Source organism: Meles meles, chromosome Y (assembly GCF_922984935.1).
Source record: "Meles meles chromosome Y, mMelMel3.1 paternal haplotype, whole genome shotgun sequence".
Classification (NCBI taxonomy): domain Eukaryota; kingdom Metazoa; phylum Chordata; class Mammalia; order Carnivora; family Mustelidae; genus Meles; species Meles meles.
Genome location: NC_060088.1, coordinates 17375881 through 17447969, shown reverse-complemented (window position 1 = coordinate 17447969; position 72089 = coordinate 17375881).

Genomic DNA, 72089 nt, shown 5'->3' with positions numbered 1-72089 from the left:
TAGATGAGTGAGTGATATTGTATGGTAGTTGTCTTTCTGTGACTGACAGATATGACACAGCCCAATGCTCTCTCCCTTTCTGCCACATGTCGCAAGGAGCAAGCATGCCCTCTTGCTTATGGCACCATAAGAGACCGCAGTGCATCTGGAAGACAGGGAGACCATATAGCTGTCTGCGAGCTCATGGTTGTCTTAGCCATCAGCACAACCAGAAGACAATCACATCTAGGTAAACATAGCATAAATGGACCTGAAGCCTAGAAATCGCAGTCCATAGTGATAGAGAGAAGAAGTCACAGAGATCATGGGAGAAGGGTGTAAACAAGGCTTAGGGGTGAATGGGATGGTTCATGCTTCAGAGGGCGGGGAGCCTTGGACAAAAGTAAAGGCCCAGGGGAGAGGAGCACCCTTAGAACCCACAATTTGAATGTTGACACATAGCGGTTGGTGGAGAAAGGGAGAGTGTCTGAATGACACAAGTTCTTGCAACTGGAGGATCTTGAGGGTCGGGGATTCCAGATGAGCATGCTATGCAGACATATACTCCAGAGAACACTGTGTATCTCCTGGAGAGTACACCATCAAGCATCCAGGTGCAGACACCCTGGAGACCATGATCAGAGACAATGCAAGAGGACACCATGGTAATATTATTATTCTTTGTGTGCATTGGTGACGGACAGTGTTGGTGGAGATGCCTCGATGGGCGCAAAAGATACTTGGGCCCACCACCGCCAGCATCAAGACTGAGAAGTGGCCACAGACTGCACGGTGAGGACATTAGATGCACAACCTGCAATCACGGATTCCCAAACCTGGAAAAGTGTTGGGACTGCCTTCTTCAGGCCACGTTGCTTATTACCAGGAGAACAGTAAATCCTGCAGGGAACTAAAATGAAGCCTGCCCACATCCTCTCACCTGGCCACAGAATTCAGCAGGCCTTAAGTTTTGTGGAGTGGGTAGAAAATCACGTTTCACAGGCACACCAGAACCATGAAGGTAACCAGGGCAAAACACCATATTTGGCCCAGACCCCAAAACTTCAGAATGGAAGGCAATGAGAGCCTCTGCAGAGGACGAGCCCACAGGAGAGTGGACAGCCACAACAGAACCCCAGAGGGCATGCCGAACACAGCCGGACTCTCTCAAGTGCCTGCCCTTTGGCACTCCATGAGCTCTTCTACCTAAAGAAATTATCTTCAGGGTGGATAACAGAAAGCGCGAGACAGAGTAGCATACAGAGAAGACAGAGACCTTTTGTAGATTCACGTTGTAATCCTATTGCCCCAAAAGCCTTTTCCGATGGCTTCCCATGGGGATTGGTTCTCTTCCAACATGCTCCGTGCATGCTCCTGTGAGCTCCACATAGATGAGTCCATCCTGAGCCTAAGCTTAGGGTGTAGGGTCTGCCTTTCATATTTGGTCAGCTGGGAAAATAGGGAGGCATGTATGGCACGATTTCTGGAGATGCAAGAAGAACTTGTGTCCTCAATGTTGAAGACTCCAGCCAGGTCTTTGGTATGGTTGCGGGTGTTAACTCTGAGCTTTCCTCGGAGGGCGGGGGGCGCTTTTCCGGGTCAGAAGCATCCTGATAGGGTGTGAGGATCATGAATATGTGTATTGCCTGGAGTTCCCCGTGTGAGGCTGCTTGTACTCCTGACTCTTTCTTGACCTTACGTGGGGAAGATGGTATTGTGGATACTTGCCCTTCACCGGAGTCCAGAGGGGTTGTGGTGACAGTCACGGACAAAGACTAGAAATTTGGCCATGGAGAATGTGACCCCAAATCGCTCCACAAACTGTCTTGGGGAAATCGCCAGGCGGCTCCAGCGGTTTGGAGTGATTCTGATACTCCTGGCTGACCCAGAACTACTCCAGCCAGGTGAAGTGATGAGGCGTAGTTTGGTGAGGAGTGGTTTCTAGGACCTCATAGATTTGTGACGTCACAGAAGCTGACTTCACTGTAGCAGCTACCCCATTATCAAGACATATGAGTCCTATGGCTTTAAGTAGAAAGACTTGGGAAGGAACAAGAGAGAGTGCTGTTAGCCTGATCATGAGCTCAGGTCGTCTTTTCTGTTTCTTTCCCTCTTCTACTTTCTATACAAAGAGAAAAGAAAATGATGTTCTGTCTACCATTCTTTAGACCAACATTCCTCCAGAGAGAGCAAGGTGTTCCTATTTCCGATGCAGTTTCTAAAGATCTCAATCAACAGCGAGGCCTCTTGGCTACCATTAGGTCTCTGGGATTTTGGATATCCTTGGGTGAGAGGGTCCATTCTTAGCTTCTGTTCTCTATGGTTTCTCGGGTGGAAGGTCTGCCTTTGGTGCTTGGTCAGCTTGGAAGTTGAGGAAAGGAAGAAGGGAAGGACAGTCACAATTCCAGGAAAATTGTCAGGGCAGGGATGCATTGTGCGGTCCATGTCCTTATCTGCTCGTGTCCTGCATCTCCAGTCCTAAGGGAAGAAGGCTCTGTCAACTTGACATTACCTTCAACTCCGTTGCAAGGGCTTCATGGAGAGTGAAATGCTGCATGATCGCTACCCCAAAAGAGTCTTGGTCAGCACTCCTTGTCATCAGTAGTTAATGCTACATGCCATAGACATGGGGAGAGCCATGTTGAGCAACTCTCTTTACTCAGATGAAAAGGAACGGTCAAACTCGATGGCCTTTCATGTCCAATCTAGCATCACTGTGGAAGGAGCAGCGATGCCCTTTTAAGGGCTCGTGAATAAAGATGATTATGAAGATGATGATAAACATGATGATTTCCAAATTAAAATGCAAGCAGACCAAGGGACATATCCTATGGGTTCACTTATATGTGGCCCATGAGGAATACCATGGACATGACTAGTAGTAAGGGAAAACGGAAGGAAAAGAAATCAGACAGGGAGACGCACCAGGAGAGACTCAGGACTTTGGGGACCAAGCTTGGTTACAGGATGATAAGACATGCTATAAAGAGGGAACTGGTTAATGGGTATGGAGGTGGTATGGCATTATTTGAGGATGAAATTGGTGGTATATGCCATTAAAGAATCAGGGAACACTATGACAAAAAACGTAGGGTGGATGAAAGCCTGGGTTGCCGAAATTAAGAAAAAATAGTGAATAGAAAGCAAAACAGGCCGATTCACATGGATATGAAGAAAGATAGAGAAGAGAAATGAATTCTAGTTTTATTATCTTACTGATTAAAATTGTATGCCATTGGTTTCCTCTAAGGTCCTTATGTGAATTGGGTCTTTGGACTTTGTAAATTCGAGTCTTCCCTCATCCTACATTTTGGGAATAGATGAGAAAAGCCGACTCTCCATTAAATATCTCGAATTGTGAACCAGGGAATTGATTTGAACCTGATTTCTGTGTGTTGGGAGATGTTTGAGGACAGCTTCAAAAGCCTCCAAAGCTGCTTCAAAAGTCAATACCTGAGACGTCAAATATGCATGAATCATGATCTTGTCATGGTAGTGCGTAGGTGTCTTGAAATTTATCCTTTTCTCTAAGGTATTGGATTTGCTGGCATACCTGTGTCGAGGGGTCTTTTAGGTAAGATTGTTTAATTAATTCATGAATTCTTGTTAGGTAATTAGTTAACTTGTAAGGAGCACACTTAGAACCCCCAATTTGAATGTTGACACATAGTGGTTGGTGGAGAAAGGGAGAGTGTCTGAATGACACAAGTTCTTGCAACTGAAGGATCTTGAGGGTCGAGGAAAATTGTCAGGGCAGGGATGCTTGTCCTTATCTGCTCGTTTCCTGAATCACCAGTCCTAAGGGATGAAGGCTCTGTCTTCCTGACATTACCTTAAACTCCGTTGAAAGGGCTTCATGGAGAGTGAAATGCTGTATGATCGCTACCCCTAAAGAAATGGCCCTGGTCAGCACTCCTTGTCATTATTAGTTAATGCTACATGCCATAATCATGGGGAGAGCTATGTTGAGTAACTCTCTTTATTAAGATGATATGAAAGGCCAACATCGTTGGCTTTCCAATGCCCACTCTAGCATCACTGTGGAAGGAGACGAGACACCTTTCTAATGTGGCCAGTGGATAAAGATGATTATGAAGATGATGATAAAGAAGATGGTTTCCAAATGAAAATGCAAGCAGACCACGGGAAATATCCTATGGCTTCACTCCTATGTGGCCCATGAGGAATACCATGGATATGAGTAGTAGTAAGAGAAAACAGAAGGAGAAGAATTCAGACAGGTAGTTGCACCAGGAGAAACTCAGGATTTGTGGGAACAGGATTAGGGTTACAGGAGGATAAGACATGCCATAAAGAGGGAACTGCTTAATGGGTATGGAGGTTGTGTGGCCTTATATGAGGATGGGCACTTGGTTTTATATGCAATTAAAGAATCAGGGAACACTATGTCAAAATCGTAGGATGGATGAAAGGCTGGCTTGCCGAATATAAGGAAAAATAGAGAATAGAAAGCAAAACAGGCTGTTTCACATTGAGATGAAGAAAGAGAAGAGAAATGAATTCAAGTTTTATTATTTTATTGATCAAAATGGTATGCAATTGGTTTTCTATAAGTTTCTTATGTGAATTGGGTCTTTGGACATGGTAAATTAGAGTCTTCCCTCTTCCTACATTTTGGGAATAGATGAGAAAAGCCTACCTTACCATTAAATGTCTCGAATTGATTTGGACCTGGCTTTCTGTGTGTTGGGAGATGTTTGAGGACTGCTTCAAAAGCCTCCAAAACTTCTTCAAAAGTCATTACTCGAGATATCAGATATGTATGACCCATGATCTTGCCATGCTAGTGTGTAAGTGTCTTGGAAATTATCCTTTTCTCTAAGGTATTGGATTTGCTGGAAGACTTGTGTGTAGGGGTCTTGTAGGTAAGGTGGTTTAATAACTTAATTAATTAATTAATTATTTCTTGATTGGTAAGTAGTTAACTTATCCAGTTTGTAGGTTTTGTTACTTTGAATCTCTAAACTTTTGTGTTTTTTATGGTATTTTCTCTGAATTTTGCTTCCATGAGTGCTATTCCTCACTTGCTCCCAAAATTCTGTGGGACTCTTTTAAGTTTGTGTGTTTGTGTCTTTTGTGTGTGTGTGTTTCACAAAATGCTAAAAATTATCTTTTAAGAGATATGAAGCTGCTCTATTCCAGATCACATTTCACCTTCAAACACAGTGGAAACTCACTTTACATCCCGTTCGGCAACATTCAATAGAAACATGGCATAAATGGACCTGAAGCCCAGAAATCACACTCCACAGTGAAAGAGAGAATAAGTCACAGAGACCATGGGAGAAGGGTGTAGACAGGGCTTATGGGAGTATTGGGCGATTGGTGCTTCAGAGGGCTGGGAGCCATGGCCAAGGACAAAGGACCAGTAGAGAGGAGCACACTTAGAACCCACAATTTGAATGTTGAACCATATATGTTGGCTGAGAAAAGGAGAGTGTCTGAATGACATGAGTTCTTACAAACCAAGGGTAAGAGGTCCGGGGATTCCAGATCAGCATGCTTGCAGACATAGACTCCAGAGAATACTCTGTATCTCCTGCAGAGGACACCAGCATGCATAGGGGTGCAGACACTGTGTATATCCTGGAGAGGACACCATCAAGCAACCAGGTGCAGACATCCTGGAAACCATGTTCAGAATCAATACCTGTTGACACCGTGGTAAGATTATTATTTCTTTGTGTGCATTTGTGATGGGCAATGTTGGTGGAGATGCCGAGATTTTCACCAAAGGTACTTGGGCTCTACGAACGCCAGCATCCAGACTGAGAAGTGGACACAGGCAGGACGGTGAGGACATTAGCTGCCCAACCTCAATCACGGATTCCCAAACCTATAACACTGTTGGCACTGCCTTTTTCAGGCCAGGTCGCTTAGTCCTAGGCAACAGAAAATCCTGCAGCGGACTAGAAAAAGCCCTGTCCACATCGTCTCACCTGGCCAGAGAATTCAGCAGGCCTTAAGTTTTGTGGAATGTGTTGAAAGTCACGTTTCACAAGCACACCGGGCCCACGATGATTAACCTCACCATAATTGGCCCAGAAACCACACATTCTGAATGGAAGGCCAGGAGAGCCTCTGCAGAGGATGAGCCCACAGGAGAGTGGACTGCCCTAGAGGGCATGTACACACACGTGAGACTCTTTCAAGTGCCAGCACTTGGGCACTCCATGAGCCCCTCTTCCTAAAGAATTTATCTTCAGGGTAGATAACAGATAGCAAGTTTCAAATTCAGAGAAGACAGAGACCATTTGTAGATTCACGTTGTATTCCAGAAACTGGCCCAAAAGCTTTTTCAGATGGCTTCACATGGGGATTTTTCTCTTCCAACATGCCCCATGCTTGCTCCTGTGAACTCCAAACAGATGAGTCTGTGCAGGGCCTAAACTTCTAGGGTGTAGGATCTGCTTTAATGTTTGGTCAGCTGAGAAAATTGGGAGGCATTTATGGCACTATTTCTGGAGATGCAAGAAGAACTCTTGTCCTCACTGTTGAAGACTCCAGACATGTCTTTGGTATGGTTGCGGGAGTTAACTCGGAGCTTTCCTCAGAGTCCGGGGGGCGCTTTTCCTGGTCAGAAGCATCCTGATAGAGTGTGAGGACCATGAACATGTGTATGGCGTGGAGTTCCCCGTTTGAGGCTGCTTGTACTCCTGACTCTTTCTTGACCTTACTTCGGTAAAATGGAATTGTGGATTCTTGCCTTCCTCAGGAGTCCAGAGGGGTGGTGGTGATAGTCATGGCCAAAGACTAAAAATTCGGCCATGGAGAAGGTGACCCCAATTCGCTTCAGAAACTGTCTTAGTGAAATACCAGCGGCTCCTGTGGTTAGGAGTGATTTTGATACTCCTGGCTGACCAAGAACTACACCAGCGAGGAGAAGTGATGAGTGCTGGTTTTGTGAGGAGTGATTGCTAGGACCTCAGAGCTTTGTGACGACACAGAAGCTGACTTCACTGAAGCAGTAATTCCATTCTCATGACATATGAGTCCTATGGCTTTAAGTAGGAAGACCTTGGAAGGAACAAGAAAGAGCCATGTTAGCCTGATCATAAACTCAGGTGGTCTTTCCTGTTTCTTTCCCACTTCCACTTTCTATAAAAAGAGAAAGGAAAATAATGTTCTGTATACCATTCTTTAGACCAACATTTCTCCGGAGAGAGCACTGCAATTTCTAGAGATCTCAAACAACTGTGAGGCCTCTTGGCTACCATGAGGTCTCTGGGAGGTTTGATATCCTTGGGTGAGAGGGTCCATTCTTAGCTTCTCTTCCCTATGTTTTCTCGGGTGTAAGGTCTGCCTTTGGCTTGGTCTGATTGGAAGGTGGGGGAAGGAAGAAAGGAAGGAAAATCACAATTCCAGGAAAATTGCCAGGGCAGGGATGCGTTGTGCTGTCCATGTCCTTATCTGCTAGTGTCCTGAAACACCAGTCCTAAGGGATGAAGCTCTATCTACCTGACATTACCTTACACACCATTGCCAAGGTTTCATGGAGAGTGAAACTCTGCATGATCGCTACCCCTAAAGAAAGAGCCCAGGGCAGCACTCCTTGTCATCATTAGTTAATGCTACATGCCATAGTCATGGGGAGAGCCATGTTGAACAACGCTCTTTATTCAGATGAAAATGAACGGCCCACATCGATGGCCTGCCATGCCCACTCTGGAATCACTGTGGAAGGAGCCAAGAAACCCTAGTATCTAGTAAGGACTAGTGGATAAAGATGATTATGAAGATGATGTTAAAGAAGATGATTTCCAGAGGAGTCAAGATGGCGGGGAAGAAGGAGGAGGGACTGTTTCAACCTGTACCCTAAAGTGAGCTGATTACCTACCAAAGAATTCTGACCACCCATGAAATCAGCCTGTGATCAGAATTATACACGTCTGGATCTCTACAGGAGCAGAAGATGCCAGTGGCAGGTAAAGCAGACTGGGAGCGTTGGACTGATTTCGGAAGATAAACTAAAGGGGGTGGGAGCCTCCAGAGGTGACTGTTTGGAAAGCAATACACCAATATGAGAGTGCCCTGCCTCTGGGGACCAGTATTAACTTGGAGTCTGGTTGAAAACACTCAAAAAACAAAGAGCAAAGAATCGCAGGGGGAAATAGTAGGAACCTGGGCGGTTAGCGTCAGGGACCTAAGTCCCTGGACCCAGGACAGCCTCTCCTGGTGCTGAGCTAGAGAGAGTGCAGCAGAGAAATCAGGTCTCCATCCCTGAGCCTCCAGTGTGCCTGAACGCCAGTGCGCCCTAGAATGAGTGGGGTCTGGCTCCCGTGATGGCTGGGAGCCTGGCCAGATGGCAATCCTGAAATGCGCACGTCCCACACCCTCCCTTGGGATAGGTGCTCATAGGCGCTAGCTTAGAGCTCTGGCATCCAGAAAAACCAGATATTCCCAGCTCGGGACAGCGGGAAAATCTCAATGTGCGATCTCTGCTCGGAACATCTCTGGTGGTCTGGAGCTGCCCAGACAGCCACCGCTGCCCTGGTTTTGGGTACAACGAGGAGCTCCTGCATCCCCAGGGACAGTGACTTAGAACCGACTCTGCCAGCTGCTCTTGCAAAACATACTGAGGCTTCTCTCTGAGAGGGAGGTCTCCTCTAAACCTCCAAAAACCATCAAAAGCTGTCAAGGTGAGAGAAAGCAGATGAAAGAACATAAAAAAAAAAACCCCAGAGAAGAAAATCCTGAAAAAAACAGTTTCCGCAGAGCCCACCCCCTTGAGGGGAGTGGGAGGACCTAACTCAGGGAACATCATCGTCTGAAAACCCACGTGGCAGGCTCCTCCCCAGAAAACCAACCAGGAAGGAAGAAAAAAAAAAAAAAAGATTACAAGAGAACAACCACCACTACTTCATAAATACAACTTTTATTTTTAACTCTTTACCAATATTCTGGTTCATTTATTTTAATACATACAGATAATTTTTTAACCTATTTACCACCACACTGAGATTTCCAGTACATCAAATTCTTTAATAACCTTCTAACCCGAACTTTTTCATACATATACCCGTGTTTTTCTTTTGCTTTTCTATTTTTTTAATTCTTTTTTAATTTTAACTTAGTTTAGTCTAGTTTATTCTTTTTAATTTTTATTTTCTACTATATGAAAAATATGAAAATTTTATTTTCTACTATTTATTTTATTTTATTTTCTACTATACATATAGAGTTAAACTTCAAGGTAATCCCCTTTACCAAATCAATGCTACCCCTATAGGCAAACCAATTTCTAATCCCCCTGTAACTTAGGAAATTTGAATCCCTTAACAAAAACATCAAGATACATTCAGGAAGAGTCAAAATATACTTCCACACCACACTGAGAATTTATAACCACTCTTCTAAATTTTCCTTCTGTCAGTGTTTCTGTGAATTTGTGTTTGTCCTGATAATATATAAATCTTATACTTGGGATTCTTTCTGATGAGGTTCTTCCCTTTTTTTGCTCATGAGCATATATATGAGCATTTTTTTCTCTTGTAATATACTTTTATCAGTCTTTTTGTTTGTCTGTTGTTTGTTTAGTTTATATATATATAAAAAGGGAATCATATATATATAATATATATATACATATAATCATATATATATCATATATATGATTCCTTTTTTTGTATATATATATATTTTTTTCTCTTGTTATATACTTTTATCAGTCTTTTGTTTGTCTGTTTTTGTTTGTATACTTCACAAATCTTACCTTGTGGCCCATCTGGGCTGAGCCTTCTCTTTTATCTTCCCTTTTTTTCCTATCTCTCTCTCTCTCTATCTATCTTTTTTTTTCCTTTTTTCTTTTCCCTTTTTTTTTTTTCTTTCTTCTTCTATATTTCTTTTTCTTTTCTCTTTTCTCTCATTTGGGTGGGGAATCCTGATTGCACAGAAGCGTTCCAGGGTGCACATTGACTGCACCACAATCGATAAGTCCAGCTGCATCTGTTCAGTCATCTCTTACCAAAATGACTAGGAGGAGGAATACCCAACAGAAGAAAAATACAGAGGATGGGCCTTCTGCAACAGAGCTAATGGCTATCCACATAGACAATATGTCATAAAAGGAATTCAGACTAACAATTATCCAGGCAATAGCTAGCTTGGAGAAAGCAATGGATGACCAAACAGAATTGATTAGGGCAGAACTGAAAGCCACCAGGGATGATGTTCACAACGTTAGGGCAGAACTGAAAGCCACTAGGGATGATGTTCAAAATGCTCTCAATGAGTTCCACTCTAATCTAAATTCTCTAAAAGCTAGGGTAACTGAGACAGAAGATAGAATTAGTGATCTGGAGGACAAACAGATAGAGAGAAAGGATCAGGAGGAAGCCTGGAACAAACAGCTCAGAAGCCACGAAAACAGAATCATGGAAATAAACAATGTCATGAAACGTTCCAACGTCAGAATTATTGGAATCCCTGAATGGGAGGAAAAAGAAAGAAGTCTAGAAAATAGAGTGGAACAAGTTGTGTATGAAAATTTTCCCAATCTCACGAATGGAAACAACGTTCATGTACTAGAGGCAGAGAGATTTCCTCCCAAGATTTTAAATTCTCGAACGTCCTCATGACACCTTATAGTTAGAAAGAGGAATTGTGTTTCAAGAGAGACCCTCTTAAAAGCAGCTAGGACAAAAAAGCTCCTTATGTACAGAGGAAAGCCCATTAGAATAACGTCAGACCTTTCCACAGAGACCTGCAACCCAGGAAGGACTGGCAAAATATATTCAGAGTACTAAATGAGAAGAACATGCAACCAAGAATATTCTATCCAGCAAGACTGACATTTAAAATGGATGGAGAGATAAAGAGTTTTCAAGAATGGCAAGGCTTAAAAGACTATGCAACCACCAAGCCAACACAGCAGGAAATATTAAGGGGGGTCCTATCAAAGAGAAAATTCTAAGAATATCATTGAACAGAAATATAGGAACAATCTACAGACAGAAAGACTTCAAAGGCAACACGATGTCAATAAAAACCTATCTCTCAAGAATCACTCTCAATGTGAATGGCCTAAATGCGACCATAAAATGACACAGGATTGCAGATTGGATAAAACGGCAGGACCCATCCATATGTTGTCTACAAGAGACCCATTTTGAACCTAAGGATACACCCAGACTGAAAGTGAAGGGATGGAGAAGCATCTTTCATGCCAATGGGCCTCAAAAGAAGGCCAGGGTAGCATTTCTCATATCAGATAAATTAGATCTTTTTTTTTTTAAAAGATTTTATTTATTTATTTGACAGAGAGAGGTCACAAGTAGGCAGAGAGGCAGGCAGAGAGAGAGGAGGAAGCAGGCTCCCTGCAGAGCAGAGAGCCCGATGTGGGGCTCGATCCCAGGCCCCTGAGATCATGACCTGAGCCGAAGGCAGCGGCTTAATCCACTGAGCCACCCAGGCGCCCCGATAAATTAGATCTTAAACTAAAGACTGTAGTCAGAGATACAGAAGGATACTACATAATTCTTTTTTTTTCTTCCCCATTTTATTGATTTTTTCAGCATAACAGTATTCATTGTTTTTGCACAACACCCAGTGCTCCATGCAAAACGTGCCCTCCCTATTACCCACCACCTGTTCCCCCAACATCCCTGACCCTTCAAAACCCTCAGGTTGTTTTTCAGAGTCCATAGTCTCTTATGCTTCGCCTCCCCTCCCCAATGTCCATATCCCCCTCCCCCTCTCCCAATCCCACTTCCCCCACGACCCCCAGTTTGTTTTGTGAGATTAAGAGTCATTTATGGTTTGTCTCCCTCCCAATCCCATCTTGTTTCATTTATTCTTCTCCTATCCTCCTAACCCCCCATGTTGCTTTTCCATGTCCTCATATCAGGGAGATCATATGATAGTTGTCTTTCTCCGATTGACTTATTTCACTAAGCATGTTACGCTCTAGTTCCATCCACGTCATCGCAAATGGCAAGATTTCATTTCTTTTGATGGCTGCATAGTATTCCATTGTGTATATATACCACTTCTTCTTTATCCATTCATCTGTTGATGGACATCTAGGTTCTTTCCATAGTTTGGCTATTGTAGACATTGCTGCTTTAAACATTCGGGTACACGTGCCCTTCGGATCACTACGTCTGTATCTTTAGGGTAAATACCAGTAGTGCAATTTCTGGGTCATAGGGTAGTTCTATTTTCAACATTTTGAGGAACCTCCATGCTGTTTTCCAGAGTGGTTGCACCAGCTTGCATTCCCACCAACAGTGGAGGAGGGTTCCCCTTTCTCCGCATCCTCGCCAGCATCTGTCATTTCCTGACTTCTTAATTTTAGCCATTCTGACGGGTGTGAGGTGATATCTCATTGTGGTTTTGATTTGTATTTCCCTGATGCCGAGTGACGTGGAGCACTTTTTCATGTGTCTGTTGGCCCTCTGGATGTCATCTTTGCAGAAATGTCTGTTCATGTCCTATGCCCATTTCTTGATTGGATTGTTTGTTCTTTGGGTGTTGAGTTTGCTAAGTTCCTTATAGATTTTGGATACTAGCCCTTTATCTGATATGTCATTTGCAAATATCTTCTCCCATTCTGTCAGTTGTCTTTTGGTTTTGTTCACTGTTTCCTTTGCTGTACAAAAGCACTTGATTTTGATGAAATCCCAATAGTTCATTTTTGCCCTTGCTTCCCGTGCCTTTGCCGTTGTTCCTAGGAAGATGTTGCTATGGCTGAGGTCGAAGAGGTTGCTGCCTGCATTCTCCTCAAGGATTTTGATGGATTCCTTTCTCACATTGAGGTCCTTCATCCATTTGGAGTCTATTTTCGTGTGTGGTGTAAGGAAGTGGTCCAATTTCATTTTTATGCATGTGGCTGTCCAATTTTTCCAGCACCATTTATTGAAGAGGCTGTCTTTTTTCCATTGGACATTCTTTCCTGCTTTGTTGAAGATTAGTTGACCATAGAGTTTAGGGTCGATTTCTGGGCTCTCTATTCTGTTCCACTGATCTATGTATCTGTTTTTGTGCCAGTACCGTGTTGTCTTGATGATGACAGCTTTGTAATAGAGCTTGACGTCCGGAATTGTGATGCCACCAACTTTGGCTTTGTTTTTCAATATTCCATTGGCTATTCGAGGTCTTTTCTGGTTCCATATAAATTTTAGGATTATTTGTTCCATTTCTTTGAAAAAAATGGATGGTATTTTGATAGGGATTGCATTCATAATATTGAGGTATGTGTCCTCTATCCCCACACTTTGAAGAGTTTTGATCAGGAAGGGATGCTATACTTTGTCAAATGCTTTTTCAGCATCTATTGAGAGTATCATATGGTTCTTGTTCTTTCTTTTATTAATGTGTTCTATCACATTGATTGATTTGCGGATGTTGAACCAACCCTGCAGCCCTGGAATAAATCCCACTTGATCGTGGTGAATAATCCTTTTAATGTACTGTTGAATCCTATTGGCTAGTATTTTGGCGAGAATTTTTGCATCTGTGTTCATCAAGGATATTGGTCTGTACTTCTCTTTTTTGGTGGAATCCTTGTCTGGTTTTGGGATCAAGGTGATGCTGTCCTCATAAAATGAGTTTGGAAGTTTTCCGTCCATTTCTATTTTTTGGAACAGTTTCAGGAGAAACTTCTTTAAATTTAAACTTCTTTAAATGTTTGGTAGAATTCCCCTGGGAAACCATCTGGCCCTGGGCTTTTGTTTGTTTGGAGATTTTTGATGACTGTTTCAATCTCCTTACTTGTTATGGGCCTGTTCAGGGTTTCTATTTCTTCCTGGTTCAGTTGTGGTAGTTTATATGTCTCTAGGAATGCATCCATTTCTTCCAGATTGTGAAATTTGTTGGCGTAGAGTTGCTCATAGTATGTTCTTATAATTGTCTGTATTTCTTTGGTGTTAGTTGTGATCTCTCCTCTTTCATTCATGATTTTATTGATTTGGGTCCTTTCTCTTTTCTTTTTGAAGAGTCTGGCCAGGGTTTTATCAATTTTATTGATTCATTCAAAGAACCAGCTCCTAGTTTCATTGATTTTTTTCTATTGTTTTTTTTGGTTTCTATTTCATTGATTTCTGCTCTGATCTTTATGATTTCTCTTCTCCTGCTGGGTTTAGGGTTTCTTTCTTGTTCTTTCTCCAGCTCCTTTACGTGTAGGGTTAGGTTGTGTCTTGAGATCTTTCTTGTTTCTTGAGAAAGGCTTGTAGCGCTATATATTTTCCTCTCAGGACTGCCTTTGCTGTGTCCCACAGATTTAGAATCATTGTGTTTTCATTATCAGTTGTTTCCGTGAATTTTTTCAATTCTTCTTTAATTTCCTGGTTAACCCATTCATTCTTTAGAAGGATGCTGTTTAGTCTCCATGTATTTGGGTTTTTTCCAGCTTTCCTCTTGTGATTGAGTTCTAGCTTCAGAGCATTGTGGTCTGAAAATATGCAGGGAATGATCCTAATCTTTTGATACCGGTTGAGACCTGATTTGTGACCCAGGATGTGATCTATTCTGGAGAAGGTTCCATGTGTACTAGAGAAGAATGTGTATTCTGTTGCTTTGGGATGAAATGTTCTGAATATATCTGTGATGTCCATCTGGTCCAGTGTGTCATTTAAGGCCTTTATTTCCTTGTTGATCTTTTGCTTGGATGATCTGTCCATTTCAATGAGGGGTGTGTTAAAGCCCCCTACTATTATTGTATTATTATTGATGTCTTTCATTGATTTTGTTATTAATTGGTTGATATAGTTGGCTGCTCCCACGTTAGGGGCATAGATATTTAAAATTGTTAGATCTTCTTGTTGGACAGACCCTTTGAGTAGGATATAGTGTCCTTCCTCATCTCTTATTATAGTCTTTGGCTTGAAATCTAATTGATCTGATATAAGGATTGCCACCCCAGCTTTCTTCTGATGCCCATTAGCATGGTAAATTGTTTTCCACCCCCTCACTTTCAATCTGGATGTGTCTTCGCGTCTAAAATGAGTTTCTTGTAAGGAACATCCTGATGGGTTTTGTTTTTTTTTTTTTAATCCATTCTAATACCCTGTGTCTTTTGATTGGGGCATTTAGCCCATTAACATTCAGGGTAACTATTGAGAGATATGAATTTAGTGCCATTATTAGCCTGTAAGGTGACTGTTACTGTATATTGTCTCTGTACCTTTCTGATCTACTACTTTTAGGCTCTTTCTTTGCTTAGAGGACCCCTTTCAATATTTCCTGTAGAGCTGGTTTGGTGTTTGCAAATTCTTTAGTTTTTGTTTGTCCTGGAAGCTTTTTATCTCTCCTTCTATTTTCAATGATAGCCTATCTGGATAGAGTATTCTTGGCTGCATGTTTTTCTCGTTTAGTACTCTGAATATATCATGCCAGCTCTTTCTGGCCTGATAGGTCTCTGTGGATAATTCTGCTGCAAATCTAATATTTTTACCATTGTATGTTACAGACTTCTTTTCCCGGGCTGCTTTCAGGATTTTCTCTTTGTCACTAAGACTTGTAAATTTTACTATTAGGTGACCGGGTGTGGACCTATTCTTGTTGACTTTGACGGGAGTTCTCTGCATCTCCTGGATTTTGATGCTTGTCCCCTTTGCCATATTAGGGGAATTCTCTCCAATGATTCTCTCCAATAGACCTTCTGTTCCCCTCTCTGTTTCTTCTTCTTCTGGAATCCCAGTTATTCTAATGTTGTTTCATCTTATGGTGTCACTTATCTTTCGAATTCTCCCTTCATGGTCCAGTAGCTGTTTGTCCCTCTTTTGCTCGGCTTCCTTATTCTCTGTCATTTGGTCTTCTATATCACTAATTCTTTCTTCTGCCTCATTTATCCTAACAGTGAGAGCCTCCATTTTTTATTTCACCTCATTAATAGCTTTTTTTATTTCAACTTGGTTAGATTTTAGTTCTTTAATTTCTCCAGAAAGGGCTTTAATATCTCCAGAGATTGTTTCTCTAATATCTTCCATGCCTTTTTCGAGCCAGCTAGAATGATCAGATTCGTCATTCTGAACTCTTGATCTGACATATTACCAATGTCTGTGTTGATTAGGTCCCTAGCCTTTGGTACTGTCTCTTGTTCTTTTGTTTGTGGTGATTTTTTTCCGCCTTGTCATTTTGTCCAGATAAGAGTATATGAAGGAGCTAATAAACTTTTAAAAGGGTGGCAAAGACCCCAGAAAAAATGCGCTGTAACCAAATCAGAAGAGACCCCAAATGTGGGGGGGAGAAAGGGGATAAAAACAGGTTCTGAAAAAAAAGAAAAAAAAAAGGAAAAAAAGAAAAAAATTTAAAAAATAAAAAAATATAAAAAGAAAGAAAAAATATATATATTTAGATGAACTAGTCAAAAAACGTTAAAAAAGAAAAGTGTAAAAGTTTTAAAAATTTAGCAGAAGAAGAAAAAAGAAAAAAGAAAAAAAATTGAAAAAAGAAATAAAAAATTGAAGTAGCTGCAAGACTAAAGAATCTTGGGGAGAAAGCCATGAGTTCCGTGCTTTGCTTTCTCCTCCTCTGGAATTGCTCTGCTGTCTTAGGAATTGAACCTGCTTTCTCCTTGATAGATGAACTTCGTCCTGGCTGGATATTTTGTTGATCTTCTGGGGGAGGGGCCTGTTGTAGTGACTCTCAAGTGTCTTTGCCCGAGGTGGGATTGCACCACCCTTACCTGCGGCCGAACTAAGTAATCGGCTCGGGTTCGCTTTTGGGAGCTTCTGTTCCCTGAACGCTTTCCGTAGAGTTCCGGAGGACGGGAATGAAAATGGCGGCCTCCCAGTCTCCGACCCAGAGGAGCCAAGAGCCCGGGGCCCCACTCCTCAGTGCGCCCCCAGAGGACAGCACCCAATCACTCCCGCATCCCCAGCCTCCAGCTGCGCTCCGAGCTCACCCAGCCCGCGACCAGTGCAAGGTAACCACGAGCTGAGAGTTCAGTCTTCGGCTCTGTCTCTGCAGCCAGCTTCCCGTTCTAATACCTGCGAACTCTCCGACACTCTGACACCCCCAATCCTTCTGTGACCCTGTGGGGCCTGGGGCCATGCTGACCCCTCGTGGGCTTCACCCTGGTTTAGCCTCTGGAGCAATGTCCCTCAGTGGAACAGACTTTTAAAAGTCCTGATTTTGTGCTCCGTTCCTCCGCCACTTGCCGGGAGCCGGCCCCTCCCCCCGCGGTCTATCTTCCCGTCATTTTAGATTCACTTCTCCGCCAGTCCTAACTTTCAGAAAGTGGTTGATTTTCTGTTTCTAGAGTTGCTGTTCTTCTTCTCTTCACTCTCCCGTTGGATTTGTAGGTGTTTGCAATGTTTAGATAAGCTATGGAGCTGATCTCTGCTACCTGATGTAGTCTCAGGCTGCTACTTCTCCGCCATCTTGACTCCTCTCTCTGACATGATTCTTTATATGGACAACCCCAAAGACTCCACCCCCAAACTACTAGAACTCATACAGCAATTCAGGAACATGGCAGGATACAAAGTCAATGTACAGAATTCCGTGGCTTTCTTAAACATTAACAATGAAAATACAGAAAGGGAAATTAGAGAATCAATTCCATTTACTATAGCACAAAGAACCATAAGATACCTATGAATAAAACTAACCAAAGACGTAAAGGACCTGTACTCGAGGAACTACAGAACACTCATGAAAGAAATTGAAGAAGACACAAAAAGATGGAAGACTGTTCCATGCTCTTGGATTGGAAGAATAAACATTTTTAAAATGTCTATACTGCCTAGAGCAATCTATACTTTTAATGCCATTCCAATCAAAATTCCACTGGTATTTTTCAAAAAGCTGGAGCAAATAATCCTAAAATTTGAATGGAATCAGAAGAGACCCCGAGTTGCTAAGGAAATGTTGAAAAACAAAAACAAAACTGGCGGCATCACGTTATCCGATTACAAGCTTTACTACAAAGCTGTGATCACCAAGACAGCGTGGTACTGGCATAAAAACAGACACATACACCAGTGGAACAGAGTGGAGAGCCCAGATATGGACCTCAACTCTATGGTGAAATAATCTTTGACAAAACAGGAAAAAATATTCAATGGAAAAAAGGCATTCTCTTCAATAAATGGTGCTGGGAAAACTGGACAGCGATATGTAGAAGAATGAAACTTGACCATTCTCTTACACCGCACACAAAGATAAACTCGAAATGGATAAAAGATGTCAACGTGAGACAGGAATCTATCAGAATCCTAGAGGAGAACATAGGCAGTAACCTCTTCGATATCAGCCACAGCAACTTCTTTCAAGATATGTCTCCAAAGGCCAAGGAAACAAAAGCAAAAATGAACTTTTGGGACTTCATCAAGATCAAAAGCTTCTGCACAGCAAAGGAAACAGTCAACAAAACAAAAAGGCAACCCACGGGATGGAAGAAGATATTTGCAAATGACAGTACAGACAAAAGATTGATATCCAGGATCTATAAAGATCTTGTCAAACTCAACACACACAAAACAGATAATCATATCGAAAAATGGGCAGAAGATATGAACAGACACTTCTCCAATGAAGACATACAAATGGCAATCAGACACATGAAAAAATGTTCATCATCACTAGCCATCAGGGAGATTCAAATTAAAACAACATTGAGATACCACGTGACACCAGTTAGAATGGCCAAAATTAGCAAGATAGGAAACAACGTGTGTTTGAGAGGATGTGGAGAAAGGGGAACCCTCTTACACTGTTGGTGGGATTGCAAGTTAGTGCAGCCACTTTGAAGAACAGTGTGGAGACTCATGAAGAAATTAAGAATAGAGCTTCCCTATGACCCTGCAATTGCACTGCTGGGTATTTACCCCAAAGATACAGATGTAGTGAAAAGAAGGGCCATTTGTACCCCAATGTTTATTGCAGCAATGGCTACGGTCGCCAAACTGTGGAAAGAACCAAGATGCCCTTCAATGGATGAATGAATAAGGAAGATGTGGTCCATATACACAATGGAGTATTATGCCTCCATCAGAAAGGATGAATACCCACCTTTTGTAGCAACATGGACGAGACTGGAAGAAATTATGCTGAGTGAAATAAGTCAAGCAGAGAGAGTCAAGTATCATATGGTCTCACTTATTTGTGGAGCATAACAAATAACATGGAGGACATGGGGAGATGGAGAGGAGAGGGAGTTGAGGGAAACTGGAAAGGGAGATGAAACAAGAGAGACTATGGACTCTGAAAAAAACCAGAGGGTTTTGAAGGGGCAGGGGGGCGTTGTGGGTGGGAGGTTGAGGAACCAGTTGGTGGGTAAGAGGGAGGGCACGTACTTCATGGAAGCACAGGGTGTGATGCCAAAACAATGAACACTGTTATGCTGTAAATAAACAAATAAACGAAAAATAAATAAGTAAATAAATAAATTAATAAATAAATAAATAAATAAATAAATGAATAGAAAGTCTTGGGAAGGAACAAGAAAGAGCCATTTTATCCTGATCATGAACTCAGGTGGTTTCCGTTTCTTTCCCACTTCCACTTTCTATACAAAGAGATAAGAAAATGATGTTCTCTATACCATTCTTTAAACCAACATTTCTCCAGAGAGAGCACGGTATTCCTATTTCCACTGCAAATTCTAGAGATCTCAATCAAAAGCGAGGCCTCTTGACTACCATTAGGTCTCTGGGATGTTGATAGCCTTGGGTGAGATCGTCCATTCTTAGCTTCTGTTCCCTATGGATTCTCAGGTTTAAGGACTTCCTTTGGTGCTTGGTCAGCTTGGAAGGTGATGGAAGGAAGATGGAAGGAAGAAGGAAGGAGAGTCACAATTCCAGGTACATTGCCAGGGCAGGGATGGATTGTGCTGTCCTTGTCCTTATCTGCTAGTGTCCTGAAACACCAGTCCTAAGGGATGAAGGCTCTGTCTACATGACATTACCTTAAACACCGTTGCAAAGGCTTCATGGAGAGTGAAACACTGCATTATCGCTAGCCCTACAGAAAGATCCCTGTTCAGCACTCCTTGTCATCTTTAGTTAATGCTACATGCCATAGTCATGGGGAGATCCATGTTGAGCAACTCTCTTTATTCAGCTGAAAATGAACGGCCACCATCGATGGCCTGCCATGTCCACTCTAGCATAACTCTGGTAGTAGCCGAGATACACTTTTAAGGGCTAGTAGATAAAGATTATTATGAAGATGATGATAAAGAAGATGATTTCCAAATGAAAATGCAAGCAGACCAAGGGAAATATCCAATGGCTTCACTCTTATGTGGCCCATGAGGAATACCGTGGACATGAGCAGTAGTAAGGGAAAACAGAAGGAGAAGAAGTTAGACAGGGAGATGCACCAGGAGACTCTCAGGACTTTTGGGACCAAGCTGAGGGATACAGGAGCTTAAGACTTGCCATAAAGAAGGAACTGCTTAATGGGTATGGAGGTGGTGTGACATTATATGAGGATGAGCACTTGGTGGTATATGCAATTAAAGAATCAGGGCACACTATGTCAAAAAACGTAGGATGGATGAAAGGCGGTCTTGCCGAATATAAGAAAAAATAATGAATAGAAAGCAAAACAGGCCATTTCACATGGGGAAGAAGAAGGAAAGCGAAGAAAAATGAATTCTAATTTTATTATCTTACTGATTAAAATTGCACGCAATTTGTTTCCTGTAAGGTCCTTATGTGAATTGGGTCTTTGGACATTGTAAATTAGAGTGTTGCCTCTTCCTACATTTTGGGAATAGATGAGAAAAGCCGACATTACCATTAAATGTCTCGAATTGTGGACCAGGGAATTGATTTGAACCTGGATTTCTGGTTGGTGGGAGATGTTTGAAGATGGCTTCAAAAGCTTTCATCATAACCTGAGACGTCAGATATATATGAATCATGAACTTATCATGGAAGTGCATATGTGTCTTGGTATTTTTTCTTTTCTCTCCGGTGTTGGATTTGATGCATGTATTTGATGTATGAAATACATTCACACCCTTATGTGTGTAAGGGTCTTTTAGTTAAGTTTTTTTAATTAATTAATTTATTATATAATTAATTCTTGATAGGTCAGGAGTTAACGTATCCAGTTTGGACGCTTTGTTACTTTGATTCTCTAAGCTTTGTTTTTTTATGGTATTTTCTCTGAATTTTGCTTCCATGAGTGCTATTCCTCACTTGCTCCTTAAATTCTGTGGGACTCTTTTAAGTGTGTGTGTATGTGTGTGTGTGTGTGTGTGTGCGTGTGTGTGTGTGTGTGTTTCACAAAACGCTAAAAATGACGTTTTAAGAGATATGAAGCTGCTCTATTCCAGATCACAATTCACCTTCAAACACATTCGTAACTCACGTTCCATCCCGTTTGGCCACATTTCCTGCATTAAATGACCCATTCAATCCAATTTTGGAAAAGCAGATTCTGACTCGCCTGCCTGGAACAAACACCGAATTTTGTGTGCCTGGTTAGAGTCTAATTGCATGTCCTTTTTTTCTTGTTTTTTTTTTTTCTTTTTTTTCACATGGTACTTTACTTCCAAGAATGAATGAAATCATATGGGAGTTGTCTTTCTGTATTGACAGATATGACACAGCCCAATGCTCTCTCCCTTTCTGCCACATATCACAAGGAGCAAGAATGCCTTCTTGCTTATGGCTCCATAGGAGTCAGCAGTACATTTGGAGGACAGGGTTATGGTAGAAGTGTCTGGGAGCTCCAGACTTGACTTCAGCTGTCAGCACAACCATTGATGACGACATCAATGGAAACATGACATAAATGGCCCGGAAGCCTAGAAATCACAATCCACAGCGAAAGAGAGAAGGGTGTAGACAGGACTTATGGGAGCATTGGATGGTTGGTGCTTTAGAAGACAGGGAGCCATGGATAAATACAAAGGCCCATTTGAGAGGAGCACCCTTAGAACCCACAGTTTGAATGTTGACACATAGCTGTTGGTGGAGAAATAGTGTCTGAATGACATGAGTTCTTGCAACCCAAGGGACTTGAGGACCGGGGATTCCAGATCAGCATGCTTTGCAGACATAGACTCCAGAGAACACTGTGCATCTCCTGGAGCGGACACCATCAAGCAACCAGGTACAGACAGCCTGGAAACCGTGATCAGAGACAATACCTGTTGACACCATGGTAAGATTATTATTTCTTTGGGTGCATTCCTGATGGGAAGTGTTGGTGGAGAAGGATCGATGGGCGCCAAAGGTACTTGGGCTCTACAATCGAAAGTATCAAGACTGAGAAGTGACCACAGACAGGACTTCTCAGGAGTGGTAGGGTGAGGGGTGGTAGTGACAGTCCCGTCCAAAGACTACAAATCCGACCAAGGAGAAGGTGACCACAAATCGCTTCAAAAACTGTCTTGGGGAAATCCCCAGGCGGTTTCAGCGGTTTGGAGTGATTTTGATACTCCTGGCTGACCCAGAACAAATCCAGCCAGGTTAAGTGATGAGTCGTACTTTGGTGAGGAGTGGTTGCTAGGGCCTCAGAGCTTTGTGACATCACAGAAGCTGACTTCACTAAAGCTTCCATCCCATTCGCAAGACATATGAGTCCTATGGCTTTAATTAGAAAGACTTGTGAAGGTACAAGAAAGAGCCCTGTTTGCCTGATCATGAGCTCAGGGGGTCCTTTCTGTTTCTTTCCCTCTTCCACTTTCTATACAAAGAGAAAAGAAAACGATGTTCTGTATACCATCCTTTAGACCAACATTTCTCCAGAGAGAGCAAGGTGTTCTATTTCCACTGCCATTTCTAGAGATCTCAATCAACAGCGATGCCCCTTGTCTCCCATTAGGTCTCTGGGAGGTTGGAAACCCTTGGGTGAGAGGGTCCATTCTTAGCTTCTGTTCCCTATGGTTTCTTGGGTGTAAGGTAGGCATTTGGTGCTTGGTCAGCTTGGAAGGTGAAGGAAGGAAGAAGGGAAGGAAAGTCACAATTCCAGGTAATTTGCCAAGGCAGGGATGTGTTGTGCTTTCCATGTCCTTATCTACTAGTGACCTGAAACACCAGTCCTAAGGAATAAAGGCTCTGGCTACCTGACATTTCCTTATAAACTTTTTCAGTGACTTCATGGAGAGTGACTATGCATGATCGCTACCCCTAAAGAAAGATCCCTGGTCAGCACTCCTTGTTATCATTACTTAAAGCTACATGCCATAGTCATGGGGAGAGTCATGTTGAGTAATGCTCTTTATTCAGATGAAAATGAACAGCCAACTTCGATAGCATGCCATGCCCACTCTAGCAGCAATGTGGAAGGAGCCAAGATACCCTTTTAAGGGCTAGTGGATAAAAATGATTATGAAGATGATGATAAAGAAGTTGATTTCCAAATGAAAATGCAAGCAGACCAATGGACATATCCGATATCTTCACTCTTATGTGTCCCATGTGTAATACCATGGACATGAGTAGTAGTAAGGGAAAAAGGAGGAGAAGAACTCAGACAGGGAGACGCACCAGGAGTGACTCAGGTCTTTGGGGACCAAGCTAAGGGTTACAGGAGCATAAGACCTGCCATAAAGAGGGAACTGGTTATTGGGTAGGGAAGTGTTGTGGCATTATATGAGGATGAGCTCTTGGTGGTATATGCAATTAAAGAATCAGGACACACTATGTCAAAAAACGTAGCATGGATGAAAGGCTGGCTTGTGGAATATAAGAAAAAATAGTGAATAGAAAGCAAAAGAGGTCATTTTACATGGAGATGAAGAAAGAAAGAGAAGAGAAATGAATTCTAGTTTTATTATTTACTGATTAAAATTGTATGCAATTGGTTTCCTATAATGTCCTTTTCTGAATTGGGTCTTTGGACATTGTAAATTAGAGTCTTCCCTCTTCCAATATTTCGGGAATAGATGACAAAATCAGACTTACAATTAAATGTCTCAAATTGTGGACCAGGGAATTAATTTGAACGTGGATCTGTGTGTGTTGGGAGATGTTTGAGAACTGCTTCAAAAGCCTCAAAAGTTGCTTCAAAACTCATTACCCGAGACGTCAGATATTTATGACTCACGATCTTGTCATGGTAGTGCTTATGTGTCTTGGAATGTATCCTTTTCTCTCCGGTATTGGATATGTTGGCATACTTTTGTGTAGGTGTCTTTTAGGTAAGGTTGTTTAATTAAGTAATTAATTCAAAAATTAATTAATTAATTCTTGATAGGTAAGGAGTTAACATTTCCAGTTTGGACGGTTTGTTACTTTGATTCTCTAAGCTTTTCTTTTTTATGGTATTTTCTCTGAATTTTTCTTTCATTAGTGCTATCCCTCACTTGCTCCCTAAGTTCTGTGGGACTCTTTAAGTGTCTGTGTGTGTGCGTGTGCGTGTGTCAGTGTGTGTGTGTGTTTCACAAAATGCAAAAAGTGAACACTTAAGAGATATGAAGCTGCTCTATTCCACATCAAAATTCATCTTCAAACACAGTGGAAACTCACTTTTCCTCCCAGAGACCTACTGGTAGCCAAGAAGCCTAGCTGTTGATTGAGATCTCTTGAAATTGCAGTGGAAATAGGAACACCTTGCTCTCTCTGGAGAAATGTTGGTCTAAAGAATGGTATACAGAACATCGTTTTCTTTTCTCTTTGTATAGAAAGCAGAAGTGGGAAAGAAACAGAAAAGAACACCTGAGTTCATGATGAGGCTAACATGGCTCTTTCCTGTTCTTTCCCAGGTCTTTCTACTTAAAGCCATAGGACTCATATGTCATGAGAATGGGATTGCTGCTTCAGTGAAGTCAGCTACCGTGACGTCACAAAGCTCTGAGGTTCTAGCAACCATCCTCAACAAAGCACGCCTCACCACTTTACCAGCTGGAGTAGTTTTGAGTCAGCCAGGAGTATGAAAATTACTCCAAACCGCTGGAGCCGTCTGGGGATTTCCCCAAGAGAGTTTGTGAAGTGATTTGGGGTCACCTTCCCCATGGCTGAATTTGAAGTCTTTGGACGTGACTGCTACCACCACCCCTCTGGACTTCAGAGAAGGGCAAGAATCTACAATTTCATCTTACCCACGTAAGGTCAAGAAAGAATCAGGATTACAAGCAGCCTCACACGGGGAACTCCTCACCATACACATATTCATTGTCCTACACCCTATCAGGATGCTTCTGACCAGGAAAAGTGCCCCCAGCCCTCTGAAGAAAGCTCAGAGTTAACACACGCAACCATATCAAAGACATGTCTGGAGTCTTCAACAGTGAGGACACGAGTTCTTCTTGCATCTTCAGAAATCGTGCCATTAATGCCTCCCATTATTCCCACCTGACCAATCATTAAAGGCAGACGCTACACCCTAGAAGCTTAGGCTCAGGAAGGACTCATCTGTTTGGAGCTCACAGGAGCAAGCACGGAGAATGTTGGAAGAGAACCAATCCCCATTTAAAGCCCTCTGAAAAGGCTTTCGGGCCAGTTTCAGGAACACAACGTGAATCTACAAAAGGTCTTTGTCTTCTCTGTATTCAAAACGCACATTCTGTTATCTTCACTGAAGATAATTTCTTTAGAAAGAAGAGCTCATGGAGCGACCAAGGGCTGGCACTTGAGAGAGTATCAGATGGATGTGACATCTTTTGGACCCATCGAGCCATCTCCACCAACACTGTCTATCATGAATGCACACAAAGAAATAATAATCTTTCCAAGGTGTCAACAGGTATTGTCTCTGATCATGGTTTCCAGGCTGTCTGCACGTGGTTGCTTGCTGGTGTCTTCTCCAGGAGATACACAGTGTTCTCTGGGTCTATGTCTGCAATGCTGATCTGTAATCCACGGGCCTCATGATCCTTGGGTTGCAAGAACTCATGTCATTCGACACTATCCTTTTCTCCGCAAACAGCTATGTGTTAAAATTCAAATTGTGTGTTCTAAGTGTGCTCCTCTCCCCTGGGCCTTTGTCTTTGGCCATGGTTCCCTGACCTCTGAAGCTGTCCAATTCTCCCATAAACCCTGTCTCCACCCTTCTCCCATTGTCTCTGAGACTTCTTCTCTCTTTCGCCATGGAGTGTGATTTCTAGGCTTCAGGTCCATTTATGCCATGTTTACATTGATGGGGTCATTGTCTGGTTGTGCTGAAGGCTGAAGACAAGCATGGAGCTCCCAGACACTTCTACCATCTTCCTGTCCTCCAAATGGAGCCATAAGCAAGAAGGCATTCTTATTTTTTTTAAGATTTTATTTATTTATTTGACAGAGAGAGAGATCACAAGTAGGCAGAGAGGCAGGCAGAGAGAGAGGAGGAAGCAGGTTCCCCGTGGAGCAGAGTGCCCGATGCGGTCTCTAACCCAGGATCCTGAGATCAACACCTGAGCTGAAGGCAGCAGCTTAATCCACTGAGCCACCCAGGTGCCCCGCAAGAAGGCATTCTTGCTCCTTTTTACATCTGGCAGAAAGGGAGAGAGCATTGTGCTGTGTCATATCTGTCAGTCACAGAAAGACAACTACCATACGATCTCACTCACTCACAGAAGTAAGGAAAATGTGAAAAATCAAGAAAAAGGACAGGCAATTAGACTGTAACCAGGCACACAAAATTTGGTGGTTGTTCCAGGCAGGCTAGTCAGAATCTGCGTTTCTAAAAGTGGATCAAATGGGACATTCAATGCAAGAAATGTGGCCGAACAGGATGGAACGTGAGTTTCCACTGTGTTTGAAGGTGAATTTTGATCTGTCATAGAGTAGATTCATATCTCTTAAAATATCGTTTTTAGAATTTTGTAAAACACACACACACACACACACACTCACACACACACACACACATACTTAAAAGATTCCCACAGGATTTAGGGAGCAAGTGAGGAATAGCTCTCATGGAAGCAAAATTCAGAGAAAATACCATAAAAAAGAAAAGCTTAGAAAATCAAAGTAAACACCATCCAAACTGGATAATTTAACTCTTACCTTAAAGAATTATTAATTAGGGGGGAGGAGTCAATATGGCGGAGAAATAGCAGGCTGAGACTACATCAGGTAGTAGGAGATCAGCTCTATAGCTTATCTAAACATTGCAAACACCTACAATGTGTAGGGAGATCGAAGAGAAGAAGAACAGCCACTCTAGAAACAAAAAATCAACCACTTTCTTAAAGGTAGGACTGGGGGAGAAGTAAATCTAAAACGACAGGAAGATAGACCATGGGGCCACGGGCCAGCTCCCAGCAAGCGGCGGAGGAATGGAGCACAAAATCAGGACTTTTAAAAGTCTGTTCCACTGAGGAACATTGCTCCAGAGGCTAAACCAGGGTGAAGCCCACGCGGGGTCAGCGTGGCCCCAGGTCCCACAGGGTCACAGAAGGATCGGGGGTGTTGGAGTTTCGCAGAGCTCGCAGGTATTAGAACCGAGAAGCCGGCTACAGAGACAGAGCCGAGGACAGAACTCTTAGCTCGGGATTACCTTGAACTGGTCGCCGGCTGGGTGAGCTTGCAGAGGGGCTAGAGGCTGGGGATACGGGAGTGATTGGGTGCTGTCCTCTGGGGGCGCACTGAGGAGTGGGGCCCCGGGCTCTCTACTCCTCCAGGCCGGAGACTAGGAGGCCGCCATTTTCATTCCCGTCCTCTGGAACTCTACAGAAAGCGTTCAGGGAACAGAAGCTCCCAAAAGCGAACCCGAGCCGATTACTTAGTCCAGCCACCAGTAAGGATGGTGCAATCCCGCCTCGGGCAAAGACACTTGAGAGTCACTACAACAGGCCCCTCCCCCAGAAGATCAACAAAATATCCAGCCAGGACGAAGTTCATTTATCAAGGAAACCAGGTTCACTTCCTAAGACAGCAGCGCAATTTCAGAGGAGGAGAAAGCTAAGCACAGAACTCATGTCTTTCTCCCCATGATTCTTTAGTCTTGCAGCTAATTCAATTTTTTTTCTTTTTTCAATTTTTTTCTTCTTCTGCTAAATTTTTAAAAACTTTTACCCTTTTCTTTTTTAATGTTTTTTGACTAGTTTATCTAAATATATATATTTTTGCAATTTTTCTTTATTTGTTTTATTTTTTAAATTTTTTTCTTTTTTTTTCTGAACCTCTTTTTATCACCTTTCTCCCCCCGACAATTTGGGGTCTCTTCTGATTTGGTTACAGCGCATTTTTCTGGGGTCTTTGCCACCCTTTTAGTATTTTATTTGATCCCTCATGTCCTCTTATCTGGACAAAATGACAAGGCAGAAAAAATCACCACAAACAAAAGAACAAGAGACAATACTGAAGGCTAGGTACCTAATCAACAAAGACATTAGTAGTATGTCAGATCAAGTTTTCAGAATGACGAATCTGAACGTTTTAGCCGGGCTCGAAAAAGGCATGGAAGATATTAGAGAAACCCTCTCTGGAGATATTAAAGCCCTTTCTGGAGAAATTAAAGAACTAAAATCTAACCAAGTAGAAATCAAAAAAGCTATTAATGAAGTGCAATAAAAAATGGAGGCTCTCACTGCTAGGATAAATGAGGCAGAAGAAAGAATTAGTGATATAGAAGACCAAATGACAGAGAATAAGGAAGCCGAGCAAAAGAGGGACAAACAGTTACTGGACCATGAGGGGAGAATGCGATAGATAAGTGACACCATAAGACGAAACAACATTAGAATACTTGGGATTCCAGAACAAGAAGAAACAGAGAGGGGAGCAGAAGGTCTATTGGAGAGAATTTCCCTAATATAGCAAAGGGAACAAGCATCAAAACCCAGGAGATGCAGAGAACTCCCCAAAATGTCAACAAGAATATGTCCACACCCCGTCACCTAATAGTAAAATTTACAAGTCTTAGTGACAAATAGAAAATCCTGAAAGCAGCCCGAGAAAAGAAGTCTGTAACATACAATGGTAAAAATATTAGATTGGCAGCAGACTTACCCACAGAGACCTGGCAGGCCAGGAAGAGATGGCATGATATATTCAGAGAGCTAAACGAGAAAAACATGCAGCCAAGAATACTCTATCCAGCTAGGCTATCATTGAAAAGAGAAGGAGAGAAAAAAGCTTCCAGGACAAACAAAAACTGAAAGAATTTGCAAACACCAAACCAGCTCTACAGGAAATATTGAAAGCGGTCCTCTAAGCAAAGAGAGAATCTAAAAGTAGTAGATCAGAAAGGTACAGAGACAATATACAGTAACAGTCACTTTACAGGCTAATAATGGCACTAAATTCATATCTCTCAATAGTTACCCTGAATGTTAATGGGCTAAATGACCCAATCAAAAGACACAGGGTATCAGAATGGATAAAAAAACAAAACCCATCAGTATGTTGCCTACAAGAAACTCATTTTAGACGCGAAGACACCTCCAGATTTAAAGTGAGGGGGTGGAAAACAATTTACCATGCTAATGGGCATCAGAAGAAAGCTGGGGTGGCAATCCTTATATCAGATCAATTAGATTTCAAGCCAAAGACTATAATAAGAGATGAGGAAGGACACTATATCCTACTCAAAGGGTCTGTCCAACAAGAAGATCTAACAATTTTAAATATCTATGCCCCTAACGTGGGAGCAGCCAACTATATCAACCAATTAATAACAAAATCAAAGAAACACATCAATAATAATACAATAATAGGGGACTTTAACACTCCCCTCACTGAAATGGACAGATCATCCAAGCAAAAGATCAACAAGGAAATAAAGGCCTTAAATGACACACTGGACCAGATGGACATCACAGATATATTCAGAACATTTCATCCCAAAGCAACATAATACACATTCTTCTCTAGTGCACATGGAACCTTCTCCAGAATAGATCACATCCTGGGTCCTAAATCAGGTCTCAACCGGTATCAAAAGATTAGGATCATTCCCTGCATATTTTCAGACCACAATGCTCTGAAGCTAGAACTCAATCACAAGAGGAAAGCTGGAAAAAACCCAAATACATGGAGACTAAACAGCATCCTTCTAAAGAATGAATGGGTTAACCAGGAAATTAAAGAAGAATTGAAAAAATTCATGGAAACAAATGATAATGAAAACACAACAGTTCAAAATCTGTGGGACACAGCAAAGGCAGTCCTGAGAGGAAAATATATAGCGGTACAAGCCTTTCTCAAGAAACAAGAAAGGTCTCAAGTACACAAGCTAACCCACACGTAAAGGAGCTGGAGAAAGAACAAGAAAGAAACCCTAAACCCAGCAGGAGAAGAGAAATCATAAAGATCAGAGCAGAAATCAATGAAATAGAAACCAAAAAAAAAAAAAAAAAACAATAGAAAAAATCAATGAAACTAGGAGCTGGTTCTTTGAAAGAATCAATAAGATTGATAAACCCCTGGCCAGACTTATCAAAAAGAAAAGAGAAAGGACCCAAATCAATAAAATCATGAATGAAAGAGGAGAGATCACAACTAACACCAAAGAAATACAGACAATTATAACAACATACTATGAGCAGATCTACGCCAACAAATATGACAATCTGGAAGAAATGGATGCATTCCTAGAGATGTATAAACTACCACAACTGAACCAGGAAGGAATAGAAAACCTGAACAGGCCCATAACCAGTAAGGAGATTGAAACAGTTATCAAAAATCTACAAACAAATAAAAGCCCAGGGCCAGACGGCTTCCCAGGGGAATTCTAACAAACATTTAAAGAAGAACTAATTCCTATTCTCCTGAAACTATTCCAAAAAAATAGAAATGGAAGGAAAACTTCCAAACTCATTTTATGACGCCAGGATCACCTTGATCCCAAAACCAGACAAGGATCTCACCAAAAAAAGAGAACTACAGACCAATATCCTTGATGAACACAGATGCAAAAATTCTCACCAAAATACTAGCCAATAGGATTCAACAGTACATTAAAAGGATTATGCACCACGATCAAGTGGGATTTATTCCAGGGCTGCAGGGTTGGTTCAACATCCGCAAATCAATCAATGTGATAGAAGACATTAATAAAAGAAAGAACAAGAACCATATGATACTCTCAATAGATGCTGAAAAAGCATTTGACAAAGTACAGCATCCCTTCCTGATCAAAACTCTTCAAAGTGTAGGGATAGAGGGCACATACCTCAATATTATCCAAGCCATCTATGAAAAACCCACCGCAAATATCATTCTCAATGGAGAAAAACTGAAAGCTTTTCCGCTAAGATCAGGAACACGGCAGGGATGTCCATTATCAACACTGCTATTCAACATAGTACTAGAAGTCCTAGCCTCAGCAATTAGACAACAAAAAGAAATTAAAGGAATCCAAATTGGCAAAGAAGAAGTCAAACTATCACTATTTGTAGATGATATGATACTATATGTGGAAAACCCAAAAGACTCCACTCCAAAACTGCTAGAACTTGTACAGGAATTCAGTAAAGTGTCAGGATATAAAATCAATGCACAGAAATCAGTTGCATTTCTGTACACCAACAACAAGACAGAAGAAAGAGAAACTAAGGAGTCAATCCCATTTACAATTGCACCCCAAACTATAAGATACCTAGGAATAAACGTAACCAAAGACACTAAGAATCTAAACGCAGAAAATTATAAAGTACTCATGAAACAAATTGAGGAAGACACAAACAAATGGAAAAATGTTCGATGCTCCTGGACTGGAAGAATAAATATTGTGAAAATGTCTATGCTACCTAAAGCAATCTACACATTTAATGCAATCCCTATCAAAATAGCTTCCATTTTTTTCAAGGAATGGAACAAATAATCCCACAATTTGTATGGAACCAGAAAAGACCTCAAATAGCCAAAGGAATATTGAAAAAGAAAGCCAAAGTTGGTGGCATCACAATTCTGGACTTCAAGCTCTATTACAAAGCTGTTATCATAAAGACAGCATGGTACTGGCACAAAAACAGACACATCGATCAGTGGAACAGAATAGAGAGCCCAGAAATCGACCCTCAACTCTATGGTCAACTAATCTTTGACAAAGCAGGATAGAATGTCCAATGGAAAAAAGACTGCCTCTTCAATAAATGGTGCTGGGAAAATTGGACAGCCACATGCAGAAAAATGAAATTCTACCACTTCCTTATACCACACACGAAAATAGACTCCAAATGGATGAAGGACCTCAATGTGAGAAAGGAATCCATCAAAATCCTTGAGGAGAATGCAGGCAGCAACCTCTTCGACCTCAGCCGCAGAAATATCTTTCTAGGAACAATGGCAAAGGCACGGGAAGCAAGGGGAAAAATGAACTATTGGGACTTCATCAAGATCAAAAGCTTTTCCACAGCAAAGGAAACAGTTAACAAAACCAAAAGACAACTGACAGAATGGGAGAAGATATTTGCAAACGACATATCAGATAAAGGGCTAGTATCCAAAATCTATAAGGAACTTAGCAAACTCAACACCCAAAGAACAAACAATCCAATCAAGAAATGGGCAGAGGACATGAACAGACATTTCTGCAAAGAAGACATCCAGATGGCCAACAGACACATGAAAAAGTGCTCCACGTCACTCGGCATCAGGGAAATACAAATTAAAACCACAATGAGATATCACGTCACACCCGTCAGAATGGCTAAAATTAACAAGTCAGGAAATGACAGATGCTGGTGAGGATGCGGAAAAAGGGGAACCCTCCTACACTATTGGTAGGAATGCAAGCTGGTGCAACCACTCTGGAAAACAGCATGGAGGTTCCTCAAAATGTTGAAAATAGAACTACCCTATGACCCAGCAATTGCACTACTGGGTATTTACCCTAAAGATACAAACACAGTGATCCGAAGGGGTACGTGTACCCGAATGTTTATAGCAGCAATGTCTACAATAGCCAGACTATGGAAAGAACCTAGATGTCCATCAACAGATGAATGGATAAAGAAGAAGTGGTATATATACACAATGGAATACTATGCAGCCATCAAAAGAAATGAAATCTTGCCATTTGCGATGACGTGGATGGAACTAGAGCGTATCATGCTTAGTGAAATAAGTCAATCGGAGAAAGACAACTATCATATGATCTCCCTGATATGAGGACATGGAGAAGCAACATGGGGGGTTAGGGGGATAGGAGAATACATGAAACAAGATGGGATTGGGAGGGAGACAAACCATAAATGACTCTTAATCTCACAAAACAAACTGGGGGTTGCTGGGGGGAGGTGGTAGTGGGAGATGGGAGGGGGTTATGAACCTTAGGTAGGGTATGAGCTATCGTGAGTGCTGTGAAGTGTGTAAACCTGGCGATTCACAGACCTGTATACCTGGGGATAAAAATACTTTATATGTTTATAAAAAAAAATTGGAAGAGGAGGGAACCATAAGAGACTATGGACTCTGAAAAACAACCTGAGGGATTTGAAGGGTCAGGGGTGGGAGGTTGGGGGAATAGGTGTTGGGTAATAGGGAGGGCACGTTTTGCATGGAGCACTGGTTGTTGTGCAAAAACAATACTGTTATGCTGAAAAAATAAATTAAAACTTAAAAAAAGAATTATTAATTAATTAATTAATTAAACAACCTTACCTCAAATACCCCTACACTCAAGTATGACAGCAAATCCAATACCGAAGAGAAAAGGATAAATTAAACCACATAGACACTACCATGACAAGATAAAAACTCATAAATATCTGACGTCTTCAGTAATGACGTTTGAAGCAGGTTTGAGGCTTTTGAAGCAGTCCTCAAACATCTCCCAACACACAGAAAGCCAGGTTCAAATCAATTCCGTGGTCCACAATTCGAGACATTTAGTGTAATGTCAGCCTATCTCATCTATGCCCAAAATGTAGGAGGAGGGAAAACTCTAATTGACAATGTCCAAAGAACAAATTCAGATAAGGACCTTAGAGGAAACCAATTGCATACAATTTTAATCATTTAGACAATAAAACTAGAATCTATTTCTCTTATCTTTCTTTCTTCGTCTCGTTGTGAAATGGCCTGTTTTGCTTTCTATTCAATATTTTTTCTTATATTTGGCAAGCCAGCCTATCATACCTCCTACGTTTTTGGATATAGTGTTCCCTGATTCTTTAATTGCATATACCACAAAGTGCTAATCCTCATGTAATGCTACACCAACTCCACACGAATCAACCAGTTCCCTTTTATGGCATGTCTTATCCTCCTGTAACCCTCAGCTTTGTACCCAAGTCCTGAGTCTCTCCTGATGCATCTCCCTGTCTGACTTCTTCTGCTTCCATTTTCCCTTAGTACAACTAATGTCCATGGTATTCCTCATGGGCCACATAGGAGTGAAGCCATAGGATATTTCCCTTGGTCTGCTTGCATTTTCTTTTGGTAATCATCTTCTTTATCAACATCATAATCATCTTTATCCACTAGCCCTGAAAAGGGTATCTCGGCTCCTTCCACAGTGATGCTAGAGTGGGCATAGCAGGCCATCGATGTTGGCTGATTATTTTCATCTGAATAAAGAGAGCTGCTCAACTTGGCTCTAACCATGACTATGGCATGTAGAACTAACTAATGATGACATGGAGTGCTGACCAGGGCTCTTTCATTCGAGGTAGCGATCATGCAGAATTTCACTTTCCATGAAGGCTTTGCAACAGAGTTTAAGGTAAAGTCATGTAGACAGAGCTTTCAACCTTAGGACTGGTGTTTCAGGACACTAAAAGATAAATAAACGGACAGTACAATGCATCCCTGCGCTGACAATTTTCCCTGGAATTGTGACTTACCTTCCCTTCTTCCTTCCCTTATCTTTCAAGATAACCAGGCACCAAAGGCAGAAATTACACCTGAGAAACCATAGGAAACAGAAGCTAAGAATGGACCCTCTCACCCAAGGATATCAAACCTCCCAGAGACCTAATGGTACCCAAGATTCCTCGCTGTTAATTGATTTCTCTAGAAATTGCAGGGAAACAGGAACACGTTGCTCTCTCTGGAGAAAGGTTCGTTTAAAGAATGGTATACAAAACATCGTTTTCTTTTCTCTTTGTATAGAAAGTTTAAGGGGGAATGAAACCTAATAGACCACATGAGTTCATGATCAGGCTAATAGGGCTCTTTCTTGTTCCTTCCCAGGTCTTTCTACTTAAAGCCTAGGACTCATATATCATGAGAATGGGATTGTTGCCTCAGTGTAGTCAGCTTCAGTGACGTCACAACGCTCTGAGGTCCTAGGAACCACTCCTCAAAAAAATACGCCTCATCACTTCACCTGTCTGGAGTAGTTCTTGGTCAGTCAGGAGTATCAAAATCACTTCAAACCGCTGAAGCCGACTGGGTATTTCAACAGGACAGTTTGTGAAGAGGTTTGGGGTCCCAATCTCCATGGCTGAATTTGTAGTCTTTGGCTGTGACTGTCACCAACACCCCTCTGGATTCTGGAGAAGGACAAGAATCCACAATTCCATCTTACCCACGTACTGTTAAGAAAGAGTCAGGAGTACAAGCAGCCTAACACGGGAAAATCCACACCATACACAGTTTCATGGTCCTCACACCCTATCAGGATGCTTCTGACCAGGAAAATCGTCCCACACCATCTGAGTAATGTTCAGTGTTAACACCTGCAACCATACCAAAGACATGTGTGAAGTCTTCAACAGTGAGGCTAATATTTTATCTTGCATCTCCATAAATCGTGATATAAATGCCTCCCAATTTTCTCAGCTGACCAAATATTAAAGCAGACCCTATACCCTAGAAGCTTAAGCCCAGGATGGACTCATCTGTTTGGACGCACAGAGGCAAGTACGGAGCATGTTGGAAGAAAACCAATCCCCATGTGAATTCATCTGAAAAGGCTTTTGGGCCAGTTTCAGGAATACAACGTGAATCTACAAAAGGTCCCTGTCTTCTCTGTATTCGAAACACGCATTCTATTATCTACTCTGAAGATAATTTCTTTAGGAAGAAGAGGCCGTGGAGTGCCCAAGGACTGGCACTTAAGAGAGTCTCAGGTGTGTGACATGCCCTCTGGGGTTGTGTTGTGGCTGTCCACTCTCCTGTGTGCTCGTCCTCTGCAGAGTCTCTCCTTGCCATCCATTCAGAGTGTGTGGTGTCTGGGCCAAATATGGTGAGGTTAAGCTTCGTGGGTGTCTTGTGCCTGTGAAACGTGACCTTAAACCCACTCCACAAAACATAAGGCCTGCTGAATTCAGTGGCCAGGTGAGAGGATGTGGGGAGGGCTTTCTTCTAGTCCCCTGCAGGATTTTCTGTTCTCTTGGGACTAAGCAACGTGGCCTGAAGAAGGCAGTCCCAACTGCGTTCCAGGTTTGGGAATCCGTGATTGAAGTTTGGGCAGCTAATGTCATCAAAGTCCTCCCTGTGGGCACTTCTCAGTCTTGAGGCTGGCGGTTGTAGAGCGCAAGTATCTTTTGCACCCCTCGAGGCATCTCCACCAACACTCCCCATCCCAAATTCACACAACGAAATAATAATCTTACCACGGTGTCAACAGGTATTGTCTCTGATCATGGTTTCCAGGCTGTCTGCACCTGGTTAATGGCTGGTGTCCACTCCAGGAGATACACAGTGTTCTGCAGTTCTGGAGTCTCTGTCTGCACTGCATGCTGCTCTGGAATCCCCGGGCCTCAAGACCCTTAGGTTGCAAGGACTCATGACATTCAGTCACTCTCATTTTCTCCCCCAACAGCTATGGGTCAACATTCAAATTGTGGGTTCTAAGTGTGCTCCTCTCCCCTGGTCCTTTGTCTTTGGCCATGTCTCCCTGTCCTCTGAATCATCAACTGTCCAATTCTCCCATAAGCCCTGTCTAAAACCTTCTCCCATGATCGTTCTGACTTCTTCTCTCTTTTACTGTGGAGTGTGATTTCTTTGCCTTAGGTCCATTTATGCCATGTTTACATTGATGCGGTCATTTTCTGGTTGTGCTGATGGATGAAGAAAAGCCTGGAGCTCCCAGACACTTCTACCATCTCCCTGTCCTCCAAATGCACTGCGGACTCTTATGGAGCCATAAGCATGAATGCATTCTTGCTCCTTGTGACATGTGGCAGAGTGGGATAGAGCATTGGGCTGTGTCATATCGGTCAGTCACAGAAAGACAACTCCCATATGATTTCACTCATTCTTGGATGTAAAGAAACATGTGAAAAAGCAACAATAAGGACAGGCATTGCAACTCAAACCCAGCACACAAAATTTGGTGTTTGTTCCAGGCAGGCTAGTCAGAATCGTCATTTCTAAAAGTGGAACAAAAGGGACATTCAATGCAGGAAATGTGGCTGAACGGGACATAACGTGAGTTTCCACTGTGTTTGACGGAGATTTGTGATATGGAATAGAGCAGCTTCATATCTCTTAAAATATGATTTTTAGCGTTTTGTGAAACACACACACACACTCTCTTTTTTTAAAGATTTTATTTATTTATTTGACAGAGAGAGAGATTACAAGTAGGCAGAGAGGCAGACAGAGAGAGAGGAGGAAGCAGGCTCCCTGCGGAGCAGAGAGCCCGATACCGGGCTCGATCCCAGGACCCTGAGATCATGACCTGAGCTGAAGGCAGCGGCTTAATCCACTGAGCCACCCAGGCGCCCCACACACACTCTTAAAAGAATCCCAAAGAAGTTAGGGAGCAAGTGAGGAATAGCACTAATGGGAGCAAAATCCAGATAAAATACCTTAAAAACCATAATCTTATAGAATCAAAGTTTCAAATCGTCCAAACTGGATAAGTTAACTCCTTACCTATCAAGAATTAATTAATTAATGAAATAATTAATCAACCTTACCTAAAAGACCCCTACACACACGTCTGCCAGCAAATAAAATACCGGAGAGAAAATGATAAATTCCAAGACCCATACGCACTACCATGACAATATCATGAGTCATACATATCTGACGTCTCAGGTACTGACAAAAGCTTTTGAAGCAGTCTCAAACATCTCCCAATACACAGAAATCCAGGTTCAAATCAATTCCCTGGTCCTCAGTTCGAGACATTTGCTGGTAATGTCGGCTTTTCTCATCTATCCCCAAAATGAAGGAAGAGGAAAGACTCTAATTTACAATGACCAAAGACCCAATTCAGATAAGGACCTTATAGGAAACCAATTGCATACAATTTTAATCAGTAAGATAATAAAACTAGAATTCATTTCTCTTCACTTTCTTTCTTCATCTCCATGTGAAATGGCCTCTTTTGCTTTCTATTCAATATTTTTTTCTTATATTCGGCAAGCCAGCATTTCATCCCTCCGACATTTTTGACATAGTGTTCCCATATTCTTTAATTGCATATACCAACAAGTGCTCATTCTCATATAATGCCACACCACCTCCATACCCATTAACCAGTTCCCTCTTTATGACATGTATTTTCCTAATGTAACCCTCAGCTTCGTCCCCAAAGTCCTGAGTCTCTCCTGGCCCGTCTCCCTGTCTGACGTCTTCTCCTTCCATTTTCCCTTACTACTACTCATGTCCATGGTTTTCCTCATGGGCCATATATGAGTGAAGCCATAGGATATTTCCCTTGCTGTCCTTGCATTTTCATTTGGAAATAATCTTCTTTATCATCATCTCCATCATCATCTTTATCCACAGCCCTTAAAGGGTATCTCGGCTCCTTACACACTGATTCTAGACTGGGCCTGGCAGGCCATTGATGTTGGCCATTCATTTTCATCTGTACAAATAGAGTTGCTCAACATGGCTCTCCCCATGAATATTGCATGTAGCCTTAACTAATGATGACAAGGAGTGCTGACCACGGCTCTGCCTTTAGGGTTAGAGATCATGCAGAATTTCACTCTCAATGAAGCCTTTGCAACGGAGTTTAATGTAATGTCAGGGAGACAGAGCCTTCATCATTTGGGACTTGTGTTTCAGGACACTAGCAGATAAGGACACAGACAGCACAATGCATCCCTGCTCTGGCAATTTTCCTGGAATAGTGACTTTCCTTCCCTGCTTCCTTCCCTCAGCTTCCTAGCTGACCAAGCACCAAAGGTAGTCCTTACCCCCGAGAAACCATAGGGAACAGAAGCTAAGTATGGACCCTCTCAGCCAAGGATTTCCAACTTCCCAGAGACCTAATGGTAGCCAAGAGACCTTGCTTTTGATGGAGATTTCTAGAAATTGCAGTGCAAATAGGAACACAATGCTCTCTCTGGAGAAATGTTGGTCTAAAGAATGGTATACAGAAGATCGTTTTCTTTTCTCTTTGTATAGAATGTGGAAGTGGGAAAGAAACAGAAAAGACCATGTGAGTTCATGATCAGGGTAACAGGGCTCTTTCTTGTTCATTCCCAGGGCTTTCCTCTTAAAGCCCTAGGACTCATATGCCATGAGAATGGGATGGCTGCCTCAGAGAAATCAGCTTCTGTGACATCGCAATGTTCTGAGGTCCTAGAAACCACTCCTCACCGAAACACGCCTCATCACTTCACCTGGCTGGAGTAGCTCTGGGTCAGCCATGAGTATCAAAATCATTCCAAACCGCTCTAGCTGCCTGAATATTTCCCCCAGACATTTTGTGAAGTGATTTGGGGGTCACCTTGACCATGACCGAATTTGTAGTCTCCGGCCGTGACCGGCGAATATAAGAAAAAATAGTGAATAGTAAGAAACAGGCCATTTCACATAGAGATGAAGAAAGAAAGAGAAGAGAAATGAATTCTAGTTTTATTATCTTATGATAAAATTTGTATGCCATTGGTTTCCTATAAGGTCTTAATGTGAAATGTGTCTTTGGACATTGTAAATTAGAGTCTTCCCTCTTCCTATATTTTTTGAATAGATGAGAAAAGCCGACATTACCCTTAAATGTCTCGAATTTTGGACCAGGGAATTGATTTGAACCTGGCTTTCTGTGTGTTGGGAGATGTTTGAGGACTGCTTCAAAAGCCTCAAAAGCTGCTTCAAAAGGCATTACCTGAGACTTCAGATATGTATGTCTTATGATCTTGTCATGGTAGTGTGTCTGTGTCTTGTAATTTATCCATTTCTTTCCAGTATTGGATTTGCTGGCATACTTGAGTGGAGGGGTCCGTTAGTTAAGGTTGTTTAAAATATTAATAAATAAATAAATAAATTAATTAATTAATTAATTCTTGATGGTAAGGACTTAACTAATACTGTTTGGATGGTTTGTTACTTTGATTCTCTGAGCTTGTGTTTTTTATGGTATTTTCTCTGAATTTGGCTTCCATGAGTGCTACTTCTCACTTACTCCCTAAATGTCTGTGTGTGTGTGTGTGTGTGTGTGTGTGTGTGTGTGTGTGTGTGTGTTTCACAAACCCTAAAAATGATATTTTAAAAGATAGGAAGCTGCTCTATTCCAGATCACAATTCACCTTCAAACACAGTGGAAATTCATGTTACATCCCATTCAGCCACATTTCCTGCATTGAATGACCCATTTGATCCACTTTAAGAAACACAGATTCTGAGTAGCCTGCCTGGAACAAACACCAAATTTTGTGTGCCTGGTTAGAGTCTAATTGCCTGTCACATTTTCTTGCTTTTCCACATGTTTCCTTGCTTCCATGAGTGAGTGAAATCGTATGGTAATTGTATTTCTTGACTGACAGAAATGACACAACCCAATGCTCTCTCCCTTTCTGCAACATGTCACAAGGAGCAAAAAGGCCTTCTTTCTTATGGCTCCATAAGAGGCCGCAGTGCATTTGGAGGACAGGGAGATGGTAGAAGTGTCTGGGAGCTCCAGGCTTGTCTTCAGCCATCAGCCCAACCAGAAGATGACCACATCAATGGAAACATGACATAAATGGACCTGAAGCTTAGAAATCACACTCCACAGCGAAAGAGAGAAGAAGTAAAAGAGACCATGGAAGAAGGGTGTAGACAGGTCGTATGGGACAGTTGGACATTTGGTGCTTCAGAGGGCAGAGAGCCATGAGGAAAACCATGGACATGAGTAGTAGTAAGGGAAAACGGAAAGAGAAGTAATCAGGGAGGGAGACGCACCAGGAGAGACTCAGGAGTTTGGGGACCAAGCTTGGTTACATAAGGATAAGACATGCCATAAAGAGGGAACTGGATGTGTATGGAGTTGGTATGGCATTATATGAGGATGAGCACTTGGTGGTAATGCAATAAAAGAATCAGGGAACACTATGTCAAAAAACGTCGGTTGGATGAAAGACTGACTTGACGAATATAAGAAAATATAGTGAATAGAAATCAAAACAGGTCGTTTCACATGTAGGTGAAGAAAGAAAGGGGAGAGAAATGAATTCTAGTGTGATTATCTTACTGATTAAAATTGTATGGAATTGGTTTCCTATAAGGTCCTTATGTAAATTGGGTCTTTGGTCATTTTAAATTAGAGTCTTCCCTCTTCCTGCATTAAGGGAATAGATGAGAAAAGCCGACATTAATATTAAAAGTATCGCAATTGGTAGCGGGAATTGATTTGAACCTGGCTTTCTGTGTGTTGGAAGATGTTTGAAGACTGCTTCAAAAGCCTCAAAACCTTCTTCAAATTCATTACATGAACGTCAGGTATGTATGCCTCATGGTCTTGTCATGGTAGTACGTAGGTGTCTTTTAATTTATGCTTTTCTCTAAGGTATTGGATTTGCTGGCATACTTGTGTGGAGGGGTCTTTTAGGTAAGGTTGTTTAATTAACTAATTAATTCTTGATAGGTAAGGAGTTAACTTATACTGTTTGGACGCGTTGATACTTTGATTCTCTGAGCTTTTGTTTTTTTATGGTATTTTCCTGAATTTTGCTTCCATGAGTGCTATTCCTCACTTGCTCCCTAACTTCTGTGGGACGCTTTTAAGAGTATGTGTGTGTGTGTGTATGTGTGTGTTTGTGTGTTTCACAAAACTCTAAAAATGATATTTTAAGAGATATGAAGCTGCTCTATTTCAGATGACCTTTTGATCTTCAATACAGTGGAATCTCACGTTACATCCCGTTCGGCCACATTTCCTGCATTGAATGTCCCATTTGATCCACTTTTAGGGTGCAGATTCTGACTATCCTGCCTGGAACAAACACCAAATTTTGTATGCCTGGTTAGAGTCTCATTGCCTGTCCCTTTTTCTTGCTTTTTCACATGTTTCTTTACTTCCAAGAATGAGTGAAATCGTATGGGAGTTGTCTTTTTGTGACTGACCAATATGACACAGCCCAATGCTCTCTCTCATTCTGCCACATGTCATAAGGAACAAGAATGCGTTCTTGCTTATGGCTCCAAAAGGGCCCACAGTGCATTTGGAGTACAGGCAAATGGAAGAAGTGTCTGGGAGCTCCAGGCTTTTCTTCAGCCATCAGCACAACCAGAAGATGACCACATCAATGTAAACATGGCATAAATGGGCCTGAAGCCTAGAAATAACAATCTGCAGTGAAAGAAAGAAGAAGTCACAGAGACCATTGGAGTAGGGTGTAGAAAAGTTTTAGGGGAGAATTGGACGGTTGGTGCTTCAGAGGGCTGGGAGCCATGGCCAAAGACAAAGGCACATGGGAGAGGAGCACACTTAGAACCCACAATTTGAATGTTGACCCATAGCTTTTGGCAGGGTAAAGGAGAGAGTCTGAATGACACATGTTCAAATAACCCTGGGTTCTTGAGGCCCGGGGATTCCAGATCAGCATGTTTGCAGACATAGACTCCAGAACTGTAGAACACTGTGTGTCTCCTGTAGAGGACACCAGCAAGCAACCAGGTGCACACAGAATGGAAACCATGATCAGAGACAATACCTGTTGACACCGTGGTAAAATTATTATTTCTTTGGGTGCATTCTTGATGGGCAGTGTTGGTGGAGATGACTCGATGGGCGCCAAAGATACTTGGGCTCTACGACCGCCAGCATCAAGAATGAGAAGTGGCCACAGACAGGATGGTGAGGACATTCGCTGCCCAACCTTCAATCAAGGATTCCCAAACATGGAACACTGGTGGGACTGCCTTCTTCAGGCCAAATTGCTTAGTCCCAGGAGAAAAGAGAATCCTGCAGGGGTCTAGAAGAAAGCCCTCCCCACATCCTCTCACCTGGCCACAGAACACATCAGGCCTTAAGTTTTGTGGAGTGGGTTTAAAGTCACGTTTCACGGGCACACCATATTTGGCCCAGACACCACACACTCTGAATGGAAGGCAAGGAGAGCCTCTGCAGAGGATGAGCCCACAGGAGAGTGGACAGCCACAGCACAACCCCAGAGGGCATGTCACACACACCTGAGACTCTCTCACGTGCCAGCCCTTGGGCACTCCATGAGCTCTTCTTCCTAAAGAAATTATCTTCACGGTAGATAAACGAATGCGTGTTTCGAATACAGAGAAGACAGAGACCTTTTGTAGATTCACGTTGTATTCCTGAAACTGGCCCGAAAGTGTTTTCTGATGGCTTCACAAGGGGATTGGTTCTCTTCCAAAATGCTCTGTGCTTGCTCTTGTGAGCTCCAAACAGATGAGTCCGTCCTGGGCCTAATCTTCAAGGGTGTAGGGTCTGCCTTTCATGTTTGGTCAGCTGGGAAATTTGGGAGGCATTTATGGCACGATATCTGGAATTGCAAGAAGAACTCCTATCCTCACTGTTGAAGATTCCAGATATGTCTTTGGTATGGTTGCGGGTGTTAACACTGAGCCTTCCTCGGATGGTTGGGGGAGATTTTCCTGGTCAGAAGCATCCTGATAGGGTGTGAAGAACATGAACATGTGTATGGCGTCGAGTTCCCCATGTGAGGCAGCTTGTACTCCTGATTATTTCTTGACCTTACGTGGGTAAGATGAAATTGTGGTTTCTTACCCTTCTCAGCAGTCCAGAGGGGTGGTGGTGACAGTCACGGCCAAGAAGTACAAATTCGGCCATGAAGAAGGTGACCCCCAAATCGCTTCATACACTCTCTTGGGGAAATCCCCAGGTGGCTCCAGCGGTTAGGAGTGATTTTGATACTACTGGCAGATCAAGAACTATTCCATCCAGGTGAAGTGGTGAGGCGTGCTTTGGTGAGGAGAGGTTGCCAGGACCTCAGAGCTTTGTGACGTCACAGAAGCTGACTTCACTGAAGCAGCAATCCCATTCTCATGACGTAGGAGTCCTATGGCTCTAAGTAGAAAGAACTGCGAAGGAACAAGAAAGAGCCCTTTTAACCTCATCATGAACTCAGGTGGTCTTTTCTGTTTCTTTCCCACTTCAACATTCTATACAAAGAGAAAAGAAAACGATGTTCTGTATACCATTCTTTAAACCAACATTTCTCCAAAGAGAGCAAGGTGTTCCTATTTCCACTGCAATTTCTAGAGATCTCAATCAACAGCGAGGCCTCTTGGGTACCATTAGGTCTCTGGGAGGTTGGATAACCTTAGTTGAGAGGGTTAATTCTTAACTTCTGGTCCCTATGTTTTCTCAGGTGTAAGATCTGCCTTTGTTGCTTTCTCAGCTTGGAAGTTGAGGGAAAGAAGAAGAGGAGGAAAGTCACAATTCCAGGAATATTGCCAGGGCACAGATACATTGTGCTGTCCGTGTCCTTATCTGCTAGTGTTCTGAAACAACAGTCCTAAGGTATGCAAGCTCTGTCTACCGGACTTTACCATAAATACCATTGCAAAGGCTTCATGGAGAATGAAATTCTGCATGATCGCTACCCCGAAAGAAAGACCCCTGGTCATCACTCCTTGCCATCATTAGTTAATGTTACATGCCATAGTCATGGGCAGAGCCATGTTGAGCAACTCTCTTTATTCAGATGAAAATGAAGGGCCAACATCGATGGCCTGCCATGCCCACTCTAGCATCACTGTGGAAGGAGCCAAGATACCCTTTTCAGGGCAAGTGGATAAAGATGAATATGAAGATGATGCTAAAAAATGTGATTTCCAAATGAAAATGCAAGCAGACCAAGGGAAATATCCTATGGCTTCACTCGTATATGGCCCATGAGGAATACCATGGACATGAGTAGTAGTAAAGAAAAACGAAAGGAGAAGAAGTCAGACAGGGAGAGGCACCAGGAGAGACTCAGGAACTTGGGGACCAAGCTGAGAGTTATAGGAGGATAAGACCTGCCATAAAGAGGGAACTGGTTATTGGGTAGGGAGATGGTGTGGCATTATATGAGGATTAGCTCTTGGTGCTATATGCAATTAAAGCATCAGGGAACACTATGTCAAAAAATGTACGATGTATGAAAGGCCGGCATGCCGAATATAAGAAAAAATAATGAATAGAAAGCAAAAGAGGTCGTTTCACGTGGAGATGAAGAAAGAAAGAGAAGAGAAATGAATTCTAGTTTTATTATCTTACTGATTAAATGCAATTGGTTTCCTATAAGGTCCTTATGTGAATTGGGTCTTTGGACATTGTTAAATAGAGTGTTCCCTCTTCCTACATTTTGGGAATAGATGAGCAAAGCCGACATTACCATTAAATGTCTCAAATTGTGGACCAGGGAATTGATTTCAACCTGGATTTCTGTGTGTTGGGAGATGTTTGAGGACTGCTTCAAAAGCCTCAAAAGCTGCTTCAAAAGTCATTCCCTGAGACGTCAGGTATGTATGACTCATGATCTTGTCATGGTAGTGCGTATGTGTCTTGGAATTTATCATTTTCTCTCTGGTATTGGATTTGCTGGCAGACTTCTGTGTAGGCATCTTTGAGGTAAGGTTGTTTAAATAATTAATTAATTAATTAATTCTTGATAGGTAAGGAGTTAACTTATCCGGTTTGGACGGTTTGTTACTTTGATACTCTAAGTTTTGTTTTTATGGTATTTTCTCTGAATTTACTCCATGAGTGATATTCCTCACTCGCTCCCTAACTTCTGTGGGACTCTTTTAAGAGTGTGTGTGTGTGTGTGTGTGTGTGTGTGTGTGTGTGTGTGTGTGTGTTTGTGTGTTTCACAAAATGCTAAAAATGATATTTTAGGAGATATGAAGTTCCTCTATTATAGATCACAATTCACCTTCAAACACAGTGGAAACTCACGTTACATGCCCTTCGGCCATATTTCATGCAATGAATGTCCTATTTGATCCACTTTCTGAAATGCAGATTCTGAGTTGCCTGCCTGGAACAAACACCAAATTTTGTGTGCCTGGTTAGAGTCGAATTGCCTGTCCCTTTCTCTTGCTTTTTCACATGTTTCTTTACTTCCAAGAATGAGTGAAATCGTATGGGAGTTGTCTCTCTTTGACTGACCAAAATGACACAACCCAATGCTCTATCCCATCTGCCACATGTCACAGGAGCACGAATGCCTTCTTGCTTATGACTCCATAGGCGTCCACAGTGCAGTAGGAGGACAGGGAGATAGTAGAAGTGTCTGGGAGCTCCAGGCTTGTCTTCTTCCATCAGCACAACCAGAAGATGATCACATCAATATAAACATGGCATAAATAGACCTGAAGCCTAGAAATCACACTCCACAGCGAAAGAGAGAAGAAGTCACAGAGTCCATGGGAGAAAGGTGTAGACAGGGCCTAGGGGAGAATTGAACGTTTGGTCCTTCAGAGGGCAGGGATCCAAGGCGAAAGACGAAGGCCCAGGGAGACGAGCACACTTTGAACCCACAATTTGAATGTTGACCCTTAGCTTTTGGGGGAGAAAAGGAGAGTGTCTGAATGACAAAAGTTCTTACAACTCTGGGGTCTTGCGGCCTGGGGATTCCAGATCAGCATGCTTTGCAGACATAGACTCCAGAACTGTAGAACACTGTGTATCTCCTGTAGAGGACACCAGCAAGCAACCAGGTGCACACAGAATGGAAACCATGATCAGAGACAATACCTGTTGACACCATGGTAAGATTATTATTTCTTTGGGTGCATTCTTGATGGGCAGTGTGGGTGGAGATCCTCGATGGTCGCCAACGATACTTGGGCTCTACGACCACCAGCATCAAGACTGAGAAGTGGCCACAGACAGGACGGTGAGGACATTCGTTGCCCAACGTGCAATCACGGATTCCCAAACATGGAACACTGTTCGGACTGCCTTTTCCAGGAAACGTTGCTTAGTCCCAGGAGAACAGAAAATCCTGCAGGGGACTAGAAGAAATCCCTGCCTACATCCTCTCAGCTGGCCACAGAATTCAGCAAGCCTTAAGTTTTGTGGAGTGGGTAGAATGTCACGTTTCACAGGCACACCATAATTGGCCCAGACGCCAAACACTCTGAATGGAAGGCAAGGTGAGCCTCTGCAGAGGACGAGCCCATAGGAGAGTGGACAGCCACAACACAACCACAGAGGGCATGTCACATATACCTAAGATTCTCAAGTGCCAGCCCTTGGCACTTGTCCCTATGATCTCTTGTTCCTAAAGAAATTATCTTCAGGGTAGATAACAGAATGCGTGTTTCGAATACAGAGAAGACAGAGACCTTTTGTATATTACCATTGTATTCCTGAAACTAGCCCAAAAGCCTTTTCCGATGGCTACACATGGGGATTGGTTATCTTCCAACATGCTCCGTGCTTGCTCCTGTGAACTCCAAACAGATGAGTCCATCCTGGGCCTATCTTCTAGGGTGTAGGGTCTGCCTTTCTTTCATGTTTGGTCAGCTGGGAAAATGGGGAGGCATTTATGGCACGATTTCTTGAGATGCAAGAAGAACTCGTGTCCTCACTGTTGAAGATTCCAGACATGTCTTTGGTATGGTTGCAGGTGTTAACTCTGAGCTTTCCTCAGAGGGCTGGGGGAGCATTTCCTTGTCAGAAGCATCCTTATAGGGTGTGAGGACCATGCATATGTGTATGGTGTGGAGTTCCCTGTGTGAGGCTGCTTGTACTCCTGAAACTTTCTTGACCTTACTTGGGTAAGATGAAATTGTGGATTCTTGCCCTTCTCTGCAGTCCAGAGGGGTGGTGGTGACAGTTACGGCCAAATTCGCCCATTGCGAAGGTGACCACAAATCTCTTCATAAACTCTCTTGGGGAAATACACAGGTGGCTCCAGCGGTTTGTAGTGATTTTGATACTCCTGGCTGACCCAGAACTACTCCAGCCTGGTGAAGAGGTGAGTTATGCTTTGGTGAGGAGTGGTTGCTAGGACCTCAGAGCTTTGTGACATCACAGAAGCTGGCTTCACTGAAGCATCAATCCCATTCTCATGACATAGGAGTCCTATGGCTTTAAGGAGAAAGACCTGGGAAGGAACAATAAAGAGCCCACTTAGCCCGATCATGAACTCAGGGGGACTTTTCTGTTTCTTTCCCACTTCCACTTTCTATACAAAGAGAAAAGAAAACGATGTTCTGTATACCGTTCTATAGACCAATGTTTCTCCAGAGAGAGCAAAGTGTTCCTATTTCCACTACAATTTCTAGAGATCTCAGTGAACAGCGAGGCCTCTTGGGTACCATTAGGTCTCTGGGAGGTTTGATATCCTTTGGTGAGAAGTTCCATTCTTAGCTTCTGTTCCCTATGGTTTCTCGTGTGTAAGGTCTGCCATTGGTACTTGGTCAGCTTGGAAGGTGAGGGAAGGAAGAAGGGGAGGAAAGTCACAATTCCAGGAAAACTGCCAGGGCATGGATTTGTTGTGCTGTCCGAGTCTTATCTGCTAGTGTCCTGAAACACCTGACCTAAGGGATGAAAGCTCTGTCTACCTGACATTACCTTAAATTCCATTGCAAAGACTTTATGGAGAGTGAAACTCTGCATGATGGTTTCCCTGAAAGAAAGCGCCATGCTCAGCACTCCTTGTCATCATTAGTTAATGCTACATGCCATAGTCATGGGGAGAGCCATGTTGAGCAACTCTCTTTATTCAGATGAAAAAGAACAGCCACCATCGATGGCCTGCCATGCCCACTCTGCATCACTGTGGAAGGAGCTGGGAATACCCTTTTAAGGGCTAGTGGAGAAAGATGATTATGAAGATGATGATAAACATGATGATTTCCGAATGATAATTGAAGCAGACCAAAGGAAATATCCTATGGCTTCACTCCTATGTGGCCCATGAGGAATACCATGGACATAAGTATTAGTGAGGCAAAACGGAAGGAGAAGAAGTCAAACAGGGAGACGCACCAGGAGAAACTCAGGAGTTTGGGCACCAAGCTGAGGGTTACAGGAGGATAAGACCTTTCATGAAGAGAGTATTGGTTAATGGGTATGGAGCTGGTGTGGCACAGCCCCCACATACCTCTTTCCATTGACCATGTAGATACTCCCATCTGTGAACAGAGTCATCTCAGCATCTGGGAGGGGAATGTCTCTGAGATCCGGCCTTATTCCTGCAACATGGGTTAGGACCTCTCCACAATCATGTGGATGGTCAGCCAGCTCCTCTGGCAGCAGCGTGGCTGGATTTAGCACTGCCAGGGCCGGATGGTCACTCTTGGTTTGTTGAAGAGGAGGGCCTGATACCCCATCACTCAGGCGTTTGTCATCCATCGGTCTGGTGGAGTCCGGAGAAGGCCCTCGATGGCGTGTGGTGGTCAAAATGAGATTTTGACCCAAAGTCAATTTACTTGCATCCTTGACCAGGATGTCCATGGCAGCAATTATGCAGAGGCAAGAGGGGAACACAGCTGCTACTGCATATTGTTTCTTGCTAAGATAGGCTACTGGCCTTTGTTAAGGCCCAAGATTATGAGTCAAAACTCCTTTGGCCACCCCTGCTTTTTCAAACACATACAAGTGGAAGGGCTTGGTAACATCTGGGATGGCCAATGCTGGGGCACTCAGTACAACTGTTTGTAATTCCTAAAATTCTCCTTCTGCCTCAGCTGTCTACTCTATCATAGTGAGCCCCCCTTTTACCAGTTTGTATGGAGGTTGGGCAATCTCCGCAAACTGCAGTATCCACAGCCTACTGTAGCCCACCATCCAAGAAACTTCCTCACATGTCGGGACGTTATACGGCGGGGGTGTCCGGTGATCACCTGTTTCCTGGAGTCAGACAGTGAATGCATTCCCTCATGAAGAGCAAAGCCTAAATAAGTGGCATGGCTCTGACAGAGCTGTGCTTTCTTTGCTGACACATAATAATCTTTTTCCTGCAGTCTGCAAAAGAGCTCTTGTCCTTCACAAACATGACTCATAGTCCTCAGCAGCTACTAAAAAGTCATCAACATACTGTAGCAGAGTGACTCCTGGGTTGGAGGTTCTTTACTCATGCAAATCCTCACGTAGAGCCTCGTCAAAAAAAAAAAAAATGTTGGGTGAATTATTGAATCCTTGAGGAAGTCTTGTCCAGGTGAGCTGGGCTTGGAATCCTTCCTGTGGTTCGGACCACTCAAAAGCAAAAAGGGGTTGAGATTCCCTTGCTAAAGATATGCAGAAACATGCATCGTTGAGATGTAAGACAGTATACACAGTTCTTTGGTGGCCCAGGAGGGAGAGTAGGGTATAGGGGTTAGGCACCATCAGGTAGATATCTTCAACCTGTTTATTAACTTCCCACAGTCCTGAACGGGTCTGTACTCCCCAGTCTTGGCCTTTTTGACAGGCAGCAAAGGTGTGTTCCATGGAGATTTGCAAGGAACTAGGATCCCTTCTCTTCGGAGGTGGTTAATGTGTTTTTTGATCCCTTCCTTTGCTTCCTGGGAAGGGGGTGCTGCTGATTGGGAACAGCCATAGCCATCGCCATTAATTGTACCACCACTGGAATTTGTCCCCTGACCAAGCCAGGGGTCTTCCCTTCTGCCAGAACTCGGGAAACTTGACCTGTAGGATTTGGAGAAGGCTCCCCGCCTTTGTCTCCTCTGTTTTTGAGACTGGCTCGTAAAGGAAATATTCATCTACTGCTTCCATAATCACCTGTACAGTGGGTTGTCTCAAGGTTACAGTCATGTCTCCTTCCGAGAACTGAATGCCAGCTCATAACTTGTGGAGGAGATCTCTTCCCATCAAGTTATATGGGGCATTAGGGAGGACCAAATATCGATGTTTATCTACTCCTGGGGCCAAATTTAAATTCCTTTCTGTTGTCCATTTATGTCTCTCTGTGCCATTTGCTCCTTGTACCCAAACTTCCTCTCCAGATAGTTTTCCCATAGGTTCAAGTAATGATGAAAACTGGGCTCCCATGTCCACCAAAAAAATCAATTGATTTCCCCTCCACTTCAATTTTTACTCTGGGGGCCAGCATTGCTGTATTCCTTTTTGGGGCACTCCCTGGCCCAGTGTCCTTTTTTCCTTGCATTAAGCACACTGATCTGAGCATAAGTCTTCCCACCTGCCTTCTCTGTGCTTAGGCTTTTCCTTCCACTTACTATCCCCTACCTATCTCATGTAATGCCAAAACCTTAACCAATTTTTGTCTGTTTTTCATCCTCCTGTGCATCCCTGTTGTTAAACATCCTTTCTACTATTCCCAATAACTCAGATTCTTCCCTTCAAATCCTTCAATTTCCTGAAGTTTCCTCCTTATATCTGGGACTGACTGACTGGCAAAATCAAGATTCACTGCCCCTCATTTTCGGGTTCCTCAGGGTCGATCAGGCTATACATTTTATAGGCTTTAATAAGCCTTTCTAAGAAAGCTCCTGGAGACTCATTCTTACCTTAAGTCACTGTACTAATTCTGGTTTAGTCTGATGGTTTAGTCTGAGTGCAACTTTTACTTCTGGAAAATTCAGTTCCAGGATTTCAACATATCACATACCTGCATTTGTTCTGAAAGTCTCCCATATGAATTTCCTTTAAGGCAGAATTCATCTTACAAGAGAATTAAAACAATTACAAATGACAAAAAATAGTTATGAATAGTTATGGTTAAATATCAGAATAGTTATGGTTAAATATCAAATGATGACCCTTATCAAAACATTAAAACTTTAGGAAATGTATAGAACCTCTGGAGTTGTTACAGCATTTACCCAAATGTAACCCAAGGTTTATCATTGATGTAGCAGTACTTCCAGAGTAACTTATCAAATCAGGGAAAAGCCTTATGACTCAAAGAGATCTCATTTACAATTCTAGGTGGGCAAAGAGGAAACCATTCACATATTAGTACTTGTGAACTGTTATGACAGCTGTTAAGCACACAACTTGTTTCCTAACAGATTTCAAAAGCACAAACCCAGTTCAAGCAACCAGCACCTTAGCACTTCATCCTATTTGTCATCCAGCTAAAATTCAAAGCTTCAGGTTGCCAAAGACTCTGAAAGCTACTTTAACAATTACCAATTAAAACCTGAGACAGACAATTAACCAACAGTTCAGTCATCTCTTTGCTAACAGATTTCATGTTCCATCTGGGCCCATTCCACTGCAGACGCCATGTTTCCCGCCAGCAAGGGGGAGGGGCTAGGCAGTCCACGTAGGGCAAGAGAAGGCAGGGAATTCCCAAAACAAAGGGAGTTTCGGCAGCTGCTTGGGAATATTCCTTAAAGTCTCTGTCCTGAGTTAGACTAACACGAGGTGGCTCTAGTGATAGCCTTTAACACACGAAATGAGTGAGGGAGAAGCCCCACATCTATTATGAGGAACAGAGGGATGAAAGTCAGAGTCCCCTTACTCTTTGCTTGCCCCATTCCTTCAAACATAACAAACAACACAGCAGACAACAAAAAGACAAGACAAGGACAACCACAGGCCCAGCGTTCCTGCCACCAGTGGGGATTTCCTAGGGGGACTCAAACCCCATGACCGGAAAGGGGGACTCGAACCCCCGATGACCACTTTGGAGGACTCGAAACCCTGATGTCCGCCTAGGGGGACTCGAACCCTCTGACCATCAAGGGTGACTCATACCCCTTGGTTACCGTACAGGGGGACTCAAACACCTGGTGACCGTACAGGGGACTCGAATCCCCTGACCACCTAGGGGGCCTCGAACCCCCCGACTGCCCAGGGGGAGTCAAGCCCCCGGTCGATCTACCAGCAGAGGGATGGGGCGTCCCCGCATCCACTCTAGCTCTGGGGAGCATGGCTGTGTCCAGCTTCTCCCCGGTGGGCCATACCCTGGAGCTCCAACCAGACAGACAGATAAAATCCTAACACCTCCAGAGGCTTTTGCCATAAGTTCTGATGCTGGCTCAGTTCTCGTTCTTTGATCCCGGACGAGCCCCCAATGTTAGGGTCCGTGATGAAAGGAATGAGACTGACACAAAGCGAAAATCAAGCAAAGTTTTATTTCATGCCATGCATCAGAAACCAAACTGCATCAGAAACCAAACTGCATCAGAAACCAAACTGCATTAGAAACCAAACTGCATGTTAGGTGCCCGAGTCTTACTGGGGACCACGGCCTCCCAGTCGCTGGGGTCCCTCCTGGAGGATCCCTGCCTCACCCTCACCGTACCACAAACCCATTCCCGGCGTGGCTGCACGTTTTCTACTCAGAGGCTGCTCCTGATGTCGGCACTGCCTGAGGTGGCGTAGCTGCATGTCGCGGCGCTGCTGCTGATACTCTGGCTCAGGGTGGCGTCGCTCATGGCAGCACCTCTGTCGCTCCTTCTCTGGGCGGTTCACAGGGCAATGCCGCTTGAGGTGGCGCTGCTGGCACTGCTGCTCTGGGCAGGGCATGGGGCGCTGCCGCTCATGTTACAGCTCGCGGCAGCCCCGCTGCCACTGCTGCTCTGGTGCACAGGGCGGTGCTGCTGGTGGTGGCGCTGCTGCTGCTGCTGCTCTGGCGGTGCACGGGGTGATGCCGCTTGTGGCGGTGCCGCTGCTGCTGCTGCTCTGGGCGCTGCACGGGGAGCGCTGCTCACGGTGGCGCCTCTGCCGCAGCTGCTCTGGGTGGTGTTGCTCACGGTTGCGCCGCTTCCGCTGCTGCTTTGGGCGGTGAACTGGGTGATGCCGCTTTTGTTATAGCTCAAGGCGGCACCGCTGCTGCTGCTGCTCTGGTGCACGGGGTGGTGCTGCTGGCAGTGGCGCCGCTGCCGCTGCTGCTCTGGTGGGGATCGGGGCGGCACTGCTCATGTTACAGCTTGAGGCGGCGCCGCTTCCGCTGCTGCTCTGGGCGAGGATGACAAGGACGACAACCCCAACGACACAGACTCTGCTCCCCATGATGCCACTCCAACAAGGCCACTACCCGGAAGAGGCCACACACCAGACGAGGCCGCTTCCGATGATGAAGAGGCCACTCTGGACGAGGCTGCTAAAGGTAGGGGCCACATGCCAACAAGGCCGCTCCCTGGAATGACGCTGCATTGGCGAGCATGCTCCAGACCAGGCCACTCCAGCCCTGGACACAGCTCAGAGCGGAGAGGCCGCTGGCAGCAGGGCCAAAGCTGGAGGCGGTGAGGCTGCTGGAGGCGGCGAGGCTGTTCGTGGTGGGGCTAAAGCTCATGGGAACGAGTTCCCTGGCGGTGGGGCTGCAGCTGGGGGCAGCGAGGACACTGGTGGCAGGGCCGCGGCTTGGGCCGCACTGCTCCTGATGACCCCGATGCTATCACTCCTATGACTACCCTAATGGCTCCCAAAGGCTACCCTAACGGCTATTCTAACTGCTATTCTAACTGCCATTCTAACTCCTCCTACTTCTCCAACCGCTATTCTAACTCCTCCTACTTCTCCAACTGATATTCTAACTCCTCCTACTTCTCCAATGGCTATTCTTACACCTCCTACTTCTATCCCCACCCAGCCTCACAGAGTAATCTTTATAGAGATGGCTGAGCCTGGCCAACACACAGGTGGCCAATGAGATTTCAACTCACCACAGTTAATATATGCACACCAAATTAATTGGATATGGCAATCTGGCCTGGCACGCCCCTATATCTGGGGTTTATAGTTCCTCTGGCTAATCAGGCCCCTACAAGGAGTACAAGCAGCCTCACACGGGGAATTCCAGGCCATAAACATGTTCATTGTCCTCACACCCTATCAGGATGCTTCTGACAAGGAAAAGTGCAACCCGCCTTCCGAGGAAAGCTCAGAGTTAACACCCGCAACCATACCAAAGACATGTCTGGAGTCTTCAATAGTGAGGACAATAGTTCTTCGTCCATCTTCAGAAATCGTGCCATAAATGCCTCCCAATTTTCCCAGCTGACGAAAGATTAAAAGCAGGCTCTACACCCTAGAAGCTTAGGCCCAGGACGGACTCTTCTGTTTGGAGCTCACAGGAGCAAGCATGGAGCATGTTGGAAGAGAACCAATCCCCATGGGAAGCCATCGGAAAAGGCTTTTGGGCCAGTTTCAGGAATACAACGTAAATCTACAAAAGGTCTCTATCTTCTCTGTATTCCAAATGCGTATTCTGTTTTCTACAGTGAAGTTAATTTCTTTAGGAAGAAAAGCGCATGGAGTGCCCAAGGGCTGGCACTTGAGAGAGTCTCACGTGTGTGTGACATGACCTGTGTGGTTGTGTTGTGGCTGTCCACTCTCCTGTGGGCTCGACCTCTGCAGAGGCTCTTGTTGCCTTCCATTCAGAGTGTTTGTGTCTGGACCAAATATGGTGAGGTTAAGCTTCGTGGGTCCGGTGTGCCTGTGAAACGTGACATTCACCCCTCTCCACAAAACTTAAGGCCTGATTAATTCTTTGGCCAAGATGAGAAGATCTGGGCAGGGCTTTTTTCTAGTCAGGGTTTGATTCTACTCACCTTCAGGATTTTCTGTTCTCCTGTGACTACGCACCATGGCCTGAAGAAGGCAGTCTCAACAGTGTTCCAGGCATGGGATTCCATGATTGCAGGTTGGGCAGCTAATGTCCTCACCGTTCTGCCTGTGGCCACTGCTCAGTCTTGATGCTGGCGGTCATAGAGCCCAAGTATCTTTGGCGCCCATCGAGGCATCTCCAGCAACACTGCCCATCACAAGTGCAAACAAAGAAATAATAATCTTACCACAGTGCCAACAGGTATTGTCTCTGATCATGGTTTCGAAGCTGTCTGCACCTGGATGCTTGCTGGTGTCCTCTCCAGGAGATAAACAGTGTTCTCTGGAGTCTATATCTGCAAAGCATGCTGATCTGGAATGCCTGGGCCTCAAGACCCTTGGGTTGCAAGAACTCGTGTCCTTCAGATACACTCCTTTTTTCCGCTACAGCTATGGGTCATCATTCAAATTGTGGGTTCTATTTGTTCTCCACTCAACTGTGCCTTTGTCTTTGGCTATGGCTCCCTGCCCTCTGAAGCACCAACTGTACAATTCTCCCCTAAGCCCTGTCTTCACCCTTCTTCCATGGTCTCTGTGACTTCTTCTCTCTTTCGTTTTGGACTGTGATTTCTATGCTTCAGGTCCTTTTATACCATGTTTACATTGATGTGGTCATCTTCTGATTGTGCTGATGGCTGAAGACAAGCCTGGAGCTCCCAGACACTTCTACCATCTCCCTTTCCTCCAAATGCACTGCGGACTCTTATAGAGCCATAAGCAAGAAGGCATTTTGCTCCATGTGTCATGTGGCAGAATGATAGATAGCACTGGGCTGTGTCCTATCTGTCTTTCATAGAAAGACAACTACCATATGATTTCCCTCACTCATGGAAGTAAAGAAATACGTGAAAAAACAAGAAAAAGGGTCAGGCAATTAGACTCTAACCAGGCACACAAAATTTGGTGGTCTGCAATAGAGCAGCTTCATATCTCTTAAAGTATCATTTTTAGGGTTTTGTACAACACACACACACACACACACACACACACACACACACTTAATAGAGGCCCACAGAAATTAGGGAACAAGTGAGGAATAGCACTCATGGAAGCAAAATTCAGAGAAAATATCATAAAAACCAAAATCTTAGAGAATCAATGTCACATACAATCCTAACTAGAGTTAAATCCTTACCTATCAAGAACTAATTAATTAATTAATTAATTAAACCACTTCCTTAAAGACCCCTTTACAAAAATATGCCAGCAAATGGAATAATTGAGAGAAAATGATAAATACCAAGAAACACATGCACTACCATGACAAGATCATGAGTCATACATATCTGACGTCTCAGGTTATGATGAAAGCTTTTGAAGTAGTCCTCAAACATCTCCCAACACACAGAAAGCCAGGTTCAAATCAATTCCCTGGTCCACAATTCGAAACCTTTAATGGTCATGTTGGGTTTGCTCTCTATTCCAAAATGTAGGAAGAGGGAAGTCTCCAATTTACAATGTCCAAAGACCTAATTCAGATAAGGACCTTATAGGAAACCAATGGCATACAATTTTAATCAGTAAGATAATAAAACTAGAATTCATTTCTCTTCTCTTTCTTTCTTCATCTCCATGTGAATCGGGCTATTTAGCTTTCTATTCACTACTTTTTTTTCTTATATTCGGCAAGCCAGCCTTTCATCCATCCTACTTTTTTTGACATAGTGTTCCTTGATTCTTTAATTGCATATACCACCAAGTGCTCATCCTCATATAATGCCACATCACCTCCCTACTCATTAACCCGTTCCCTCTTTATGTCATGTCTTATGGTCGTGCAAATCTCAACTTGGTCACCAAAATTTTGAGTCTCTCCTGGTGCGTCTCCCTGTCTGACTTCTTCTCCTTCCGTTTTCCCTTACTACTACTGATATCCATGGTAGTCCACAGGGACCACATATTGGTGAAGCCATAGGATATTTCCCTTGGTCTGCTTGCATTATCATTTGGAAATCATCTTCTTTATCATAATCTTCATAATTATTTTTATCCACTAGCCCTTTAAAGTATATTTGGCACCTTCCACAGTGATGCTAAAGTTGGCATAGCAGGCCAACGATGTTGGCCGTTCATTTTCATCTGGTTAAAGAGCGTTGCTCAACATGGCTCTCCCCATGTCTACGGCATGTAGCATTAATTAATGATGACAAGGAGTGCTACTGGGGCCCTTTCTTTAGGGGTAGCGATCATGCAGAGTTTCACTCTCCATGAAGCCCTTTCAACGGAGTTTAAGGTAATGTCAGGAAGACAGAGACTTCATCCCTTATTACTGGTGTTTCAGGACACTAGCAGATAAGGACCTGGACCTCACAACGCTTTCCTGCCCTGGCAATATTCCTGGAATTGTGACTTCCCTTCCCATCTTCCTTCCCTCAAATTCCAAGCTGACCAAGCACCAAAGGCAGACCTTCCACCCGAGAAACCATAGGGAACAGAAGCTAAGAATGGATCCTCTCACCGAAGGATAGCAAACCTTCCAGAGACCTAATGGTAGCCAAGAGGCCTCGCTGTTGATTGAGGACTCTAGAAATTGCAGTGGAAATAGGAACACCTTGTTATCTCTGGAGAAATGTTGGTCTAAGGAATGGTACACAGAACATCGTTTTCTTTTCTCTTTGTATGGAAAGTGGAAGTGGGAAAGAAACAGAGAAGACCACTGAGCTCATGATCAGGCTAACAGGGCTCTTTCTTGTTCCTTCCCATGTCTTTCTACTTAAAGCCAGAGGATTCTTATGTCTTGAGAATGGGGTTTCTGCTTCAGTGAAATCAGCTTCTGTGACGTCACAAAACTCTGAGTTCCTAGTAACCAGTGTTCCCTGATTCTTTAATTGCATATAGCACCAAGTACTCATCCTCATGTAATGCCACATCACCTCCATACCCATGAACCAGTTCCCTCTTTATGGCAGGACTTATACTCCTGCAACCTGCAGCTTTGTCGACAAAGTCTTGAGTCTCTCCTTGTGCCTCTCCCTGTCTGACTTCTTCTCCTTCCATTTTCCCTTACTACTACTCATGCCCATGGTATTTTTCAGGGACCATATATGAGCAAAAACATAGGATATTTCACTTGGTCTGCTTGCATTTTCATTTGGAAATCATCTTCTTTATCATCATCTTCATAATCATCTTTATCCATTAGCCCTCAAAAGGGTATCTCGGCTCCTTCCACAGTGATGCTAGAGTGGGCACGGCAGGCCATCAATGTTGTCCTTTCATTTTCATCTGAATAGAGTTGCTCAACATGGATCTCCCCATGGTTATGGCATGTATCATTAACTAATGATGACAAGGAGTGCTGACCAGGGCTTGTTCATTAGGGGTAGCGATCATGCAGAGTTTCACTCTCCATGAAGCCTTTGCAATGGTGTTGAAGGTAATGTCAGGTAAATAAAGCTTTCATCTCTTGGGAATGGTGTTTCGGACTCTAGTAGATAAGGACACAGACAGTACAATGCATCCCTGCCCCGCAATTTTCCTGGATTTGTGACTTTCCTTCCCTACTTCCTACCCTCACCTCAATCTAACCAATCACTAAAGGCAGACCTTCCACCCAATAAACCATAGGGAACAGAAGCTAAGAATGGACCCTTTCACCCAAGGATATCCAACCTCCAAGAGACCTAGTTCTAGTTGTAGTCAAGAAGCCTCACTTTTAATTGAGATCTCTAGAAATTCCAGTGAAAAAAAGAACACCTTGCTCTCTCTGGAGAAATGTTGGTCTAAAGAATGGCATACAGAACATCGTTTTCTTTTCTCTTTCTATAGAAAGTGGAAGTGGGAAAGAAACAGAAAAGACCCCCTGAGTTCATGATCACGCTAAGCAGGCTCTTTCTTTTTCCTTCCCAGGTCTTTCTATTTAAAGCCATAGGACTCCTATGTCATGAGAATGGGATTGCTGCTTCAGAAAAGTCAGCTTCTGTGATGTCACAAAGCTCTGAGGTCCTAGCAACCACTCCTCACCAAACCACACCTCATCACTTCACCTGGCTGGTGTAGTTCTGGGTCAGCCAGGAGCATCAAAATCACTCAAAATCACTGGAGCTGCCTGGGTATTTCCCCAAGAGAGTTTGTGAAGCACTTTGGGGTCACCTTCTCCATGGCCGAATTTCTAGTCTTTGGCAGTGAGTGTCACCACCACCCCTCTGGACTCCTGAGAAGGGCAAGAATCCACAATTCCATCTTACCAACGTAAGGTCAAGAAATAGTCAGGAGTACAAGCAACCTCACACAGAGAACTCCACGCCATACACATGTTCATAGTACTCACACACTATCAAGATGTTTCTGACCAGGAAACGCGCCCCGCACCTTTCGAGGAAAGCTCAGAGTTAACACCCGCAACCATACTAAAGACATGTCTGCAGTCTTCAACAGTGAGGACACGAGTTATTCTTGCATCACCAGAAATCCTGCCATAAATTCCTCCCAATTTTTACAGCTGACCAAACGTTAAAGACAGATTCTACACCCTAGAAGCTTAGGCCCAGGACGGACTCATCCGTTTGGAGCTCACAGGAGCAAGCACGAAGCATGTTGGAAGAGAACCCATTCCCATGTGAAGCCATCTGAAAAGGCTTTCGGGCCAGTTTCAGGAATAAAACGTGAATCTACAAAAGGTCTCCGTCTTCTCTGTACTCGAAACACGCATCCTGTTATCTACCCTGAAGATAATTTCTTTAGGAAGTAGAGCTCAAATAATTCCCAAGGGCTGGCACTTGAGAGAGTCTCAGGTGTGTGTGACATGCCCTCTGGGGTTGTGTTGTGGCTGTCCACTCTCCTGTGGGCTCGTCCCGTGCAGATGCCCTCCTTGCCTTCCATTCAGAATGTTTGGTGTCTGGGCCAAATATGGTGTGCCCGTGAAACGTGACTTTCAACCAACTCCACAAAACTTAAGGCCTGCTGAATTCTGTGGCCAGGTGAAAGGATGTGGGCAGGGTTTTATTCTAGTCCCCTGCAGGATTTTCTGTTCTCTTGGGACTAAGCACCATGGCCTGAATAGTGTTCCAATAGTCCCAATAGTGTTCCATGTTTGGGAATCTGTGATTGCAGGTTGGGCAGCTAATATCCTCACCGTCCTTCCTGTGGCCACTTCTCAGTCTTAGTGCTGGCGGTCGTAGAGCCCAAGTATCTGTCGTGGAGGTCTTTATTTGAATTGGGTCCTTGTATATTGTAAATTACTCTTCCCTCTTCCTACATTTTGGGAATAGATGAGAAAAGCAGACATTACCGTTAAATGTCTCGAATTGTGGACCAGGGAATTGATTTGAACCTGGCTTTCTGTGTGTTGGGAGATGTTTGAGGATTGCTTCAAAAGCCTCAATAGCTGCTTCAAAAGTCATTCCCTGAGACGTAAGATATGTATGACTCATGATCTTGTCATGGTAGTGCGTTTGTTTCTTGGAATTTATCCTTTCTTATCCAGTATTGATTAATAAATTCTTGATAGGAAAGGCATTAACTTATCCAGTTTGGCGGTTTTTTACTTTGATTCTCTAAGCTTTCCTTTCTTTCTTTTTTTTTTTTTTTTTTTGGTATTTTCTCTGAATTTTGCTTCCATGAGTGCTACTCTTCAAAGGTTCCCTAACTTCTGTGGGACACTTTAAGTGTGTGTGTGTGTGTGTGTCTCTCTGTGTGTGTTTGCATGTGTGTGTGTGTTTCACAAAATGCTAAAAATGATATTTTAAGGAATATGAAGCTGCTCTATTCCAGGTCACAATTCACCTTCAAACACACTGGAAACTCACGTTCCATCCCGTTTGGCCACATTTCCTGCATTGAATTTCCCAGTTGATCCACTTGTAGAAACGCAGATTCTGACTAGCCTGCCTGGAACAAAGACACAGTTTTGTGTGCCTCGTTAGAGTCAAATTGCCTGTCCCATTTTCTTGTTTTTTTCACATGTTTCTTTACTTTCATGAGTGAGTGAAATCGTATGGTAGTTGTCTTTCTGTGACTGAGAAATATGATACAGCACAATGCTATCTCCTTTTCAGACACATGTCACAAGGAGCAAGAATGCCTTCTTGCTTCTGGCTCCTTAAGATTCCGCAGTGCATTGGAGGACAGGGAGTTGGTAGAAATGTCTGGGAGCTCCAGGCTTATCTTCTGACATCAGCACAACCAAAAGAATACCACATCAATGAAAGCATGGCATAAATTGCCCTGAAGCCTAGAAATCACACTCCACAGTGAAAGAGAGAAGACGTCACAGAGACCATCGAGAAGGGTGTAGACAGGGCTTATGGGAGAATTGGACAGTTGATGCTTCAGAGGGCAGGGATCCATGGCCAAGGACAAAGACCAAGGACAGAAGAGCACAATTAGAGCCTGCAATTTGAATGTAGACTCATAGCTGGGTCTACAGAGAAAAGGCAGAGAAAAGGAGAGTGTCTGAATGACATGAGTTCTTGCAACCCAAATGTCTTGAGGCCCGTGGATTCCAGATCAGCATGCTTTGCGGACATAGACTCCAGTATTGCAAACACTGTGTATCTCTTCGAGACGACACCAGCAAGCAACCAGTTACAGACACCCTGGAAACCATGATCAGAGACAATACCTGTTGACACCGTGGTAAGATTATTATTTCTTTGTGTGCATTCCTGATGGGCACTGTTGGTGGAGATGCCTCGAGGGGTGCCAAAGATGCTTGGGCTCTTGGACCACCAGCATTATGACAGAGAAGAGGCCACAGGCAGGACGGTGAGGACAATAGCTGTCCAAAAGGCAATCAAAGATTCTCAAACCTGGAACACTGTTCGGACTGCCTTCTTCAGGCCACGTTGCTTAGTCCCAGGGAACAGAAAACCCTCAGGGCACTAGAGGAAGTTCTGCCCACATTCTCTCAGCTGGCTACAGAATTCAGGGGGCCTTAAATTTTGTGGAGTGGGTTGAAAGTCACGGTTCACAGGCACAGCACACACACGAACGTCACCATATTTGGCCGAGACAACACACACTCTGAATGGGAGGCAAGGAGATCCTCTGCAGAGGACGAGCCCACAGGAGAGTGGACAGCCACAACATAACCCCAGAGGGCATGTCCTTTTCTGATGGCTTCACATGGGGATTGGTTATCTTCCAAGATGCTCAGTGCTTGCTCCTGTGAACTACAAACAGATAAGTCCATCCTGGGCCTAAGCTCCTAGGTTGTAGGGTCGGCCATTAATGTTAGGTCAGCCGGAAAATTGGGAGGCATTTATGGCACAACTTCTGGTGATGCAAGAAGAACTCGTGTCTTCACTGTTGAAGACTCCAGACATGTTTTTGGTATGGTTGGGGGTGTTAAGTCTGAGCTTTCCTCGGATGGCAGTGGGTGCTTTTCCTGTTCAGAAGCATCCTGATAGGGTGCGAGGACCATGAACATGTGTATGGCCTGGAGTAACCCATGTGAGGTTGCATGTACTCCTGATTCTTTCTTGACCTTACGTTGGTAAGAAGGAATTGTAGATTCTTGCCACTCTCAGGAGTCCAGAGGGGTGGTGGTGACAGTCACGGCCAAAGAATATAAATTCAGTCATGGAGAATGTTATCCAAAATTGCTTCACAAACTCCTTTGGGAAAATACACAGGCGGCTCCAGCATTTTGGAGTGAATTTGATACTCCTGGCTGACGCAGATCTACTACAGCGAGGTGAGTGATGAGGCGTTGTTTGGTGAGCAGTGGTTGCTAGGATGTCAGAGATTTGTGACGTCACAGAAGCTGACTTCACTGAGGTAGCAATCCCATTCTCATGACATAGGAGTCCTGTGGCTTTAATTAGAAAGAATTGGGAAGGAACAAGAAAGAGCCCTGTTAGCCTGATCATGAACTCAGGTGGTCTTTTCTGTTTCTTTCCCACTTTGCCTTTCTATAGAAAGATAAAAGAAAACGATGTTCTGTATGCCATTCTTTAGACCAACATTTCTCCAGATAGAGCAAGGTGTTCATATTTCCAATGCAATTTCTAGAGATCTCAATCAACAGCGAGGCCTCTTGGCTACCATTAGGTCTCTTGGAGGTTGGATACCCTTGGGTGAGAGGGTCCATTCTTAGATTCTCTTCCCTATGGTTTCTCAGGTGTAAGGTCTGCCTTTGGTGCTTGGTCAGCTTGGAAGTTGAGGGAAGGAAGAAGGGAAGGGAAGTCACAATTCAAGGAAAATTGCCAGGGCAGGGATGCGTTGTGCTGTCCGTGTCCTTAAATGCTAGTGTCCTGAAACACCATTCCTAAGGGATGAAGTACCTGTCTACCTGATATTACATTAAACACCATTTCAATGGCTTCATGGAGAGTGAAACTCTGCATGATCGCTACCCCTAAAGAAAGAGCCGGGTCAGCACTCCTTGTCATCATTAGTTAATGATACATGCCATAGCCATGGAGAGAGTCATGTTGAGCAACTCTCTTTATTCAGATGAAAATGAACGGCCAACATCGATGGCCTGCCATACCCAATCCAGCATCACTGTGGAAAGAGCCAAGATACCCTTTTAAGACCCAGTGGATAAAGATGATTATGAAGATGATGATAAAGAAGATGATTTATAAATGAAAATGGAAGCAGAGCAAGGGAAATATTCTATGGCTTCACTCCTATGTGGCCCATGAGGAATACCATGGACATGAGTAGTTGTAAGAGAAAACAGAAGGAGAAGAAGTCAGACATGGAGACGCACCAGGACAGACTCAGGACTTTGGGGACCAAGCTGAGGCTTACAGGAGTGTAAAATGCCATAAAGCAGGAACTGGATAATGGGTATGGAGGTGGTGGGGCATTATATGAGGATGAGCACTTGTTGGTATACGCAATTAAAGACTGAGGGAACATTATGTCAAAAAACGTAGGATGGATGAAAGGCTGGCTTGCCCAATATAAGAAAATATAGTGAATAGTAAGCAAACGGGTCGTTTCACGTGGAGATGAAGAAAGAAAGAGAAGAGAAATGAATTGTAGTTTTATTATTTACTGATTAAAATTGTATGCAATTGGTTTCCGATAAAGTCTTTATGTGAATTGAGTCTTTGGACATTGTAAATTAGAGTGTTCCCTCTTGATACATTTTTTGAATAGATGAGAATAGCTGACATTACCATTAAATGTATCAAATTGTGGTCCAGGGAAATGATTTGAACCTGGCTTTCGGTGTGTTGGGAGATGTTTAAGGACTGCTTCAAAAGCCTCCAAAGCTGCTCTAAAAGTCATTACCTGAGATGTCAGATATGTGTGACTCATGATCTTGTCATGGTAGTGCATATGTGTCTTGGAATTTGTCCTTTTCTCTCCGGTATTGGATTTGCTGGCAGACTTCTCTGTAGGGATCTTTTAGGTAATGTTGTTTAAATAATTAGATAATTAATTAACTAATTCTTGAAAGATATGGAGTTAACTTATCCATTGGACGGTTTGTTACTTTGATTCTGTAACCTTTTGTATTTTATGATATTTTCTCTGAATTTTGATTATATGAGTGCTATTCCTCACTTGCTCCCTAACTTCTGAGGGATTCCTTTAAGGGTGTGTGTGTGTGTGTATGTGTGTGTGTGTGTGTGTGTGTGTGTGTGTGTGTGTGTGTGTGTGTGTCTGTTTCACAAAACACTTTGTTTCAGAAAATGCTAAAAATGATATTTTAATAGATATGAAGCTGCTCTATTCCAGATCACAATTCACATTCAAACACAGTGGTAATTCACGATACATACCATTGCACAAAACTTCCTCCATTGAATGTCCCATTTGATCCACTTTTAGAAATGTGATTCTGACAAGCCTGCCGGGAATAAACACCAAATTTTTTGTTCCTGGTTAGAGTCTAATTGCTTGTCCCTGTTTCTTGTTTTTTTCACATGTTTCTTTACTTCCATGAGTGAGTGGAATGTTATGGGAGTTGTCTTTTTGTAACTGACAGATATGACACAGCCCAAGATCTTTCCCTTTATGCCCCATGTCACAAGGAGCAAGAATGCCTTCTTGCTTATGGCTTCATAAGAGTCCACAGAGCATTTGGAGTACAGGGAGATGGGAGAAGTGTCTGGGAGCTCAAGCCCTGTATTCAGCCATCAGCACAACCAGAAGATGACCATGTCAATGTAAACATGGCATAAATTGACCTGACCCTAGAAATCACACTCCACAGTGAAAGAGAGAAGAAGTCACAGAGGCCATTGGAGAAGTGTGTATACAGTGCTTATGGGAGAATTGGATGGTTTGTTCTTCAGAGGCCAGGGAGGCATGGCAAAAGACAAAGGCCCAGGGAAGAGGAGAACACTTAGAACCCACAATTTATATGATGACCCATAGCTGTTGGCACAGAAAAGAGAGTGTCTGAAGGACACGAGTTCTTGCAAACCAAGGACTTGAGGCCCCGGATTCCAGATCAGCATGATTTGCGGACATAGACTCCAGAGAACACTGCGTATCTCCTGAAGAGGACACCAGCAAGCAACCAGGTGCAGACAGACTGGAACCATGATTTGAGACAATACCTGTTGACACCGTGGTAAGATTATTATTTCTTTGGGTGCATTGGTGATGGGCAGTGTTGGTGTAGATGCCTCGATGTGTATGGATGTGGTGTGGCATTATATGAGGATGAGCACTTGGTGGTATATGCAATTAAAGAATCAGGGGACACTATGTCAAAAAATGTAGGAGGGATGAAAGAGTGGCTTGCCGAATATAAGAAAAAATAGTGAAGTGAAAGCAAAATGGGCCGTTTCACATGTAGGTTGAGAAAGAAAGAGAAGAGAAATGAATTCTAGTTTTATTACCTTACTGATTAAAATTGTATGCAATTGGTTTCCTATAAGATCCTTATGTGAATTGGGTCTTTGGACATTGTCACTTAGAGTCTTCCCTCTTCCTACATTTTTGAATAGTTGAGAAAAGTCGACATTACCATTAAATGTCTCGAATGGTGGACCAGGGAATTGATTTTAACGTGGCTTTCTGTTTGTTGGAGAATGTTTAAGGACTGCTTCAAAAGCCTCCAAAGCTGCTTCAAAAGTCATTACCTCAGACATCAGATATATATGACTCATGATCTTTTCATGGTAGTGCGTATGTGTCATAGAATTTATCCTTTTCTCTCGGGTATTGGATTTGATGGCATACTTGTGTGGAGGGATCTTTTAGGTAAGGTTGTTTAATTAATTAATTAATTCTTGAAAGGTAAGGAGTTAACTTCTCCAGTTTGGATGGTTTGTTACTTTGATTCTCTAAGCTTTTGTTTCTTTTATGGTATTTTCTCTGAATTTTGCTTCCATGAGTGCTATTCTTCACTTGCTCCCTATCTTCTGTATGAATCTTTTAAGTGTGTGTGTGTATCTTGTGTGTGTGTGTGTGTTTCACAAAACGCTGAAAATTATATTTTAAGAGATATGAAGCTGCTCTATTCCAGATCACAATTATTCACCTTCAAACACAGTGGAAACTCACGTTACACCCCATTCGGTCACAATTCCTGCAAAGTATGTCCCATTTGATTCACTTTTAGAAAGGTAGATTCTGACTAGCCTGCCTGACACAAAGACCAACCTTTGTGTGCCTGGTTAGAGTGTAATTGCCTGTCCAATTTTCTTGCTTTTTCACATGATTCTTTACTCCCATGAGTGAGTGAAATCGTATGGTATTGTCTTTCTGTGACTGACAGAAATGATACAGCCCAATTCTCTCTTCCTTTCTGCCACAGTAACAAGGAGTAAGAATGCCTTCTTCCTTATGGATCCATAAGAGTCCGCAGAGCATTTGGAGGACAGGGAGATGGTAGAAGTGCCTGGGATCTCCAGGCTTGTCTTCAGCCATCAGCACAACCAGAAGATGACCACATCAATGTAAACATGGCTTAAATGGAACTGACCCTAGAAATCACACTCCACAGCAAAAGAGAGAAGAAGTCACGAAACCATGGGAGAAGGATGTAGACAGGGCTTATGGGAGAATTGGATGGTTGGTGCTTCAGTTGGCAGCGATCCATGGCCAAAGACAAAGGCCAAGGGGAGTGGAGCACACTGAGAACCCATAATTTGAATATTCACCCATAGCTCTTGGTGGAGAAAAGGAGAATGTCTGAATGACATGAGTACTTGCAACCCAAGGGTCTTTAGACCAGGCATTCCACATCAGCATGATTTGCAGACATAGACTCCAGAACTGCAGAACACTGTGTATCTCCTGGAGTGGACACCAGCCATTAACTAGGAGCAGACAGCCTGGAAACCATGATCAGAGACAATACGTGTTGACATCGTGGTAAGATTATTATTTCTTTGTGTACATTGGTGATTGGCAGTGTTGGTGGAGGTGCCTCGATGGGCGCCAAAGGACTGGGGCCCTAAAACCATCAGCATCAAGACTGAGAAGTGGCCATAGCCAGGACGGTGAGGACATAAGCTGCCCAACCTGCAATCACGGATTCCCAAACTTGGAACACTGTTGGGACTGCCTTCTTCAGGACAAGTTGCTTAGTCACAGCAGAATAGAAAATCCTGCAGGGGACTAGAGGAAAGCCCTGCCCACATCATCTCAATGGCCACAGAATTCAGCAGGCCTTAAGTTTTGTGGAGTTGGTTGAAAGTCAAGTTTAACAGGCTCACCAGACATACGAAGCTTAACCTCACCATATTTGGCCCAGACACCAAACCCTCTGAATGGAAGGCAAGGAGAGCGTCTGAGAGGACGAGCCCACAGGAGAGTGGACAGCCACAACACAACCCCAGAGGGCATGTCACACACACCTGAGACTCTCTCAAGTGCCACCCTTTGGGCACTCCATGAGCTCTTCTTCCTAAAGAAATTATATTCAGGGTAGAAAACAGAAGGCGTGTTTTGAATAGAGAGAAGACAGAGACCTTTTGTAGATTCATGTTGTATTCCTGAATCTTGCCTGACACTCTTTTCAGATGGCTTCCCATGGGGATTGTTTCTCTTCCAACATGCTCCGTGCTTGCTCCTGTGAGCTCCAAAGAGATGAGTCCATCCTGAGCCTAAGCTTCTAGGGTGTAGGGTCCGCTTTTAATGTTTTTCAGCTGGGAAAATGGGGAGGCATTTATGGCACGATTTCTGGAGATGCAAGAAGAACTCGAGTCCTCATTGTTGAAGACTCTAGACAGGTCTTTTGTATGGTTCCGGGTGTTAACTCTGAGCTTTCCTCGGTGGGCTGGGGGCACATTTCATGGTCAGAAGTATCGTGATGGTAAGGACCATGAACATGTGTATGGCGTGGAGTTCCCCGTGTGAGGCTGCTTGTACTCCTGACACTTTCTTGACCTTACATGTGTAAGATGGAATTGTAGATTCTTGCCACTCTCAGGAGTCCAGAGGGGTGGTGGTGACAGTCCCGGCCAAACACTACAAATTCGGCCATGGAGAATTTGACCCCAAATCGCTTCACACATTGTCTTGGGGAAATACCCAGGTGGCTCAACGGATTGGAATGATTTTGATACTCCTGGATAACCCAGAACTACTCCAGCAAGGTGAAGTGATGAAGCATACTTTGGTGAGGAGTGGTTGCTAGGACCTCAGAGCTTTGTGACATCACGGAAGCTGACTTCACTGAAGCAACAATCCCATTCTCATGACATAGGAGTTCTATGGCTTTAACTAGAATGGCCTGGCAAGGAACAGGAAAGCGCCCTGTTAGCCTGATCATGAACTCAGGTTGTCTTTTGTGTTTCTTTCTCACTTCCACTTTCTAAACAAAGATAAAAGTAAATGATGCTCTGTATACCATTCTTTAGACCCATATTTCCTCAGAGACAGCAAGGTGCTCCTATTTCCACTGCAATTTCTAGAGATATCAATCAACAGCGTGGCCTCTTTGCTACCATTAGGTCTCTGGGATTTTTGATATCCTTGGGTGCGAGGGTCCATTCTTAGCTTCTGTTCCCTATGGTTTCTCAGGTGTAAGGTCTGCCTTTGATGCTTGGTCATATTTGAAGGTGAGAGAAGAAAGAAGGGGAGTGAAGTCACAATTCCATGAAAATTGCCAGGGCAGGGATGCGTTGTGCTGTCCGTGTGCTTATCTGCTAGTGTCCTGAAACTGCAATCCTAAGGGATGAAGGCTCGCTCTACTTTACATTACCTTAAACACCATTGCCAAGGCTTCATGGAGCGTGAAATTCCACATGAGAGCTACCCCTAAAGAAAGAGCCCTGGTCAGCACTCCTTGTCCTCATTATTTAACGCTACATGCCATAGTCATGGGGAGAGAAATGTTGAACAATTCACTTTATTCCGAAGATAATGAATGGCCAACATCGATTTGTTGCCATCCCAATCTAGCATCACTGAGGAAGGAGCCGAGATACCCATTTAAGGGCTAGTGGATAAAAATGATTATGAAGATGATGATAAAGATGATTTCCAAATGAAAACGCAAGCAGACCTAGTGAAATATCTTATGGCTTCACTCATATGTGGCCCATGAGGAATACCAGGGACATGAGTAGTGTTAAGGGAAAACGGAAGGAGAAGTCAGAGAGGGAGATGTGCCAGGACAGATTCAGGATTTTGGGGCCCAAGCTCTGAGTTAAAGGATGATAAGAAATGCCATAAAAATGGAACTTGTTAATGGGTATGGAGGCAGTGTGACATTATATGATTATGAGTCCTTGGTGGTATATGCAATTAAATAATCAGGGAGCACTATGTCAAAAACGTAGGATGGATTAAAGGCTGGCTTGCTGAATATAAGAAAATATAGTGAATAGTAAGCAAACAGGTCGTTTCATGTAGAGATGAATAAAGAAATAGAAGAGAAATGAATTCTAGTTTTATTATCTTACTGATTAAAGTTGTATGCCATTGGTTTCCTATAAGGTCCTTATGTGAATTGGGTCTTGGGACATTGTAAATTAGAGTCTTCTGTCCTCCTGTATTTTGGGAGTAGATGAGAAAAGCCAACATGACCATTAAATGTCTCGAATTGTGGACCAGGGAATTGATTTGAACCTGGCTTTCTGTGTGTTGGGAGATGTTTGAGGACTGTTTCAAAAGCCTCAAAAGCTGCTTCAAAAATCATTACCTGAGAGATCAGATATGTATGACTCATGATGTGTTCATGGTAATGGGTAGGTGTCTTGGAATTTATCCTTTTTTTCTGGTACTGGATTTGCTGCCATACATATGTGGAGTGGCTTTTTTGGTAAGGATGTTAATTAATTACTTAATTATTTAATTAATTCTTGATAGGTAAGGAGTTAACTTATCCAGTTTGGACGGTTTGTTATTTTGATTCTCTAAGCTTTTGTTTTTTATGGTATTTTGTCTGAATTTTGCTTCCATGAGTGCTATCAATCACTTGCTCACTAACTTGTGTGGGACCTTTTTAAGTGTGTGTGTGTGTGTGTGTGTGTGTGTGTGTGTCTGTGTGTGTGTCTGTGTTTCAGAGAACTCTAAAAATGATATTTTAAGAGATATGAATCTACTCTATTCCAGATCACAATTCACCTTCAAACACAGTGGAAACTCACGTTACACCCCATTCGACCACAATTCCTGCATTGAATGCCCATTTGATCCACTTTTAGAAGGGCAGATTCTGACTAGCCTACCTTGAACAAACACCAAATTTTGTGTGCCTCATTAGAGTCTCATTGCCTGTGCCTTTTTCTTGCTTTTTCCCATGTTTCTTTACTTCCATGAGTGAGTGAAATCGTATGGGAATTGTCTTTCTGTGACTCACAGATATGACAGAGTCCAATGCTCTCTACATTTCTGACGCATGTCACAAGGAACAGGGAAGCCTTCTTGCTGATGTCTCCATAACAGTCTGCAGTGATCTGAAAGACAGAGAGACAGTAGATGTGTCTGCGAGCTCAGGCTTGTCTTCAGCCATCAGCACACCCAGAAGATGACCACATCGATGTAAACATGGCATAAATGGACCGGAAGCCTAGATATCACACTCCAGAGCGAAAGAGAGAAGAATTCACAGAGACCATGGGAGAAGGGTTTAGACAGAGCTTATAGGAGATTTGGATGGTTGGTGCCTCAGAGGGCAGGCAGCCAAAGAAAAAGACAAAGGACCAGGGGAGAGGAGCACACTTGGAATCCACAATTTGTATGTTGAACCAGAGCCGTTGGCGGAGAAAAAGAGAGTGTCTGAAGGACATGAATTTTTGTAACCCAAGGGTCTTGAGGCTCAGGGATTCCAGATCAGTATGCTTTGCAGACATAGATTCCAGAGAACACTCTGTATCTCCTGGAGAGGACACCAGCAAGCAACCAGGTGCAGACAGCTTGGAAACCATGATCAAAGACAATACCTGTTGACACCTTGGTAAGATTATTATTACTTTGGGCGCATTCGAGATGGGCAGTGTTGGTGGAGATGCCTCAATGGGCGTCAAAGATACTTGGGCTCTACGATCGCCAGCATCAAGACTGAGTAGTGGCTACAGGCAGGACGGTGAGGACATTAGCTGCACAACCTGCAATCACGGATTCAGAAACCTGGAACGCTGTTGGGACTGCCTTCTTCAGCCCACGTTGCTTAGTACCAGGAGAAAAGAAAATCCTTCAGGGGACTAGAAGAAAGCCCTGCTCACATCCTCTCAACTGGCCACAGAATAGAGCAGGCCTTAAGTGTTGTGGAATGGGTTGAAAGTCACGTTTCAGAGGCACAACATATTTGTCCCAGACACCAAACACTCTGAATGGAAGGCAAGGAGAGCTTCTGCAGAGGATGAGCCCACAGGAGAGTTGACAGCCACAACACAACCACAGAGTGCATGTCACAAACACCTGAGACTCTCTCA